Source organism: Crinia signifera, chromosome 4 (genome assembly GCF_055691185.1).
Source record: "Crinia signifera chromosome 4, ASM5569118v1, whole genome shotgun sequence".
NCBI lineage: Eukaryota > Metazoa > Chordata > Amphibia > Anura > Myobatrachidae > Crinia > Crinia signifera.
The window spans coordinates 202,355,479-202,427,567 of NC_139220.1; the positions used below are offsets into that span (position 1 = coordinate 202,355,479).

The window sequence follows — 72,089 nt, forward strand, 5'->3', positions numbered from 1 at the left end:
TGGGTACTATGGTGTGCGGCATCATGTGTAATGGGTACTATAGTGCCATCAAGCAAGAACCCCCTAGCAATGAGCACGTAGGTAAGCAGCACTTATGTGGCAAATATGTAATGGGCATTACGGTTTGTTATATAGTATGTAATGGGCATCATGATGTGTGGCACAATGTGTAATGGGCATTATGGTGTGTGGCCTTATGTGTAATTGGCATTACGGCGTGTGGCTTTATGTGTAATGGGTATTACGGAGTTTGCTAAAATGTGTAATGGGCATTACTGTGTATGGTGTAAAGTGTAATACCACACCCCTTTTGTGATGCCACACCTCCTTCCCATGAGGCCACGCCCCCTTTTTAACACTGCGACTGCTCCGCGCAAACGTCCCCCTGCTGTTATGTCTAGATCTAGGACCGCCCATTACCATAATTCTAGATTCGCCTATGCCTCCAGGTTAGCGCTTCGCAGGGACGTCGGTTCCCCCTCAAATTTGATACATCCTTGTGATGTGATTATATTTTACAATGCGCTCCTGGGCAGTTATATTCCGCCCAGTGCGATCATGGTAAATGGGCCCCTTGGTCCGGTGCTCTGGGGTCCACGCAGTTTTGTGGGTTTATTTTTTTTTTCCCGATACCAAAAACCTGGACTGAAAAAACTCTCTGTCTGAGCTCTCAAACCTAGCAGGGTGGCTGGGTGGTAGGGAAGTGGTGGCATGGCGATTAACAATTTTCAGGTAACACATGGCTTGTTGTTATTACAACTAGGCACAGTCGTGCACGTGTGAGTTAGTACAGCGTGTTACACCTGTACATACCTGATACATGCTGTACAGCACAGAGCACACGCACACGTAATACTGTACAATACATGTGTGACTGACAGCGGCACAGGCTGCAGTGTGCGGCAGCTGTCACTAGGTGGCGCGCAGTATCCTACTCTCCCTAGTATATGGGCCGCTCCCGGGTAATGGCTGTCCACGCCTCATTGCTGTTCCTATACAGCCCGCACCTGTAGCACTCGCTGCCCCAGTCTCCTGCAGGACGTCTCCTGAGTCGCCGCTGATCTCGCACTACCAGGTGAGCCCGCGCTATATGCCCTGTACAGCCCCAAGCCGCCATCACCCGCTCGCCCCATCCTCACACGAGTCGGATGGAAGGATTGGCAGCTGCCTGACCCGTAGCTGCTGCTAGTATTACACCAGGGGACTGCTGCCACCTTGGTAACTTGCCCTGTGCCCTCTATAGCCTAACCATCTAGTAGTGCAAAGTCACTCTTTAAGCCAAACATATTTTTAGTAATTTTATATCCCAGGCAATCAAAGCGATATCTTATATAAAACTAATCTTCAGTCATACAACTATACTGACAGTCTGTGACAGGGCTGATGACATGTGGCACAGTGGTTAGCATTGCTGCTTCATAGCTATGACAAGGCTTTGGGTTCCCAACTAGATTGCTGCCTGAGTGGTGTTTGCTTGGATTGCCCCTATCTGTCCAATCTTTTTGCTAAGTTGAAGGAAGTTTATGTGGTAGAGCTTTTAGGATACAGGTCCCAATGTGATAGGGGTTAATTGAACTGTACACTTTTGTTCATGTGCACTGACTGATGTGTTGGGTCCCCATGATAATGTGGATCTGTACACATACATGAAAACGGATTCAGTATTAAATCCCGGCGTTCAAAATCCCGACCGCCAAAATCCCGACGGGGGGACGTGGATCGTCTCCCCCTTGCGGGCTCGCCACGCAGCGGGCACACTAATTTATTCTCCCTCCGAGGTTGTCGTGGACACCCACGGAGGGAGAAAGTGTCGGGATTTCGGCGGTCGGGATTCCGGAGTCGGGATCCTGACCGCCGGGATTTACACTGCATCCCCATGAAAACATCTAATTGTACAGACTTCCAAAAATATGAGGTCCTCCATTTATTTTCTTGACATGAATTTACAAAAATTAAATACTCTTTTGATCTGGCGTAATTATCATTGGATGGGAAATAGATGGAGCAGCACTACATAGTGACCACATCACAGTGTATAGATGTGGGTTATACAAGATGGACTATAAAGTTGTGTTGTTTATTTTGTCTTCTGTTCATATAATTTATTAGGTGTCTTATAGTGCACTTTACGTTTGGAAACCATAGTGATAAAACAAAATGGGATGATAACAGACAGTCATAGATCTGGGAAAGCCCTGCTTACAATTTATAGGGAAACAAGCATTGATTCACCAATATAGGTGTTCTCTATTGTATAATGGTCCACCAGATTGCAAAGGTTCTTTAGTGGGCTATATGATCTGGTGGTCACACCGCAATTTTGCCATGGGACCAATTATGCCAAAAAACAAAGCAGCTATAAAACACTATATCCTACTGAGCAGGTTTCTATGATTTTTGTTCTACAAACCAAATTGTTAGCCATGGACTGGGTACACACCTAAAGACTTATCTGTGCAATCGTTCTGGTAATGTATTGGAACAAAAAAACAATCAACGTTTGCTCCCATACACTGAAAAATGCCAAAAAATACCTACAAATTGGTGATATTAAACAGGTTTAACTAATTTGTCTAGTCATAGTCTGTTTTCTAGCATTTTCCAGCATTTCAATGCTGTTTGCTCCCATACATTACCACCTAACAGATTGGACAGATAAATCTTTAGGTGTGTACCCAGCTCTAGTTGCATAACTTTTGCTTTATGCTATTTAGTGAGTAAGCAATCCTTGCCACGTTAATATTGATTTCTGTTCCGATCTCCATAGTATGTGAAAAGTTGTGTAGAATTTTTTTTTGTATGAGGAAGTACCCATATTGCAGTAATAACCAATACATAGTAATGTATGTAAAAGTTTTCAAATCTTAAAATATGGCCAATTAAGACATGAAACTGTCTAAAAAGCAGAAAAGTAGGTTAAATTATTTGTGACTTGTATGCTGAAGTGTATTGATTAGAAATGTTTTTGCTCTGAATTTTCAGCAAGGAGCAATGGGCCTTACACACGAGCGTTCTGGGGGATGCTACTTCGCTCAGAACGCTCGGTATCTCTCAGCACACAGCGCTGCAGATTGTTGTTTGCTGAGCTCGGTGTCAGGGTCAGTGTTCCCCATTGAGAACACTGGCCCGACCAATGAAAAATAACAGATTCAGACCGGCGGGGCCGCACATTTAAATCACTGTGTGGTCTATACACACAGCAATTTACATGCGTTTTCAGGCATTTTTTGAGTCATTTAGTAAAATAATTAAGAAAATACCTGTATGTCGCCCTGTGTGTGGGGCCCATTACATTTATTCTTTCTAATACTTGTGTGTTGTTGGCGGGTTACCATCGTTCAGCCTGCAGCTTGATATGAAGTAACATTTTGTTTGGCCACAGGTGAGGGCATCCATGTGCTCTTGTTGCCCAAGGATTGTAGTCTTGTTTTGTTTGGTTTTTTTTCTCCAGAACTTAAAGGCCCATTCACACAGGGCGATGTCAGGGCTATTTGTGAGGCTTTGGGATATTTTTTTTTTTCAGTTCAGACAGTCTGGTTTAAATTAATTGTAATAGGCTCATTATTGGATGTGCTACTAGCGCTGGGGCTGTTGAGCCTGACTAGTTGTTGGACTTGAAGGGGTCCAGCACGGGCTTCCATCACCCTGTGTGTATGTACGGAGCATAACTCTCAACACTGATTAACCAAATGGGTTGTTAAAAGTTCCTATAAATCGTATAACCTGGTAGAGTATTATTGGTTCAGATGTAACATTTTGTATAAAATCAAATTGTAGGCTATAAATGTTAATGTTATTCAATCTTTAAATGTGAATATATTTTATCTTGGTGATGTTTAAATATTTCCCCAATACCTTTTTGTTAATATATTATTCACCTGTAGTTTCAATGTAGCAGTTTTGAAATGTTTCTGTTTATACTTTGCCTGTTTTGTATCAAGCATTTGTGACATACAACAGCAGGAGCTGGAATCTGGATCCAACAGTTTACAATGCATTACTTGCATTTTTCTATCGAGTTTTCTAGCCCAGTTAATTATAATGTATTTTATGCATATGTACCAGTGGGGGAAATTCAGTTGTTTATGCGCACCCTATCTCCCATGATGGGAGAGCGGGAAAAGCTATTCAATTATTTTTTTTACTGTGCGTTTTCGGATCCTGCACTGCCGGGTTTACCGGAATACAGGGCCAGATGCACCAAGTTGGAAAAAGTGGAGAATGATAAACTGACAGCCAATCTGCTTTTATCAAACCCAGCCTGTAACATGAGATGGTTGTATCTACTGTATGACTTTTTAAAGCTTGGTGCGTCTGGACCAAAATGTCTAAACCAGACTTAAGTTCTGAGCGCAACTTGAAGTGTCCGTTGGGTTCCCACTTTGAACACGTTTCTGCATGCCAGCATGGGGGCCTAACAGTAAAAATACAGATGCTGGCAGCTATTCATTCCCAAATGGATAAAGAATTGAATTGCTGTCAGGTGCCGGGCACTGACAATCACTTCTGCAGACAATTGAGTGTCATCGTCCTCCCATCCCCCATACAATGTTTAGGCCAGTGTTTCCCTACCTCAGTCATTAAGGCACTCTAACTGTTCAGAATTCAGTAATAACCATGCCGGAGTACAGATGGTTAACTCAAAATGGCTGAGATGCTAATTAAGTAACTTGTACTCAAGCATGGCTATTTTTAAAACCTAGACTGTTAGGGGTAAATTTACTAAGATGGTAGTTATATTGAAGATGGGATGTTGCCATTAGATTCTAGTTTTTAATTTGGCACCTACTATAAGATAGTATCTTATTGGTTGCTGTGGGCAACATCGTGTCTTCAATAGAACTCCTCCTATCCTAGTAAATTTACCCCTTAGTGTTCCTTGAAGTCGCACAGTATTTGTTAAAGCCATACCTCATGAGGCACAAATGTTTACACATAACACTGTACAATCTACATGGTTTTGTTACAGTTAAATATAGTAGTAATTTCCTGCTAACTTCTTAATCTGGGTACACATATAAGGGTCTATGTACCCAGCGATGGTATGGATGGTGCCTGGATCAGCACGTTCGTACACACTTATGAACCGGGGGCCATGCTGCAATAGTTACTGGTGTTCTCCCTCATCTGTACATGCAGGACTATGGAGGTCCTTGTTCACAACCTGTGGGACAACACATAGTTAACGATATAGTGCTTACACACTAGACTGTATGCACAATATTGTTATTGCGCATACACTTAACCACTTCAGTGGTATGGCCGTAAATTTTCCAGGCTCAGGTGCGCTGCCGCAGCGTCCCAGAAAATTTCCGGACATACCACCAATATGAAGGTGTGCGCCAGTGGTGCATCACCTCTCCGAGCGCCCACTACAGTGATTGCTCCCCTCCCCTCCTGTCGCTCTCCCGCTTCAGCGATTGTACTCCGGAGCTCCCCTGCCGATGCCCCCACTGCCATTAGTTGCAGTGACCAGGTGGCAGGCTCGGGAATGTTTGGCGTGGCTCAGGGAGACTCTGGAGTTTGGACGCCCGAGCCTAACAACTGGTCACTGTCTGCTGTGAATGGTGGCTGGGGCAGCGGCAGGGGAGCTGCGGCGTACGATTGTCAGAGCGGAGATGAAGGGAGGTGGCCCTACGTTGGTTTTGCTGGGGCAAGGCAAACCTGCCCTGGTAGGTTTGTCCTGCCCCAGCAAAACCCACCACTCCAGGGGTTAATGATTATCATCCAATGTGTATGCACCTTTACAGACAGTTCAGTTAAACTGAACTAAAATAAAGTTACAAGTACATTTGTAAAGGCGCACACACTAGATGATCTTTAGCAATATTGTTTCATTATTGAGCATATCATCTAATGTGTATGCACTATATTGTTAACACCCCCCTTTCCCAGTCGTCTTAACATGCACCAAAATTTTTACTATATCATCGATGACTGCATGTTCTGAGCAGGGGCTGGGTGATGTTACTAAATGATAATATTAGTGATATCGTTCAGTATGTTTGCACTATATCGTTTGTCCAGAAGTTCTGCTGACATACATGCTGTTACATGAGGTTTTGCTTTAAGGTTATGGTGTGGTATAGCTATTCACCAAAATGTAACAGAATTCAATGGGCAACTCTTTAATAAAAGGCAGCAGAAAATCATCAGTTCTGACAATCAAGGACAAGTGAAATTGCATAGTTATCTTTTGATATTTTGGATTGATCGGTTTCCATATAATGTATACTCTCTAGTCTGGCATGTTGTAAATGGCAAACGTTGTTACTTTTCATTAATCCAGTTGGTGGGGCATTTAGAGGGATGTTATGTGAATCGCATTTTTTCCCTTGTACATTATGGAAGACTAATTTCCCATGGAACGTTGTCTGAAAGTTTCTGTAGCTGCTTATTTCTCGAATGAGGCTTTTTCTACAGGACAAAATAAATGAAAGATATATAGCAGCGCTGATATTACAATGTAGAAAGATTTATTACACAATTAAAAACAGAAATAAATAAAATACATTAATGAACCAATTGGTGCAAAACAATGACAAGAATAAGTGGTGGGACTGGACCCAATTATAGTCACCAAAAGTTGAATGGTAATGAACCTGCTCTGATCCAGAGAGATTGAAGGAGGGGAGTCCTTTATGGCCACTTGAATGGTGTCCTGAAGCGAGAGTGTTAATGGACTACAACCGATGGCAGATGTGGAATTAGCCCAATCGGGAGTCCCGCTGAGGTGGAAAGGTCAGGTGTCCAGACAAGGAATGTAGGCTTGAGACTCTCAAAGAAGTTGGTTTTCGATCAGATATTCTTAGCAGGTGAGGCAGTCCTCGGTGCAAATTGAGGTTTTTGGAGGTGAAGTGGGTCCAGGCAGGGGGTGTCACCAACGCGTTTCGCAGTTCTCAGACTGCTTTGTCAAGGTGTCTGTTTAGGTCCATGGGAGCCATTTTTATACCTGACTGCCCATGTGTTCATTAGCATACCAAATTGGTTCACATTACAATAAAAACATTAAATGGAATTACTCGGAGACAAAGAGTATTTAGTATCATTGTACATTGCCAGTCTAATGACTATTTTAATATAAATGTAAGCCAAAAAACGTATTTATAAAGCAAGCATATATATAAGCACTTCCGGGTTATTTGCCAGGTCATTAGCATAATAACTTCCGGTTTTGTGCTACTCGTTTAAATAAACCCATTATTAAGATCTGCGGTGGTGGTATAGCGCTACTTAAAAATGTGGCTGGTAGATGGGGTAATCGCCCCGTTACTCACATATAAACTGCAGCATCAGGGCATAATCTGTGTAGATCGTAAATCGTGAATCCAGGAAGTGACGTTACGCCCGACTTTAGCCGGTGCGTACGTCACCTCCAGTTCTGTAGTGTACACAACCCGTTGTCTTGGATACCTGGCTGCGTAGGAAGTGACGTCCCGCCGAGATACGGCGTTCACGTCACATACACACAGCCAGTTGTCATGGATGCCGGGCTGAGATGGGATTGACGGTACGCCGAAATACAGCGCCCACGTCACATCCGGTCAGCTGAGTTGTGGCACGTATTTCCGGCCATCTGAAACGCAAATTGCGTGTCATTATCGATACTCATCTTTTCCGGATGTTGTGTCTCACACTTGTGTTGTCATAGCAACACCTGTAATTTGATGGTATGTTATATCTGGAATATGACACTTTAGTGAACGCCATCATGGTGACTCATAAGAAGGGGATATATCACATGTAAGCTTTGATAAACATAAACATAATCGTGACAACTGGCATAAAGGTATAAGGCACGTATAAGGTTCTGTTCATACATCATTACATCAAACATATAGGTGTTTGGGGGTCCGATTTATTTTACATATAATGGTTATTATTAGACAGAAGAGATTTGAAAAGGCTACATTATTATTGAAGAGAGATAAAAGTATATATAAAAAGGAAGAATATAAAACATGATAATATAAGGAATATCCTTTATATACATGTATTGGCAGAGAGTAATATGCATTCATAAAGGGTGTATCTGTGATTCTTCAATAGTTGATGCAAATTAATACTCATATGTCGAAAAAGCTTGAGGTGAATCATAGGGATCTAAGTTATACATTTTATAATGCGATTAATAGAGTATCTTATAGTGCTAGTACCAAGACATTCCACAATATTAGTACCTGGGAGTGTCGTTTTACCCAAGTTACAGTCTGTGGCATCTCTCTCACTAGAATTAAAACGTACCTTCAATATTTTTAGTATTTTTAGTATTTTATAGCTTTTTCTCAGTATTTTATACTGTCTTCCATACGTGGACATTTTAGACAAGACTTGTGAAAATTTTAGAAAAATAATACTAATGATAATTTAAACTGGATTTAAATAAATTAAAAATAATAATTTAAAAATTAATAATAATATGCAAATATAATGAAGGGGGTCAGGGAGAAAGGAGATGGTTAGTACTCAAAAAATAATAATAATAAGTTCTTGCTCAAAGGACAACATTAAGTTCAAGTGAATCATTTAGACCTTTCGGGTGAAGGGAGTTGAATTTAAAGATCCAGTATATTTCTTGGCTGCATAAAGTTCTAAATCTGTTACCACCTCTTTTGCTGATCTCTATTTGTTCTATGCCTAATATACTAAGATCTTTAGGGTCACTTCTATGTTGTTCAAAGAAATGGCGGGACACACTGTGTAACAGATTTTTATTTATAATGTTTCTGCGGTGTTCAAGGAATCTCACTCGCATGGGTCTGGTGGTTCTACCCACATATTTCAGACCGCATGTGCAGGTTAAAAGGTACACTACATAGTCGCTGTTACAGTTTATAAAGTTTTTAATCACATAGGGATTCTTTTCCCCTTCAATACTAATGGATTTAGTCTTATTTTGAATATATCCACAGGTGATGCATGTGTTCCGTCCACATTTGTAGCATCCATGAATTTTGTTAGGTAGCCACATATTGGAGGTTCCTGATGTTATAGTCGGGTCTTCAAGGTTATGTTTTAGCTCTTTTAGTTCACTGGGCGCCAACAAAGTTTTCAGGGTTTTATTTCTTTTAAAGATGAATGATGGTTTAATGGGAAGTATATCTCTTAGGGTGTGGTCTTGTTTTAATATGTCATAATTCTTCTGTACAATTTTTTTAATCTCCTTATATTGGGAATTAAAGGTGGAAATGAAAGAAATGTTTTTATCATCTTTTTGATTTGTCTGTTTTTTCTTCTTATTTTGAACTAATGTATTTCTATCGTATTTTTTAACTTCTACTATCGCGTTATTAACCAGATCTTTAGGATAACCTCTGGACATAAAGGATTTTGCTAGATCTGTCGCCTGAGACTCAAATGAATTTAGATCTGAGCAATTACGTCTCAGACGAAGCATTTGGCCCCTGGGAATATTCTTCTTCCAAGACGGATGATGTGCACTTTGATAGTGCAGATATGAATCCGTGTTGACAGTTTTTTTATAATTGGAGGTATGGATTTTGTTACCTCTAGCCTCTAGGCTGATATCCAAGAAGTCCATTTTACAGGGGTGAAAAGAATATGTGAATTTAAAATTATATAAATTAGAATTAAGGTGTGTGACAAAAGTGAGTGCTGAAGATAGATCCCCATCCCAAATAATAAAAAGATCATCTATGTAACGGCCATAGAGGACCAGGTTCGCCTCCCAGCCGCCCCCCCACACTAGGAGGTCTTCTACCTCCCCCATGTAGAGGTTGGCATAGCTGGGCGCGAACCTGGTCCCCATGGCCGTTCCCATAGTCTGAAGATAGTGAGTATTAAGAAACGAAAAATAATTGTGATTGAGTATAAAAGTGATAGAGTCTATAATAAATTGAATATGTTCCACACTGAGGTCCCCATCTTGGTAGAGTCTTTTTTCTACCGCTCTAATGCCCAGTTGGTGGGGAATGTTGGAATAAAGACTTTGTACATCCAACGTTAGAAATGCATATGAGTCTTTCCACTCTATTTGGTTGATTAGATTTAAAAAATGAGTGGTATCTTTTATGTGAGACCTCAGTGTGGACACCCGTGGTTGTAAGTAAGTGTCAACATAATGGGAAAGATTAGAAGTTAGGGACCCGACACCAGAAATAATGGGACGGCCAGGGGGTGCGGTAAGGGATTTGTGTATCTTGGGGAGGTGGTAATATACAGGAGTAATTGGATGATCAGTCAGGAGGAAGCGGAATTCATCTTTAGTGATGATGTTTGCTTCACGTGCTTGGTCGAGTAATATTCCCAGGGATTTGATGAATCTCGGAGTGGGGTCTGAGGATAATTTCTCATAGGTCCCCTCGTCCTCAAGCTGTCTCAGGGCCTCACAGATGTAGTCCTCCCGGTTTTGAATAATTATTCCCCCCCCCTTGTCCGCCTGTTTTATTGTAATAGAACTGTCTTTGATTAATTTATTGAGAGTTATTTTCTCATATCTCGTCAGGTTATCTTTTATTGTTTTTCTTTTTGTATTCTGTGTGGAGCAGATATTTTTAAAGTCTTCAAGGGTTAACCTATAAAAACTTTCTATAAAGGTGCCTTTTGATTTTATTGGAAAAAAATCCGATTTGTTTTTTATTGAGCTCTTATCTATATTAAACAGTTTTTGAGTGGGATGTTCTGGGGGGTTGTTTTCATCCAGAAGCATCATTAGTGAAGAGAGTGCTTCATCATCTTCACTATCGAGGAGGATGGGCATTGCGGGATCGTCTATTGTTTTTAATTTTTTATTAGCAAAATATTTCTGCCTACAGAGTGTCCTTACGAATCTATTCAATTCTACAAATAAATTAAAAATGTTTGCTGGGGTGGTGGGTGAGAATTTTAAACCTTTATTGAGCAATCTCGTCTCTTCCGAAGATAGGGGTCTGGAGGATAGATTAAAAACTACTTTAGGTTCGTCTTCGAACATTTTGTTTTTTGATCTTTTTAGTTGAATTTTCTTGCCCCCCCTTCTCCCTCTACACTTGAAAACCTTCTCCTTTTGGGGGTCCCTTCCCTCTGATCTTTTTCCAGGTGATGGTTCCTTCTCTGGGGTATGTCTAAAAAATCCTGATCTCTTCTGGAGTCATTATAATTCTTTCTAGAGTTTGGGTCCTTGGGTCTAGCTCCCTGTGATCTATAGGAATTTTTTCTATAGGGGCGTTCCCTATTTTGATGGTCTCTGCTGTGTTCAAAGTTGGGACTGTCATAGACCCTAAGGTTCTTAATTTTTTCAGATTGTTTCTGATATGGGGGATCTCTATTATATGTTCTTTGTTTATGTTTCTCCCTAAAAGCTCTGATGTTACCTGAGTTGTAGTCGTCTAAATCTCTCTGAAATTTTTTACATTTATTATCAATAATATTTTGTTCAAATTTGGTAATCTTATCTATTGTTAATAAGTCTCTTTCTCTATACTCTGCTGTGTGATTGAAAGTTTCAAGTTTGTTTTTTAGAGTCTCTATCTGTGCTTCAAAGGACTTTGTTTTCTGTATTCTAAATTCAATCACCAGTTCAAGAAGCATGAAGGAACATTTATCCAGTATAGTATCCCACTTTTCTTGGAAAATACTATCACCATTAAAAATTGATGGCTTAAAAAGCCTTAAACCTCTTGGGATCATTTTTTTATCTGAATACTTCTGGAGGTTTGTCGCGTCCAGCCAATTCTTTGTCTCGGATTTTAACAAATCCTCCAGAAGGTTAAAGTCATCTTTAAGATTATCCACATTTTTAACAATACATTCCGTGGGTTTTTCCCACTTAGAAAAATAATTTTGTCTCCGAGTAAGTCTGTCATTGTAATTGAGAAAGCAACTCATGGTAGCTGCTCCGTAGGACTAAAAATTGAAGAAAAACGAAACCAACCAAGGTTGGTGTGGAGCGCTTATCAGGGGTTGCTTTGGTCAAGTAGCTGCTGCTAAAGGGAGTAGTCAGCTCCCAAATAGAAAGGAATAAATAAATGAAAGATATATAGCAGCGCTGATATATGTGGGTAGAACCACCAGACCCATGCGAGTGAGATTCCTTGAACACCGCAGAAACATTATAAATAAAAATCTGTTACACAGTGTGTCCCGCCATTTCTTTGAACAACATAGAAGTGACCCTAAAGATCTTAGTATATTAGGCATAGAACAAATAGAGATCAGCAAAAGAGGTGGTAACAGATTTAGAACTTTATGCAGCCAAGAAATATACTGGATCTTTAAATTCAACTCCCTTCACCCGAAAGGTCTAAATGATTCACTTGAACTTAATGTTGTCCTTTGAGCAAGAACTTATTATTATTATTTTTTGAGTACTAACCATCTCCTTTCTCCCTGACCCCCTTCATTATATTTGCATATTATTATTAATTTTTAAATTATTATTTTTAATTTATTTAAATCCAGTTTAAATTATCATTAGTATTATTTTTCTAAGATTTTCACAAGTCTTGTCTAAAATGTCCACGTATGGAAGACAGTATAAAATACTGAGAAAAAGCTATAAAATACTACAAATATTGAAGGTACGTTTTAATTCTAGTGAGAGAGATGCCACATAGACTGTAACTTGGGTAAAACGACACTCCCAGGTACTAATATTGTGGAATGTCTTGGTACTAGCACTATAAGATACTCTATTAATCACATTATAAAATGTATAACTTAGATCCCTATGATTCACCTCAAGCTTTTTCGACATATGAGTATTAATTTGCATCAACTATTGAAGAATCACAGATACACCCTATATGAATGCATATTACTCTCTGCCAATACATGTATATAAAGGATATTCCTTATATTATCATGTTTTATATTCTTCCTTTTTATATATACTTTTATCTCTCTTCTCTCTTTAATAATAATGTAGCCTTTTCAAATCTCTTCTGTCTAATAATAACCATTATATGTAAAATAAATCGGACCCCCAAACACCTATATGTTTGATGTAATGATGTATGAACAGAACCTTATACGTGCCTTATACCTTTATGCCAGTTGTCACGATTATGTTTATGTTTATCAAAGCTTACATGTGATATATCCCCTTCTTATGAGTCACCATGATGGCGTTCACTAAAGTGTCATATTCCAGATATAACATACCATCAAATTACAGGTGTTGCTATGACAACACAAGTGTGAGACACAACATCCGGAAAAGATGAGTATCGATAATGACACGCAATTTGCGTTTCAGATGGCCGGAAATACGTGCCACAACTCAGCTGACCGGATGTGACGTGGGCGCTGTATTTCGGCGTACCGTCAATCCCATCTCAGCCCGGCATCCATGACAACTGGCTGTGTGTATGTGACGTGAACGCCGTATCTCGGCGGGACGTCACTTCCTACGCAGCCAGGTATCCAAGACAACGGGTTGTGTACACTACAGAACTGGAGGTGACGTACGCACCGGCTAAAGTCGGGCGTAACGTCACTTCCTGGATTCACGATTTACGATCTACACAGATTATGCCCTGATGCTGCAGTTTAAATGTGAGTAACGGGGCGATTACCCCATCTACCAGCCACATTTTTAAGTAGTGCTATACCACCACCGCAGATCTTAATAATGGGTTTATTTAAACGAGTAGCACAAAACCGGAAGTTATTATGCTAATGACCTGGCAAATAACCCGGAAGTGCTTATATATATGCTTGCTTTATAAATACGTTTTTTGGCTTACATTTATATTAAAATAGTCATTAGACTGGCAATGTACAATGATACTAAATACTCTTTGTCTCCGAGTAATTCCATTTAATGTTTTTATTGTTTTTATTGTAATGTGAACCAATTTGGTATGCTAATGAACACATGGGCAGTCAGGTATAAAAATGGCTCCCATGGACCTAAACAGACACCTTGACAAAGCAGTCTGAGAACTGCGAAACGCGTTGGTGACACCCCCTGCCTGGACCCACTTCACCTCCAAAAACCTCAATTTGCACCGAGGACTGCCTCACCTGCTAAGAATATCTGATCGAAAACCAACTTCTTTGAGAGTCTCAAGCCTACATTCCTTGTCTGGACACCTGACCTTTCCACCTCAGCGGGACTCCCGATTGGGCTAATTCCACATCTGCCATCGGTTGTAGTCCATTAACACTCTCGCTTCAGGACACCATTCAAGTGGCCATAAAGGACTCCCCTCCTTCAATCTCTCTGGATCAGAGCAGGTTCATTACCATTCAACTTTTGGTGACTATAATTGGGTCCAGTCCCACCACTTATTCTTGTCATTGTTTTGCACCAATTGGTTCATTAATGTATTTTATTTATTTCTGTTTTTAATTGTGTAATAAATCTTTCTACATTGTAATATCAGCGCTGCTATATATCTTTCATTTATTTATTCCTTTCTATTTGGGAGCTGACTACTCCCTTTAGCAGCAGCTACTTGACCAAAGCAACCCCTGATAAGCGCTCCACACCAACCTTGGTTGGTTTCGTTTTTCTACAGGACAATCTGCCCTGTGTTGATGTGGCCAAGGTGAGCTGAAACCGGTCATACTGACAGATAGTTAATTATTGGTGTCAAAATTCAGTAGGTGTGCAGGTCTGCCATGTTACACAGTTCATAGTAACATTGAGATGAGATGCATTGTTCTGGAGAACAGCAAGCAGAGCTCTGTGGACATTGCCAATATAGCTTCAGAGGGAGGAATAAGATTTTTATTTAAATTGGAAAACTGATTACATCAGTTATTCATAATATCCTCTACGAACAGAAGTTACAGCTACTATATCTTGATAGAAAAACCTCGCAATGTATTTTTACAATCCGTTGTGGATTTGTCATCTCTTATGACATCGCTTATGGAAGCCATTAGTCTGCATCACCATTCGTAGAGTTCAATGTGAAACACTTTATTTTTTTTATTTTTTTAGGAAGTTGAACTCTTGTCCACTGAATGGTCCTTTTGGTAGAAAACTTGTTAGAGCTTTTAATTTGTACTGCATAAAGAATATTGGGAAAGGCCCTATAAGGCAAGATCAGAGAAGACTGGCATCATTTCTTTGAGCTCCAGAATGTATCAAAACTCGAATGTGTTTTAACTGAAACCTTCCATAGTCCAAACTAGTGCCACTTTTTTCAAAGAGTCTTTACACCATTATGTGATCTGGGTAGACCCAGCAAAACTCAGTGGAAAAGGGATATTCTAGTTCCTTGAGAACAGCATTTGGGAACCTCTGCCATAGATTTTCAGAGTTCATTCCAGATTTTGTTGCTGTAATAAAAGGTGAATATGTTGAATGACGCACTTCTAATCGGATAGAATAACATTTATAGCAAATTAAACTTTTTGCATTTCATAAGACTAAATATAATTCTAGACATATTGGGGGAAATTTACTAAAGGAAATTTGTAAAAAATAGGTGTATTTGTATCCAGAAATACACTTATTTTTGACATTTACTATCCCGAAAATACGGCAATTCGTATTGATAGCGCATCAATACGAATACGAATTGCCATATTTTTTGGGATAGTAAATGTCAAAAATAAGTGTATTTCTGGACACAAATACACCTATTTTTTTTTACAAATTTTCTTTAGTAAATTTCCCCCATATTCCTCACCAGGTTTTTTGGGGGTTTGGTAGGCTTTATAAAGACCTAATCAAAGATCAAAGAAAAATATGAAGTTTTTTTTTTTGCAAAATCACTTCTAAAGTTGGATGACACGCTAATCTTTGTTTTAAGTTTAAACCTCTTGTACCACCTCCACTAGGGGATTCTTTATATGATCATAATACCTGGTTATGTGGGAGCCAGACAGCCTGTTAAAAGTTACAATACCAGAAGAAGCTGCGTTTGTCCTTACCCCCTTTTAAAGTGATGGTCTTATTTGCTCTGCATGGTAGGCAGTGATGGGAGCAACTCTAAAACATTCATAAATAATATAGTACAGAGGTGGGTATAATGCTAAAGCATTGTGGTTTTTGTGAGTGATGTATTATGATCAGGGAGGTACAATTGTCTGAATTTCAGAGTGATTTTTCTTTTCTTACCCCTCATCCATTTTTCATTTTCTTTTTGGACCATGTTCAATATGTCTGCCATGCTGACCTAGATGCACTTAATGCCAATTGGGTATTGGTCCAAAATCTAGTGTAACTAAGCCCACAATTCAGTTTTTTTGCAATACCATTTAAAGTGTATAGTGCTTTAATTAAATTGTTCTACATACCTCCCAACTGTCACGATTACAGCGGGACAGTCCCGATTTTTGGGTCTTGTCCCGCTGCGGGGGGGGTGGCAGTTGGGAGACCCCCCAATCTAATAGAATAGACGCTGTGCGCATGCGCACAGCGTCTATTCTCGTATGAAAATGAGGTTGCGGCTAATTAGCATACACCCACCCTCATTTGCATATGCCCCGCCCCCTTTTCAGGCGCTCGATTGTCCCTATTTCATTTCATCAGAAGTTGGGAGGTATGCTTCTAGTTGGAGTGGAAGAGTATAAAGATCCCTCTGGAAACGTTTGATTCAACAGAATGGTCCTGATTTAGCCATTCAGATAGCCACACATCAGCAGTCTTATCACTGCGCGTGCGTCTTCAGATGCCAGAGGCATTCATTTACATCTTTGTCTAGTGTGCAATATTCAGAGTCTGCCATATCCCCTCTTGCTGCTAAATGAGTGTAATTGGGCAGAAGTGGGACGTTGTTATTGGTATAAGTTTGTCTTGTACAAATGCATGCTTATGGATATGGCTGACTCTGCAGTCACATAGATATGGCAGACTACAGTTGAAATTCAGCTACTTAAATAGTTAGTTTCTTATATAGCGCAGCATATTCCGTTGCGCTTTACAATTGGAACTTGAATTGCTTTGCATGAAACACACAAGCTGTCGCTATACTGTATACCTAGCCTTACCCAGCTACATCTTCTAATATTGGAACAACTAGTCTTCAGGACCTTAGCTTGTTAATGACTAGCATGTTTGTTTAGCTTATATATGCTTTAGGAATCTGAAGTTGTGCTTGAAAATCCAGTATGACCAGTTGCAAAACAGAGCACAGATCTGTAATATATATATATATATATATATAGCCTACTAGAGTTTGCTAAGGACTAAGCCTTGGATATTTAGGATCTAAGATCTGAAATTAGTTTTCTTTCAATACATGTTTTATGATGTTCTAGTTTTCAGAAAATTCAGTTTAGGGATTTATGCAGTGCATGAAAATAAAACGAAACCATGCAACATATAATTTTTAAAGCACTATGCCTCTATTGCCGATGTGCAGTGGCATCACTTACCGCTTCTGAAAGTTAGCGTTGCTTTGCGAGATCGGGTCATGGCTAAGTGCACCAACCCCTTTTGCCTTGGTAAATAAAAAGGATATTTTAACATTTTGAATGGTATTGGAAAGCATTAGAACACAAGAAGAATCCTAGGCTTTTCTCATGACTTAAACCAAATGTTGCATTTGGGAACAAACTTTATTTGACACCTAAAACCATATGCAGTGTTAAGCTGGGTAAAGACTAGATGGTATTTTGTACGATGGCCGATGGAAGACCATGCTATGGGCCATGCTTGCTTCGTTGCTGCTGCCTTCGGCAGTGTGTATGTACCCGGATTCCCTGTTCTGACTATCTAATCCAGAACAGATTTAACAGATATCAATGATTGGCTATCCATCAGGTAACTGGGGATGTTCAACTTTAAAAATACCTGATTTATCTATTTTGACCATTTTTGGGTTAGAATTGATTTTGTTGAACATGTTGTATTTCTCTGATCCTCTGTCCTAGGTTTCAGCAGAATGGTGTTTTATCCCGGTATTCCCACCCATGAGTCACAATTGCTCCAAAGGTATTTATGATTAGAGACCCGCCCCGGCTTCGCATAAGAAGCAATAATTATCTATAGCCAGATGACTTCTGATTTTTGTAGTTGGTTTGGGAATACCTTGTCGACAACGGCTTGAATGTTCAGTTCTGAAAACAACCCAGAACGACTTTGTTCAGGAGGTGAATCTTTCAACATCGTCTAGTGTTTATGCTGTGAATGATGGACGACTACCAAATATGCACGTACCCGCGGGTCGTTAAAGACCATAGTCATCATCCATGCATGCAGGTCAATTTTGCTATGGTCGTTAACATTGATTGTTTTTTCAATAGAAAAAGGACCTGCATCGTTTGTGGTCGTTTGTCATCCGTCGTGCACCAGCGATCACTGCAATGCTGAGGTCATTCTTTTTCACTTCAAGGGTGAAAATGAACGATGGTAGTTAACGATGTGACACATCGTTGTGTGTGTATGGACCTTGACATGCACAAAGGTTCCAGGAATTCTTTCTAGTAACTAAACTTCTCTATAAAATGTCACCCTACCACTGACTTCCAAAACATCTGATTTGTATAATGCAATGTAGTTTATAGACAGTTTATAGACACCCTGGTTAAAATGATCACCATATTAGATAATATGTAGAATATAAAAAAAATAGTAAAGTCGTAATTCTCTAGGCCCTTTACTGTAGAGACACTTGCAAGATAAAGATGCAGTTTTACCTTACCTTATATTATATTGGAGTTCGCTGTACTTATTTGATCCTTTTTATTTTTTTAGCTTGATTTAATAACACACATTAACTTTTTTAAGTCATATAATTTTGCTTTCAATATCCTTGCATTTTAACATGGGATTGCATTGTAACCTGTGCAGAGAAAGCTACATTTGGGTGGGATGTGTTGAAACTGAAATCTAAATTGAAGTGTAAAAATAAAGCAGCCAGTATTTACTCTGCATAGGTACAAAATGGCACCCAAATGTGACTTTCTGCACATGTTACATCTGACCCACCTGCATGGAACAAGGTTTTGTCCATTAAAGGAGTTTGCTTTTGCAAACCAAACTGAATCACCCCCTCCCCCATATACAGCTTAGAGAGGGACCTAAACAGCCTAGTTCGATATGGTTGGGAAATATACAGTATGGTTGTGTTATTTTATTAGAGGAGTTTATTGGCAATTGAAGAGCGAATACTGCTTTGGTGTTTTATGGAGTATAATTTTAGAATTGTAATGAATTCATAGGTGCATCGGTCACATGTGGGTAATTTGTTTAAAGGTTGCGTTGTTCATGAGAACTGGCGCACTGCAGATATGTATCAGTGGCTCATAATCCATTTTATGTGTAGTGCAAATTGCTATGTCCAGTTCATAGACCTAATACATACATACAACCAGTGGTGTAGCTAGGTGACACGGTGCCCGGAGCAATGTTTCGCGCCCCCCTTTCTCCCTGATTTGTAGTAGGCGGGGCTATTGCGCAGTGAAAAGGGGGCACAACCTAACATTATACCCCACACCGTAATGCCCATTGCACATTTTAGTGAACTTTGTAATACCAATTACACATAAAGCCACATGCCGTAATGCCAATTACACATAAGGCCACACATAATGCCCATTGTATGCTATATAACAAACCGTAATGCCCATTACACATTTGACACATAAATACTCTATGCCGGGGACTGAAATTGCTAGTTGCCAAGGGGGACTGAAATTGCTCATGGCCAAGGGGGACTGAATTCTGCAGCAGCCTGCTCCTGGCTCCCCGCCGCTATTTTCAATTCAAGTCTCCTGCTGGACTGCTAGCCAATAGGCGCTCACTGTCCAGCAGCCACCAATGCTGCTTCTGATTGGCTGCTGGACCGCAAACGCCTATTGGCTAGCAGTCCAGCGGGAGACGTGAATTGAAAATAGCAGCGAACAACATGTCACCCAGACACAGCAGGGAGTGGACGAGCTGGCGGTGCAGGCATGGCTCCGGCGCCCTGTGATCTTCCGGAGCTAGTACTCTGTCAGCTCTACCCTCGCAACGCGCCTGCATACAACCTGATCCTATTATCTTTTGTTTTCTAGATTTATTGCATGAACTGCAGTAAATGCATATTAAAAACATGGGCATTGCTACGAACATGCAAAATAAGACCTTAAAATAACAAAACTACATATTTCTAAACTATGCCAAGGTCTGTAGTGCCATTAATTGCAATTGATAAGGGAACCAGGTGTATGGCCACTTGTGGTTCACAACATAGTGTTTGCAATAAAAAATGTGTAGATGTATGCATCATGGTCTCCTTCATAGTATGTGTTTGTTTTATTGGACTTACGAGACAAGTATAGTGTATAATCAAATGTTTAGAATATGTAAATTATTACACAAGGCATCCGCATTGGTGATCAGCAGAACGTTTACAGCGGATGTTACACATTTTAATAGCAAGGGCACCTGCTGTCATTACTCAGCATTTTACAGTATGTCATTATGAGCAAACTTGGTTCCTTTTTAGATTAATATCCAAAGTGGCAATTTAATTATCGTAACAGTTACAATAATTAATGGGCACCCAACAGAGCAATTAAATTGTAAGCTCTTGGCTAAGGCACTCAAACCACATAGTATTCGCACATTTCTGCTCTATATCGGAGGCTCCAAGCAGAAGTGTGTCCCATGCTGTACTCATGCCCAAATTGAGCTACAATTGAGCTGCTTCATTGGGTGCCATCTAGTGGCAGCTCCCAGAAGAAATTCCTAAATCCCCCCCCCTAGTGTTGATGTTCTTTCTATACATCTCATCCATGCTGTTTCAAATGTGCCCACTGCATCTTCCACATTGTATATCTACCTGCCACTTGCAGAACTTTTGAGTGGTGAGCCGACATGCAAAAGTATACTTAGGGCATCTCGCCTGCCCAACCACCCCACCCCCAAGTTCATAATAGTTCCTATAGATTGTAAGCTTGCGAGTAGGGCCCGCCTACATTTTGACTGTCTGTAAATACCCTGTTTTGTTGTATCACTGTCCCCTTTGTAAAGCGCAACGGAATATGCTGTGCTATATAAGAAACTGTAAATAAATAATAGGCTGCACAACAGTGAGTGATGGGAAGGTCAAAATAGTCGGGCAGTGGGCCATGGGAAAAACTACTGCTCGTCTGGACACCAGTGGGCTGCTTAGTCCTCAAGGACCCTGGTGCATTGCACATGATGCTCCACTGGTAGTTTTTGCCTTTGCTGCCAACTTCACCTTAATGTATGTGGAATATATAATTATTATAAATTAGTATCCAAATCGACTTCTTGATTCATCTCTATTACCACTAAAATGTAATCGCCTGCTGCATGTGCAACTAAAGTGAGTGTATAAGGAAAATATTTCCTGTCTTAGTGTATCTCTACTGGTCAGAGCTGTTAATGTGAATCCCTAATACCCCTTTCACATCGCACAAATAACACGGGTCAGACTTGGGTTGTAGTGCGGTGTGAAAGTGCCTTTATAAATTACCCAAGTCCAGCAACCCGGAATTCCAACCCGGGTTAAAAGAAGGGGTTTTCACTGGTTGCTGTGCAGTGTGAACGGGTAACCCGGGTCTTGTTCACACTACAGGGAGGAGGCAGAGTCCGCTCCAAATGCTGCCTCTTCCCCCACCCCCACTCTGAAGTCCCAGTTCTGAAGTATGATATTGATCATAGCAACCAGATTCTGTCTTTTTTTTATTTATTTTTTTTAAGTTTGAACAAATTTACCCATTAGGGCAGGGCTGGGCAACACCAGCCCTCCAGATGTTGATGAACTACACATCCCAGCTTGCCTTGCATCAGTTTCAGCATGGCCACATAGCGAAACTAATGCAAAGCATCCTGGGATGTGTAGTTCATTAACATATGGAGGTTTAGTGTTGCTCAGCCCTGCATTAGGGTGTCTTGAGGACCAAAGTTGGGAATACCTGCTCTAATATAGTATGGAAAAGCAGGGGCACTGCAGTTAGTATGGGCATGGGCATGAATGATGAGAGCACTTGTCAGGCACATACATTATCATGGAAATCATTGTCCTATTTGTATCATCCAACTTCTGAGGCCTTTGTCTTCTGTTAACAATATGAGTGATTTGCTATTCATTGCTCATGTTAAATGAATCTGGTTATACCAATAAACACACCTGCCTATTAATCTGTTTTCATATATTTTTATTATGAAGCCTGAATCACTTCTGAATGTTCAATATAAACAATGGTTTGCTTTTATAGGTAACTCCATATGCACTTTAATGTATCAGACAATTAGGCTATAATGCTTTCTGTGTTAAGTCTTCAAAGCCATCAGGTTACAAGCTGTATCCTCTAAAAATGGTATTGTAATGTGAAACTGGTTGCAGGCTTTCTTCATGTAAGTGCTACATTTAATTAAAAGGAAAACTACAAATGTTTTAAAATATGCTGAGTAAAATATAATATATACTGTCAAACTGAATCGGAGGCATGTACTGTATAGCTCTTATTTCATGTTGTGTTATGATGATGATATATTTGCATGGTAGGGGGTGTACGTTTTTACAGCCTAAAGCATGTCTCCATTTTGTTTGTGACTATGAGTTTTGCACTGTACAATCTAGATCATCTTCATTAACTGGAAGGGCAATGCAACAAAGTGATGAGAGATTCTAGTTTTCAATTGGTTATACTGCTCCCATGGGAATGGGATCATTCGTCAGACTGCATTTAGGTCTACAGTCATTAGGTCTACGCCACTAGGTCGACTGGCAGGAAGGTCGACCTGACTTAAGGTCGACATGGGCCAAGGTCGACATGACTTAAGGTCGAATTTGCATGAAGGTCGACATGAGGAAGGTCGACTGGTCATAAGGTCGACATGGGTTTTTCACTGTTTTTGGATCCGAATGTCGACACAGTCGACATGGACACAGTTGGCAATGAGAATCGGACCCTCGCATCGCTCGCTTCGCTCGCAATGCTTCGGGCACGGTGCCTCGCTGCGCTCGGCACACTATTTTATTCTCCCACCACGCCCTAGTGGATGGTAGGGCATGAAATACCGCCTGTCGGCACATGTCGGCTCAAAAAACAGTGAAAAACCCATGTCGACCTTATGACCAGTCGACCTTCCTCATGTCGACCTTTATGCAAATTCGACCTTAAGTCATGTCGACCTTGGCCCATGTTGACCTTAAGTCAGGTCGACCTTCCTGCCAGTCGACCTAGTGGGGTAGACCTAATGACTGTAGACCTAAGTTCATTCTAATAGATGACCGCATCCCCTCCCTTGCAATACCAGAACAGTTACTTTCCCATTTTACTTGCAAATGAAGACCCCAACCAAATGTGCTTATCAGATTATGTATGCCATATGAGAAGCTAATACATCTGTGGATGGTCCACAAACCCATGACTGAGCCCGACCTGTGGTCGTTATTGTGGCGTATCCAGTTATAAAAACATACCAAAGTACTGTGGGCTAGAGCACCCCAACACTTGTGAGGATAGTAACCACATCTGTGTGGTATATTCATTATATGGGGGTGGGAGGTACATGGCCACCCCATGAATGTAGATAAAATATACATTTCTTAGAACTTTCACCTACAGTATAGTGTCAAAATATAGTATATAATTCACTTGACTGGCACACAATTGATCCCCATGGCACAGTTATGTATATTGTTGTTTTATTTATTTATTTTTGTTAGTCCTAACCAATTTCTTTCTCCTCTTCCTTTTTTTATTTTTTTATTTAGAGTGGTAGGGCATGGTCCAAGGTGAAGAAGCAATTTCTGTAAACAGAGAAGTATAATTTTGAGGAAATGCCCAGCAACCTACTGAAGCTCAGCTCCTCAAGCATGGAATCGGATTTCCATAACCGCAGTGACTTTGAGAGAAGTAGCAGTTTTGATAGTCAAGGCAGCCACTGTTTCAGGTCTCGAAGTTCTACTTTGGTAAGTGCATTTGTTCTTTTTTGTTGTTGTTTTTTTTTTTTTTTCAGAGTTTGTTTATATAATGCCATACAAAGAATATTTAATAATTCACATCAGTCCGTCATCCTATTGTAGCTTGGTCTACTTTCCATAGACCCCCCCCCCCCCCATCTACCTCCCTACACACGCTTTCACCTCACTAGGGTCCATTTTTGGCAGCAATTGATCTACAATATGTATTTGGACCATTGGAAAGAGCCAGAACACGTGTGCAAAACCCAAGCAACTGCTGGGAGGATTATTGAAACTTCATGCAGAAATTACCCTAATTGGAATTCAACCCATGATCGCAGGGTTATGAGGCAGCAATGCTGGACACTTTAGTATTGGTGTAGTAAATTCATAAATATGTGATTCACTGTACAGATAGGAAAGTTGTGTTGCAAACAACTTGGAGTAAATGTACCAGACTCAGAAATAAGTGGATATTTTTTGTAAATGGTGTTTGGGCTGCCAGACATTTTTTATTTATATCCTCCCACATAAACTGGTTCTGTAAAACAGTATTTGAACCATTATAGATATTGTAAATATCCAGCTCTCTGGTAATAATCAACAATAACTTGCTTGGTGTCTTCCAAGGGTGAACCCCAAATCTACAACTGCAGAATGGCAGCACTCAGGCATACAAAGGAGCCATTAATTTCTCAATTTTGGGGTTTCCGTTTATGAATAGGGATAAATAACATCACGTACAATTGACAATTATGTCAACTGGGTGAGCCATCCTGTAGAGCCAAACTGGTACTGTTACTGGTTGCCAAGTACAAGATGGGCATTGGGATGAATGTCCAGTATATAATTCTATTTCTATATTGTGCACCATTTACCCTGTTACTGGTTGCCAAGTTTGAGTGCCAACAATTCTCCGTGTGTGTGTGTGTGTGTATAAATATCCTATGGAAAAAAGACTGGTAGTCACTCCCTTGATGTAATACAATGCCTAGGTGCCCTCTGAAGTAAAACTGAGAAAGGAGCAGCAGCGGAGGCACTCCCAGGACTTTTACAATAGTGAAAAAGGCGTTGGGATGAAAGTTTAAATTAAACTGAAACCGTGACTTAGGGCCTTATTCTAGTTCACTCTTTCTGACAAAATCCTTCTTAGATGGACAAAACCATGTGGACTGCAGGTGGGACAGATGTTACTTGTGCAGAGAGAATTAGATTTGGGTGGGGTTTTACTTCAAAGTGAGATCTATATTGCAGTGTAAAATAAAGCAGCCAGTATTTACCCTGCACAGAACAAAATAACTCACCCAAATCTAATTCTCTCCACATTTTTACATCTGCCCCCTGCAGTACACATGGTTTTGTCCATCTAAGAAGGATTTTGTCAGAGTGAACTTGAATAAGGCCCTTAATGACAGTCTCAAGGATATACGTGTATGAGCTGTCTCAAAAAAATATTTGCAGTTACCATCACTTACACCATGATTTAATGAGTCTCCAATACAATATTTACTGATGGGTGGGTCACCAATTGTGATCAGTTTTTTTGTTGGCGTAGGGACTGATGAACTGCTTACATTTTCCTTTTTGGTTTTTGTTCTTTTTGGGGTGTTTTTTTAATACGCATTCCACTGGAAAATGCTGAATTTCTTTCTATATATAATGAGGCCAGTATGGGTCATTGGGTTGACTAACCCAAGGTCGACATGTATTGGGTTGTTAATGGCTAGGTCAACATTCAAAAAGGTCAACATGGGGTTTTCACTTTTTTTTTTAATCCCGAATGTCGACACGGACACCGTGTCTGTGTTCTGTGTCCCCTCACATGGCTCGCTGTGCTAACCATGTTTCGGGCACGGTGCCTCACTGCCCTTGGCACACTATTCTATTCTCCCTTCACACTCTAGTGGATGGTAGGGCATGTAATACCGCCTGTCGGCGCAAAAAAAGTGAATATACCATGTCGCTCTTTTAACTGTTGACCTAATGCCTGTGTCGACCTTTCACCCATGTTGACCTTAAGCATGTCTACCTATTTCAGGTGTTGACCTAACCCATGTCAACATTCAGTGGTCAACCCAATGCAAGTCTCATGCCGCTATGTAAATCTATGTTGTGATTTACCTAGAAGGCTGTAATATGTTCAGTAATATCAGCGGTCTGCGGAATTGCATTTAATGTCTTACATAATACAGGTTGTATATCCCTTATCCAAAATGCTCGGGACCAGGATAATTTTGGATAATGGATTATTCCGTATTTCAGAATATTTTAATATTTCAATGATGTATTTTGAAGTATCTTGCATTTATGCTGTATAAACACATCAACCACATGAAATGCACACAAATATATTTTATTTGTGCATAAAACAAGGTTTCAAAACATGAAACAAAGTTTGTACTATCTCAGGCACTGAATTTGAATGCCAAGCAATCATTTTCTTGCACACGTATAGTGCCAGTTACATATCATGACCTCAGTAGTGCTGTTACAAATGTCCCCAGTGAGTTTGTAGCAACAAAAAAAAAAAATTTTTTTGTTCACTTTCTGGAATGTATGGTTTTTGGAATAACTGATATTCGCATATGGGATACTCAACCTGTAGTAGTTCTGTTTTTTTCTTATACTACACTTGCTAACTGACAGGTATACACTCACAGAAATTAATGCAAATATCTATTTCATGAGCTCACACTATCCTCTTTATCTGTTTCGGTCAGTGTCTTTAATGCAGAACCCTTCCACAAAGGGTTATAATATCAGTACATCATGTGTTTTTTTTTTTATTGAGCCTATTTACAACATCACATGGCTTCTAAAAGAATGTCTGACCAACCGTGACTTAATTGCATTACCTTGTATATCAGGGTGGAGAAATGTAACACAGTGGTAATGTTGTATTCATGGCATAAGTATCAGTTATGGATCCAGCCTTGGCTGCCTTTATACACTATGCCGGCTAGTTGCTCCCCTCTTACTCTGAGTATGCCATCATGTCATTAGTTTCACTGGTACAATAGAAGTGCAAGTTTTCAAACACAAAGCAAGACTGCTAGTCATTAGTGTAAGGTGACTTATTGGAACTGACGTTCTTGATTAAATCGCTTTAAATCTCTGTGGACTTGAGCATATGCTAGATAATACCCAGCAAGCTCTCATGTATGTGTCACTCTACTGTTCTGTACTTGAACACTTATATTTCTGTTTTTATAACAAAAAAGGTGTAATTGTCAGAGAGGGGGGGGGGGATTCTTTATGTATATGTGTATCGTAATAAGAACCTTTCATACCACAGCATATGTATGTGTACAATAAATTGTGATGTCTTTACATGTCCAATGTAATGGGCCATACAAAATATACATTTTAAATGAAGTGTGCTCTGTTTTTTCACTTATTTTTTTTCTATGTTTTAAATGACTGACATTAAGGGGGAAATTTAGCCCGTAGGTAGGTCCCTGGGTCTTGAATAATGGTGATTTTGAGTCTGTATTAAGGGCGCTGAATTATAGGTGTCTGCAGCACTGGTCACTGTGGTTACTTCCCTAGTAACTGAAATGACTATATAGAATTTATGGTGTTCAGTGACTTTGTGCGCTGATACCCTTCCGCTGATACACCCTGGTGAAAGGCTAGATGAAACTCCCTCAAAGTTTTACACCAAACCTTAGTGAAATTTTAATATAGAGAAAATATACTCTCCTTATTTTACTTTTCTTCACCTCATCAGAGGTTCTCCATGTGAGTTAAATGGGAACATGGAAGACAATAATAGTTCGAAGAAAAAATAGTGTAATATTGCAATTATAACAAATTTATTCAAGACAATATACACAAAATACGTTATAAAAACTTTTCTTAAAAAAAAAAAAGACCATATGAATGGGTCTCGGGTTTGGATGGAGGTTTACCAGATTTTGGAGTTTGAAAAGCCTGTAGAGGGATCTTTTCCTCAGAATAAGGACCACTGGTCTTCCGGATAAACCAGGCCTTCAGGCGTCTCTCCCGTCCGTTGGTCTGGATTCCTCACAACCAAAGAGCCAGCTTGCTGCTACGCGTGTCGGAACTTCCTTGTTCCTTCCTCAGGCAGTATCTGACTGTTACTGCCTGAGGAAGGAACAAGGAAGTTCCGACACGCGTAGCAGCAAGCTGGCTCTTTGGTTGTGAGGAATCCAGACCAACGGACGGGAGAGACGCCTGAAGGCCTGGTTTATCCGGAAGACCAGTGGTCCTTATTCTGAGGAAAAGATCCCTCTACAGGCTTTTCAAACTCCAAAATCTGGTAAACCTCCATCCAAACCCGAGACCCATTCATATGGTCTTTTTTTTTTAAGAAAAGTTTTTATAACGTATTTTGTGTATATTGTCTTGAATAAATTTGTTATAATTGCAATATTACACTATTTTTTCTTCGAACTATTATTGTCTTCCATGTTCCCATTTAACTCACATGGAGAACCTCTGATGAGGTGAAGAAAAGTAAAATAAGGAGAGTATATTTTCTCTATATTAAAATTTCACTAAGGTTTGGTGTAAAACTTTGAGGGAGTTTCATCTAGCCTTTCACCAGGGTGTATCAGCGGAAGGGTATCAGGTCCCTGGGTCTTGGTCTGGTGCCTTGTCCTGCTCCATGTCGCCGGTTGGCGGCATCTGTCTTGGCGGCGTCCATCCGGGTCCGAAGAAATCCATGGGGGACCTGTGGAAGGAAATCCTACTCACCCAAGTCCTCCATGGACAATCTGAAGTCTTGATCCGACTTAGTCCTGGTGTTCTTCCAGTTTCTTCAAGCTGCCGGCGACTCCAGCAGCTCCCCGCATCGGACTGTCAGAGAGGCGCCAAGATCCTTCATCTTCCGCGCCTCTCTATAGAATGAATCTATTGGCCGCTAGGCGGCCAATCAGGAGCCGACTTTCTCATCTCCTAATTGGCCGGCTAGCGGCCAATAGAATCATTCTATAGAGAGGCGCGGAAGATGAAGGATCTTGGCGCCTCTCTGACAGTCCGATGCGGGGAGCTGATGGTGTCGCGGGCAGCTTGAAGAAGCTGGAAGAACACCAGGACTACGTCGGATCGTCAGATCAAGACTTCAGATCTTCCATGGAGGACCTGGGTGAGTAGGATTTCCTTCCACAGGTCCCCCATGGATTTCTTCGGACCCGGATGGACGCCGCCGACATGGAGCAGGACAAGACCCAGGGACCTACCTATGGGCTCAAGATAGGTAAGTATCAGTATGTATGTATTTATTTATTTATTAACCGTTTCTTATATAGCGCAGCATATTCCGTTGCGCTTTACAAAGGGGACAGTGATACAACAAAACAGGGTATTTACAGACAGTCAAAATGTAGGAGGGCCCTGCTCGCAAGCTTACATGGGCTTTGGATGTATTAAAGTTTTATTGTGTGTCAGTGTGTATTTATTTCACTTTTTTTTTTTTACTGTGGAACTACAAGTTCCAGCGGGCCCTTTAATGCCCCGCAGGCTGGGACTTGTGGTTCTCCAAGTCCCAGCTTGCGGGGGAGGCTTGGTGGGACTCATAGTTCCACAGTTTTTAAATCTATTTTTTTTACACTCAATCAGCCCGGTGGCCACCGCACAGGGCCACCGGGGACAGCACCAGGCTTCAGCCTGGTCAGGTAAGTCCTGGAGGGGGGGACCCCTTTATTGGGGGGACCCCACTCCCCCAGGGCCCCTGGCCAGGCTGACCGGTCAGGGGGTTAATGCTTTGGCCGGGGAGACTTGTATAAAAAGTCTCCCCCCGGCTGTGTCATTACCCTGCTGGCTGGTTTGGCCTGGGGCTGGTTCTTAAAATACGGGGGACCCCTACTCATTTTGTCCCCCGTTTTTTTGGGAACCGGCCCGGACCTGGAGCCTGGGGCTGGTTGTTAAAAATCGGGGAACCCCTATCTGTCGGGTTCCCTGATTTTTTTTTTTTTTTTTTTTATTATTATTATTTTTTTTTATTATTATCATTTTTTTTTTTTTTTTTTTTTTACCGGCCCCGGCTCTTTCAGCCTGGTGCTGGTTACAGCTGTGGGGGGGGGGACCCCACGCTGTTTTTTTTATTTATTTAATTTACAATTTTTTAATCACTAAAGCCTGCATGGATCTGACTGATCCGTGCAGGCTTCTGACAAATACGACAGGAAAATAAAGTGTATTTTCCTGCCGTATATTCATGGCAGTTTTACACTAATTAGCAGCCGTATTTTCAATACGGCTGCTCAGTAAATCAGGAACCACCATTCTTGAAACAACAGACAGACACTAGAGGTGCGCTTGACCTCTAGTGTCTGTGATAAACACAGTGCGCGCCCAGCGATACCCGCTGGGGCTGGAGTCTGGACAAGCCCTGCCTGTCTCTTCATGGGGGAAACTACATCTCCCTCCTCCTGCAGCAGGCACCCCCTTCGCCCTGTCCCTGGATCCACTGGCTACCTGGACACCCTGCAGCTCCCCCCACAAATTGGTGAGTGCCCAGGGATTGACCCCCCCTGACCCCCCTGTACTCCCTTCCCCCATGTGTGACCCCTGTTACCCCCTTCCTCTGTGTCTGTGACCCTATCTGCCCCAATTTCCCTGGTGTCTGATCCCCTCTTCCCCATATGTGTGTGTGTGACACCTTTTACCCAAATTAAAATGTGTAATGGGCATTACGGTGTGTGCTATAAATTGTAATGGGCATTACGGCATGTGATATTATGTGTAGTGGGCATTACGGTCAGTGGCATTATGTGTAATGGGCATTACAGCATGTAATATTATGTGTAAGGGGCATTGCAGTGTGTAATATGCGTAACGGGCATTAGCGTGTGTGGCATATGTAATGAGCATTACGGTGTGTGTCATTTTGTATAATGGGCATCACAGTGTTTGGTATAATGTGTACTGGGCATTACGGTTTGTGGTGTAATGTGCTCTGGGCATTACGGTTTGTGGTGTAATGTGCTCTGGGCATTAGGGTGTGTGCTGGAATATGTACTGGGCATTAAGGTGTGTTCTATAATGTGAATTGATACTACTATGTGACCACCCCCCCCCCCCCCCCAAAAAAAAATGCCCTAAATTTTTAGCGCACACATAAATGGCTTCTGATTAATGTGTACTGGGCATTAAGGTGTGTTCTATAATGTGAATTGATACTACTATGTGACTACACCACTCCCCCCCCCCCCCCCCCCCTCCCCCCAAAAAAATTGCCTAAATTTTGGCGCGCACTGTCCCAGTTTAATGTCCCCCTTTTTTTTGGGGGGGGGGGGGGGGCACTAAATGTATGTCTTGCCCCGGGCACCAGAAACCCTAGTTTCGGCCCTGCTTTTGGCAAAGAACCTATTGTATTTTCATAAATACAGAAGCAGGACATTGCCTCTGTTAGTGTGGGTGGTGCCGTACTGAAGCATAACTTTAAATTTAGCAATGTGTATTCCATTTAAAGCAGAGTTACCATATTCTATATGTACTGTAACACCAGATGTAAAGCTGTTGCATAGGTTAATTGCCGTTAAATCGCATGGATGCTGTATTTCTGTACATTAATTGTAATTAAAGCCATGTAGCATATGCATTTTATTCCTTGGTGTACATATTTCACCTGGTAACCTTACTCAGAAGCATGTTAACACGTGGGGGAAGGGGTGGCACTGCTTGATTTTTTTTTTTACGTAGGTCCTCAGAGAGCTTTTCTGTTAACGTCATTTCATTTTGATTAAATCAATCTCATAACTTTTTTTGTTGGTGTTCCTAAAACCGGTTTTCAAACTATTTTGTAAGCAGCAGCTTACTCCATGATCTGAATCATGGTTCATTTTATTATGTCATTACAGTTTACCTGTGCATGGAATTCATGTGTAAATAACTGGTGACAGCCTGATGAAGTGTGTACGTGAATAAAATGCTGTATCCTAGAAGAAAGTCTTAAAAGGAATTTGCAACCCTAGCCACTAATTAACAAAATGCTACACATAACCAGTATTGTTTTAAACACTGTTTTTTTCCACTTGTCACGAGATGATCGGTCTCAATGACCAATTTTACTACATCCTTCACCATGCCCTTGGATTGAATTGATTACTATGAACTTGTGGATTAATAAGTAATATTCAGATGTTGATTTGGTTTTTTTGTTTAATATAACCGTTAACTTTAGATTAAATACAGAATATGGGTTATGAGTTTGTTACTACATTGGTCATAAAGCGTAAAATATTCAGCTAATATTAGTAAATGGTAAGTACTTTATAAAAGGCTGCTTATTTTTTTTTTCAACACTTTCTGATTTTATAGTATGCTTTGCTGGTTGGTTGATCCAGAAATTCTTTTTTGTATGTTGCACTTTTATTTATTTATTTTTGGTTTTATTTATATATTTTACCTCATTTCCTTTTATTCATATCAAAATAAGGAATACCCCTTTTATTCTGAAGACCAGGTATATAGCTGGCTAATTCTGCTTTCAGACATACTGTACGACCATGCAATTACCTAGCATTTTCAGTGCCGAGTCATTTTGCCAGGTGCAGTCTGACTCCCTATTCAATGCCTCAGATTTGCCGTAGTTTACAGCGAATGTGGCATTTCTCCAGGGTAACAGCGAATTTGCTCTCCGCAAAAGCTAGTCGCCCTATTCGAAGGAGACAATTTGCTGCGAGCGAACAGTGATTGTCTGACGATTCGCATGTGCAATTCACCGTTGTTTTTCAATGGGGTTTTTAATCCAATTCGGCGAGAGTGTATTCAATGCTCAAATGGAGAACTGCTTTCTCCAGTGATTTTCGCCATGATTTGCATTTGACATCTTTTTTTGGTGAGCTGTTGTGTACTTTTTAAATGTTTTATTTTCCTTTTTTTTATGTAAAAAAAAATAGTTTTAATTTGAAGGGTCTTGGTTATTTTTCAGCATTTCAAGTACCTCTAATATATTTAGAATTATTTTTTTTTTCCTCAGCAAGCTGACAGTCACAGCCAGCTTAACAGCCCCAGCACAGGCTGAGGATGAAGCCGGGTCCAGCAGCAGCATGGGACCTCCGGCAGCCACAGCATGGTGATAGTAGTCCCAGCAGGGTGAGCGCTCTGATGTCGCAGGGAGCCCCCGCACACAGGCTGGGGACGGGGCCAGCAGCAGCAGACTTCTGGCTCCGGCAGCCCCAGCACGGTGATAGCAGATGTCAGAGCTGGGATTGCTGGAGCTGGAGGTCTGCTACTGCTGCTGGACCCGCCACCATCCTCAGGCTGTGCGGGGCTTCCAGCGGCATCGGCGCGCTCCCCCGCCGTGACTCCACTCCAACCCCTGCAGTGTCGCTGCAGAAGCAGGGGAGAGAGCCGGGAGCGCAATTCGCCATAGGGTCATTTTCACCATCAGGGGCAGCGAGCCTCTGACGCATTGAATAGTGATTGGCTGGCAGCGGGGACAGTGAATCACGGCGAGCGCATGGCGAATCCAAAACATGATTAGCTGCCATTCGCTCGCTGGAGCATTGAATACCCCCCCCTCCTCCCAAGCAGTAAATTACTGGGTTAAAAAATTTAAAGTATTTCATCAGTTGAGTCCCGGGATTTACTGTGCTGGCAAATTATTGGCAGGCAAATTCTGGAGTTTCTACTCAACCCTGGTAAAGAGCAGTGTAAGGGACCTGGGTAGTTTCATTTAAAACATACCAAAATCCTGAGTTGGTCCTCGTTAATGTGCAAAATCCCTGGATTTTGACAGAAGCTTGAAAGGGGTTTAAGTGAAAAATGTGGGGGTATTGCATCTGTGGCTAAATTTTAAAAAAAAGCAGTAACTCTGCAGTTTTGTTCTTGGTCTAAGTACATAATAATCTAGATAAATCATGAGGTAGATTTTAACTAAATCTTTAAAAAATGAAGGGTGGTAGTGTTGCCCATAGCAACAATTTTTTTTTTTTTTTTTTTATTATTCTCTCAGTATTCCTAAAAAGGATCATTGTAGAAAATTGCATGTTTTATGTAATGTTATTTTCATTTTTATTTATGATTAATTAAATTTGCATTTTTATATGATTAAAAATTTGTAGTGTTTCTTGCGCTCTCTAGAGAAAAATCACTCTATCTGTTTCTTGTATTTAACTTTTTTAAGGACTGCAGAGATCCTTAATTGAGAGCAGCAAGACACACTTCTTTCAAATTATTTTAAATTAATTAAACCGATAAAATCAACTGCTGTGCGCCCGATTAACTGGTCCTTCTCACCAGCTTCCGGTGTGTTCCCTGGGACCGTGTGTCTAAATTTATCACACGGGTACCTTGGATCACTGGAAGAGGGGTTTTGGAGGCCCATACCTGTGTTTTATTGTCCATCATATGCATTCTAGAAAATATTTTTTTCAATAGGCAATACCGGCACTTTGTATTTAGAGGCTTTAGCAAATCTATACTTTTTATTTTTTATTTTTAGGATCTGTGTCATCCCACTGACCAACCTTGTAAAAGAACAATCTGTTAGGCCTAATTTTTATGCCTTGGGAGTATTTTTAAACTGCAGTAGGAAGGTAATTTAGGCAACTGTTGATTTCAAAGGCATTACCCCTCAAATGTACTTGGTAGTTTCACGATATACGACTATCCTTGTTACCCACCTTTTTCTCCTACAGCAGTAAGGTATTTTTGTTTTTTGGAAAAATTTGAAAAGAATTTTATTAAAAAAGACAAAAAATAAAGGTGCCAATACATATGTAGAACCGTAAAATAAACATAGAAAGACATAAAAAAAATAGATCAAACGATTTCACATTGTTGTCTATTCACAAATATCCTCTTCAAAAGGCAGAAATATAGAATTCATAAAGAGAAAGAAGGGTTGAAGGGGGGGGGGGGGGTCGATTTCCCCAAAAAATTGTGTCATGAGCTTTCTAGTCAGGGCAACAGAAAACCAGTGCAGAAAGCAAGTCATCCATGGACATGTAGAAGTCCATCCTTCAAGACCATTCTGCCATGGTTGGAGGAAAATGTAATTGCCCATGGACAGGTATAACTGCTCTTACCGCATTATTTATATGATTAAGCAGACATTTCTTCTAGACTGCTACTGGAATAGTGGAGTAGGACTTAAGCCTGGGCCATTAGGAATAAAGGGAACAACCAGTTTTTTAGCAAGAGAAATCCTCTTTTGCCGAAAGGGTATAGTAATTAATTGGCATTCCCACCAGATATGAATCAAAGATACCCCTTTCCTTATTGCATCTCCATCACAGAGGGGACACTGAAGCTATGTATTTATGCAGAACATCAGAGCACCTATACCATGGTGTTAGGGCTTTTATATTGCCTCCTGCACCTCGAAGCTGGAAGAGCAGATACTAGTAAATGGAAACACCTTTTTCAACACCACTCTATTACCATTTGTCCGTAGGTCCACATCCCATGATGAGACAAAGTAGGGGTCAAACTTAAAAAGCCCCAATAAGATAATTTTGTAAAATAAAAATTATTTACAATTTCTTATATAGTGCAGCATAATTAGTTGCACTTCACAATTGGAAATGACAGTGCTAAAACAAACTGGATAGTAACTAGATCTAGAGGTAGAAGGAACCTGCTTACAATCTATAGGAAATGCACAAGATCTGGTGGTGTTCCTTGAGTTTGCAGTTTCAAAAGCTTTGAGATTTCTTCCCACCACTATCTGACTCCCTACAGAAAAAGGTAAATGACAAGCCTGCAAGAAGCGCCAATTGTCTTTTTTTAAGAGCTGCAAAGGACTTAACCGTACTGTCTCCTCCCTTCAGTTTTACCTATGAATTAAATCCTTCTTGTTAGGAATTATGTCAAAGTAGAAGGTTTCATTGAAGAACTGGAAAAGATCATCTTCAGAAGACCGTGTATTTAATAATGGTGTATGTTTTATACAATATTTCTGCTTGTAGCTACTTTTTAACATCTGTTTATAGTTTTGTTTTATCTTTATCATTAGGATGATGAGAACCTGAAATATTTAACAAATGAGGAAAAGAATGCACTCATGTTTTTGGAGGAAACTTTGGATGCTTTTGAAGATGACCTAGAGGAACCATCACTTTCTCGTAATTCAAGCCTTGGCTATTATTCTCCTAGATCAATAGAAGATAGTCACTCTGACTCTGATGACATCATTGATCTTGTGCAGTCTGTGCACAATCATGTAGGATACTCTCCACCAGGTATGCAATTCACCTCTAGTTCATAACTTTATGATCATGCACATTGCGAATATAGTTGTCATCACAAAGAATGCATTGAAAAAAATTGCTTCCAAAATAAAATGGAATATAACTATCTCTCACACACTCGCACATATACACCTTGGATATTTATGGGGAGACGTATCAAGGATTCTTAAACAGAGATGTTGCCAATATCAACCGATCCTCAGCTATCTATCATTTTTATAGACTGTACTTTCTAAATATTTAAAAAGCTGATTGGATGCTATGGACATGTTCTCTACTTGTTTGAATGCTTGATCCATCTATTCCCACCACCCACCTTTTCCCGGTCTATTTAGTTTGCTTTTGTGTAACTGTGTACCTTGTTATTTGTTAAAAGGTTTAAATCAGATTCTGTTTATCATGTTCTAGGATGCAATAGAGAAATAATAGGCATAATCTGGTTGCTGTGGACTAAGCTATAGTGAATTTACCCCTAAAGGTGCAAGTGCCCATACACTTATACAATATGGCCCTTTTTTTGCTCAATATCGACCAATTGGGCCAATAAATGATGTGAAAAGTGACCAGAGATCAGATTGGCTGTCGCAAGGATTTGTTAAATCCTGTGGCAGTCATTGGCAATGCATACGATACATTTCATGCAAAAGGAGCACAAGCGGTATATTGTATGCAATCCTGTCGCCTGGTGGGTAGTTGGGTGGATACAGTGCAGTAGTGTATGGGGGCCTTAAGAATTAAGCTACATTCTTTAGCAAGTCTTTCATTGTCAGATATGGTTTTAGGTAACAATATGGATAAAAAAGGGGAAAACTAGATGGGCCGAGTGTTGCTTTAACCACTGTGGTACTCACACTTTAAATGTTGTAAATTTATTTTTTTACCATTCTAAAAAAAAAAAAAAGATATATTTTAAAGTAATGATTTCACACAACTGGAGGAATAGACATGTTGTACAATACTTTAGATTTAACATAATTTTTATGTTGTGCTAACAACTGACTAATTCATTTCAACGCAGATGCTGGTATTGGACTGAGCCCCAGTGGTTGGAATCATGAACAAAAAGACACCACACCATCAGAGTTGGCACCTACTAGTTTATCTGTGTCTATTCCAGTTCTAACAACACAGAAGGGCAGTGGGAATATCTCTTCTGAGCTCCCAGCAGAACATCCAAAACCACCTGGTGGCATTCCAACCCCTGTAATTATTGCTCAACAGATTTTAGAGAAGAAATCAGATGATGCAAATAGGTCTCCATTGTCATCTAATGAGAGAAAATCACAAGAACTGAAAAAGAGTGTTTCAACCTCGCCCATCAGTGAAGGTCATTTTGTATTCCCTGGATCACCAAATTCCAAAAGTGCCCGTTTTCCAAACAACATAAATGTTAATCTTGTTGGGAAACATTATAATAAAACTATTGCCAAGGCAGCAGTTAATGTACAGGAACGGAGAGCTCAAGTATTGGCCAACTTACATAGATCTGCATTATTTGAAGAAATTGATGGAAAAAATAATCATGAACCACTGGGCAGGAGGACTTCCTTTCGGGATGTGGCTACTGAGCAGACCAGGTATGAAGCTCTGACCAAACTCGGTTTAGTGAAAGAAATTCCAGTTCAAGCTGATTTACCTTCAGCTGGTGTATGTGTATCGCCTATCTCAAATGGTCAACACCCGCCAAAGTTCTTACCCCCAGAAACAAATAGGGGGCTTTCAAATGAGCATGAAAATATTAACAACATTTTGATGAGTGAACCTAGTAGCTTTGTTCCCTTGGGGAAAACTGTTGTTATAAAAGGCGAAGTGACCTCTTCACATAAAGAAAAACTTCACACACAAGTTCCACATGAGGAAAAGCTGGCAAATGCCCATCAGGATGTCCGAAGGGCTTATTCTGTGCCAAGACCTGCTGGTTTCTGGCATCAGGGGATTACTGTACAGTTCTCTGGACGTGACTCTTCTGAGGCGTCTAGAAGAGATGCTTTGCGGAGACTTGGCCTACTGAAAGAGTTGCCTGGACACTGAGATGATTCTTAATTTCTAAGTAGCAGGCATTGATGAAGATCCCATATGACTGTTGTATTGTGTATAATATACAAACTAATTTTTTTACTAAGCATTTACGTTGCACAAAGCATAGTCTTGCAACCACTGAGGCAAAAAATGTTTTAGCTGTGTACACAGTTATGTACGTTTTATATAAGTTTTCTGTGTGAATGTAATTATAGAATATATGAAGGTTTGTTGTGTTTAATTTTTTTTGTGTGTGTAAGTAGACTTCATGATAAACATACACATGTTCTCTTATTAATTTGTTATTTTAGTAGTTCTTTTTCAAATGGTGAATTTAAAAATGGATTTTTTTTTCCATGGAAACCATTAATATAAATGTTGGTATTTATTCTATTTGTTGTTGCAGTTTAGAACCTGAGAAAAATGTTAAGAGCATAAATTGTATCTATTTTTTCATCTCAAATTATTGTTTAATGAAACCTCTTTTGAAGCCAAAAATAAAATCCTTGGGATATTTTCTGAAGGATCTATATTTAAAGTTTTTATTTAGATATACATTTAGGAAAAATAGGCACTGTGATGTCTTGCACACGCAAACTACATATACATATATAAACTAAAGATGCATAAAATGGGTTTAAAAACAAAACAAAAAACAAAGGAGCCTAAATCATGGATATACTTAGTCTTTTAGTATGCCAACAAATTCTAACCAATAAAAGTACTTGTTTACTTAACAGGTTTTATAAGTAAATCACACTAAATAACACTTAAGATGCCGCTAATCTCACATAATAAAGTATCAACCATGAAAAATGTATGGTTAATTCATCCTTGAGACAAAAGGCCCTAACAGTGTTTGCTGTACACTTTACTTTTTTTTTTAAACAAACAAACCATAGATTAAAAACCCATATAGAGAATAGGTTACTTACAGACGTGACCTACAAGTGTGAAAAGTACGAAGGTGTGAATTCACTCTTAGCGGCTGGGATTGAATACTTCCCCCCCCCCCCCCCCTTTTCTAACAGGGGAAATAGTGACGGGTGCCTATTCAATGCTGTTGTTCCTGACTGCATTGAAGAGGCAGCTCGACAGAATGGACCTACAGATGGAGCAGGGCTTATTATTGCTGGCGGAGCGCCAGGACCGTGTCCCTGGCGATCCGCCAGCAATCTGGCGCTCTGGCTGAATGAGACGCTCGTGCGTCTCCCACGCACGAGCGTCTCAATAGCCGGGCGGCGAGGCGGCGCGGCGGGTGCAGTCCTGCCCGTCTCCAGCTTCAGGGAGACGGGCAGGGCTGCGGGGGGGGCGGTGTGGACCGGCGGGGACCCGGGGAAGCCGGCGGGGACCCGGGCAAAAGCTCCGTCGGAACGGGACGCGCGTGCACCTCGTGCACGCGCGTCCCCTTCCGACATACAGATGGCGCGGGGCGGGGGATGGCGGGTGGCGAGTCCTCCGCCATCCCCAGCAAAGACAAGCCCTGCGCTATCTGTAACTTTAAAAACAGTCTGGTCCATTTTTCCGAAAAGCTGTGGATAATCCACAGACGTTTTCACAGATGCCCACTTTTCGCCAATCAGCAGGTGGAACATTGAATTGCATCTGCCGATTTTAAATTGGCGAGCTGGACGAAAATGGGCCAGAGTTCTAACAGTCTGGAAGTACCGACAATCGGGACCCAGGATTGAATACCCACTTAAAATGCATACACACTATAAGATTATCTTTCCAATCTGAGTGGCTGGAATGTAAAACTGCTATTGGGCAGGATGCACAAAGCGAAAAATGCGGTAAAACCCCTGTTATCTGGGTTTTTACTGCATTTTGATATGCAGGAAGACCTGCATGCTGGGTTTTCGCTGTGGTGGGTATCACCAGCAAAAGCTGGCAATACCCTATAGAAGCCATGGGCTTCTGAACGCGACCCTGTGCTGCCACACATGGACCCCTGCTGATCCCTTCTCACCTGAGTCCAGGCAGCACAGCGCTGTTCTGACCGGACCAGTGACCTCCTCCTCCCTGGACTGTACATCCTTTTCCGGGTGCAGGGAGGAGTCTGAGTCCATCCTGCAGCAGCAGCCGGGTAATGGAGGGAGGGGGAGCCGCTGGGGACCCGCTCACTCTCCGCCGGCAGCTTCGCAATGGGCAGTTTGTTTCACAAGAGCTGCCCGTTGCTAAACTAATCGCATATGTTAGAGCATATGCGATTAGTGTAGTTGCAGAGGGGGGCGGTAACTGGCATCGGAGGATAGTGCATCCTGCCCTTTGAAGGTAAATGGACGATAGTACCAGATTCTTGTTCCAGCCAGCTTACAAAACTAATCTTTATAGTGTGTATACAGTTTTAGTAATCCTGGTAGGTCATGTGAAAAAATAAGTGAGGAAAATGATTTTGATCACTATTGGTAGATCTGTCCTATGGTTTTCATGTATAGAACGTCACGACAGTCATCATACTACAGCTTTTTACTTAGAACACCATAGGAAGTGTTATGAGTAAAATACCATCCATGATTGTAGAAATATTTGTCTATTTAGAAGCTCAAATTACTATTAGACATTTCGGTACTCTTTACCTAGCACGGCGCCCACGATCTTGATCATGGGCATCGTGAGGTAAAAAATCGTGTCGGTCGCGTCGTATGCGGGCTAAAGATGCCCGCACGCGACGCGATGTCCACGATTTCCCATTGAAAACCATGTTAAACATGGACATCGTGTCGGTCGCGTCACGGCCGGCCATAAATGTGCACACGATGGCCGCGACGCGATGCCCACGATTTGCCATAGGAATCAATGTTAAAAGGCCCGATGGACACGATTTTCATGTTAAATGGCTGAATGGACCCGATTTTACCATAGGAAACAATGTTAAATGGGCCTTAGAGCCCAAATACTTACCCTGAACTCTGAAATAGCCCCCCCAATTGTTTACGCCACCCCACGATCAACGTCAACCCGAAGCGTGGCGAGCGGCGGCGGTACGCGTCCTCCGACCTTTTCATACCCCCACTATCCACGTCGGCGTGGAGTTGAGAATAGAATAGTGTAGCGAGCCACCGAGCCCGAAGCGTGGCGAGCGGACGCGGATACCTTCACAGCTATACGCGTCCCCTCACGGGCTTCACAGGTGTCCGTGGCGACGCGGACACCTGTGAAGCCCGCGAGGGGACGCGTTTACCTGTGAAGGTATCCGCGTCCCCTCGCGGGGCTCGCTGCGCTCGCCACACTATTCTATTCTCAACTCCACGCCGACGTGGATAGTGGGGGTATGAAAAGGTCGGAGGACGCGTACCGCCGCCCCTCGCGGGCTCGCTGCGCTCGCCACGCTTCGGGTTGACGTTGATCGTGGGGTGGCGTAAACAATTGGGGGGGCCATTTCAGAGTTCAGGGTAAGTATTTGGGCTCTAAGGCCCATTTAACATTGTTTGCTATGGTAAAATCGGGTCCATTGAGGCATTTAACATGAAAATCGTGTCCATCGGGCCTTTTAACATATATTCCTATGGCAAATCGTGGGCATCGCGTCGCGGCCATCGTGTGCACATTTATGGCTGGCCGCGACGCGACCGACGCGATTTCCATGTTTAACATGGGTTTCAATGGGAAATCGCGGGCATCGCGTCCACACATAAATGTACCCGCGATGCCCGCGATGGGCGCCGTGATAGGTAAAGAGTACCGACATTTCTTCTTTGGAAAATGGGAGTAAAATCTTTGCTATACGTAAACAACATAAAATATGTATTTAAAGTTTTTATGTGAAATTGAAAAAACAAAAAACGTTTTTCAATATGTATAACCAGTCATGCTGGTTAGTGTCTCTATGCAAAGCATACAAACTAGTCCTTCTGTTTGCTAGCACTCATGCCTTGTTACTGATTTTTACATGACATGATAGATAAAACATTTCAATACATTATGTATATTGTGTTCTAGTATACTATAGTCTAACATTTTCATAGGAGAATAATGGATACAATGTTACTTTCCAGACAATCCTGCATGTATACACATGTCCATTCTTGCTTTCTTATAATCCATTGTAAACCTCCTGTGGTGTTTCACACGCTTTACTCTTTGATCGGAACACTTACAAGGTAGATCACTTTAAAGATTTTTTTTTTTAAATGAAAGCGTTCTTTTCTTTTGAAACAATAAATGCCAAAGACTAATTCTCAAAGATTATTTAATGAAACTTTACTGAGATCAGTGTCTGGCCTCATTGGTGAAATGTGGTGTACAAGAAATCCAAACAGCCAACATTAATGCCTAGTGATTACACTAGCAGAAAAAAACGAAAAACATTTCAAGTATGGAGGGGAATGTAATAGCCTGCCAAAAGCTGGAAGTGGAGTTCTCTGGGGTGATTTTTATTTATTTTAAGGTGGCAATCATTTAGGTTTGTTTTCCCATGTAAATGTGAGTTATACTTATTGTGTGTGTGGTTGTTGTGGGGTTTTTTTTTTTAGGGGTAATCAGTCTACAACTTCCTGCTTCTTTCAGACTATTAAATTCTCTGATGGTTTTAAGATTACTGCTTGTACTAATTATACCCTTTTTACACCCACGAGCCGGTCACCCTCAGGAATTGGTATTCGGCTCAAACTCTGTTGCAACCTGGCTTATGGCACCTTTTACATTGCCTCTGGAGGCAGGCTATGAGCCAGCGCTGGGCGATGAGGGCAGCTGCCAGCTATTGCATTGCAGTGGACGTGTCCCGGTTCACAACATTTACACTGTACAGTGAGCCGGGTTGAACCAGTGTTCAACACTGATTGCTTGCTGGGTTGAAATGGCAGGTCACGCATCCGGAGTCATTTTTAAAGGGGAGAATTTACACCGCCTGCAAACCTACACCACCTGCAAAAAAATCCAAGGTTATTTAGGCTGGTGTAAAAGGGGTATAAATCTTAGTTTGTAATCTTAAAATCACAATGCAAAATCCGCTGTATCATTGCAACAGGTTTAAAATAGTTATGTACATTAGTTTTATGAAATACGAATTAGTGTTTTATGAGGCTATTTAATCTGACAATTACCATTTTGAGTTAAATTTTCTGTTCTAGATTTATTTGTTAACCAATTTTTTATTATTATTTTGGTTTTAAATTGGTGCACTAAATCATGTTATAGTTTTCATTCTAAAACCTGGTTACCCACAATGTTTAGGGACTAATTAAGGGAATTTTAATAATACACTTTTTTTTTTTATATATTCTTTATTTTGGGTTTTTCAAATGAATAACAGTACATACAATTGTGATATTATTACAAAGATAGCATAATTGTAACAGCGTTGGAGCAAAAGTCATTATAGCACTGTGTATGTCTATACTATGTAATTTACACAAGAGAACAAAATGTGCAATAAACAATTCCATTGTTAACAATCAGACTTTTTCTTTTTTCCTTTACCTTCTGCTATCTTAATTTAACCTCAGTGCATGTTGAGGGGGGGGGAGGCAGGGGGGGGGAGTAGACAAAACAAGGGAGAGTATGGGGGAGGAAAGTAGTGGGGGAGGGGGGTGGTAGGAGTATGTGTCCGTCATCAATTTGGTCAGTGGAAACAATGCTAGTTGGTCCATTTATCCAAGCTGTGTTGGTCGCACTAACTATTTACTTCTAGGGCTGTAGCAAGGCCTATTGTGGGGTAGATGGGGCTTGGTCTTTGTATGTTCTTGTTAGTTTAAACTCTAGCCAAGGTAGCCATGTGGCGGCGTAATCTGATTGTCTTTCCAGGGCAGAATGATAGATGTCTTCCATAGTACAGTAAAAGTCAATTCTTTGGAACCATTCCCAAATAGTAGGAGGGTCCTCAGATCTCCAGTGGACTGGAATCACCGCCCTGGCTGCATTGTTTAAGTGTTTAATTAGTGACCGCTTGTACTTTACCATGGGAATACTGGTGTGGGAGAGGAGCCAAAAATCGGGTTTGTCTGGGATTTGGAATCCCAGGATGGCTGAGGATAACTGGATTATATTGTCCCAGAAGGGGATGATTTTGGGGCAGTCCCACCATATGTGAATCAGGGTTCCCCTGTGAGAGCTGCAACGCCAGCACAGGGGGGAGACCGACGGATAAAATTTGTGAATTAGGGGAGGACATCTGTACCATCTAGTCAGTAGTTTGTATTGCGTCTCCACCACCTCTAGACTCGTGGAGCACCGTGCCATGACGTCACAGTGTTTTTCCCAGTTTATTGTGATACCTTTGGGCAAGAGATCCTGATCCCATGCTTTGCAGAAAGAAGGGAGGTCAGGGAAGTGGCCGTGCAGAAGAATTTTGTAAATCGTGGAGATCACATGGGTGGGGTCCGAGGTGTGGGAGCACAGTACCTCAAATGGGGTGGGATCTTTTTTGAGGGTAAGGGCGGCTCTTTTTGAGTGGATGTAGTGTCGCACTTGAAAATAGAACCAGGAGTCTGTTTGAGGCAGTTCCCTCTCTGACCTCAGGTCCGAGAAAGACTTGACGTTTCCCCCGGACAGTAGATTTATTACCCTGGTCAGGCCTTTTTGCTGCCAGTTAGTTGCCACTTTCCCAGATGCTCCCGGAGGAAATTCCGGGTTATTGATAAGGGGGAGGAGTAGGGAGTCGGGTGAGGAGAGGCCAAGTCTGTACCGGATAGTTTTCCATATAGCCAGAGTAGGTTCAACTGTGGGGTGTTTTGTGCGGGGTATGGTGTGTAGCCACGGGACTACCCTAAGGCATAGGGCCGAGGAATGTGCCTCAAGGTCAACCCATTGTTTTGGGCATGTATCAGCCCTTGACCAGTCTACTACTCTGTATAATACCGAGGCCTGGTAGTATGCCAGTAGCATAGGGAGCTGTTGGCCTCCTTTGGCCTTTCTATGGTATAGGTAGCAATGTTTGAATCTTGGTCTTTTACCTCCCCACACAAATCGGCTAATTGCTTTTTGGGCTTCTCCTATGTATTGGGCGGGTAATCTTAGTGGGATTGTCTGGAAGAGGTAAAGAAACCTGGGGAGGACATTCATTTTTATGATGTTCATCCTCCCCAGCCAAGAGAATCTCTGAGTCGCCCATTGCGACATTTCAGTGCGGATGGACCTTAGTAGGGGGGTATAGTTGAGGGATATCGTTGACTTAAGAGATGCTGGGATGGAGATGCCCAAGTATTTGATATGGGTGGGGTTCCAAGGAAAGGGAAATTGGGAGCTCAATGCTTCCTTGGTGTCATTTGGTAGCGAAATATTCAGGGCGGAGGATTTCGTATAATTTATTTTAAAGTTGGATAGTTTCCCATAGCGGGAGAACTCCGCCATAAGGTTCGGGAGAGTGACTACTGGGTTTGTTATAATTGCCAGGAGGTCATCAGCGAACAGAGCTAGTCTGTGGTTGGTTTTCCCCACCGTCAGACCACTTATATTTGGGTTTCGTCTAATCGCTCTGGCTAATGCCTCCATGCAAATAACGTATATCAGTGGGGACAACGGGCATCCCTGTCTCGTCCCATTGGAGATGGTGACTTGTTTGGACAGGAGTCCATTAATTCTTATTTGGGCCGTTGGGGATTTGTAAAGGGCCAAGATTTTTTGTAAGAACCGTCCTTCAAGCCCCATGTGGCGAAGGGCCATCTCCATGAATTTCCAGTCCACTCTGTCGAAAGCCTTTTCGGCATCTGTGGAAAGGAGCATGGCGGGGGTGTTTGAGGATTGCGCGTGAGCAATCAAGTCGAAGACTCGAATGGAGTTGTCTCTGGCCTCCCTCCCGCGCACAAATCCCACTTGGTCTTGGTGGACCACCAGTGGGACTAAAGAGGCCAAGCGGTTCGCTAGCAATTTCGCAAACAGCTTGACGTCCACATTGAGAAGGGAGATAGGGCGGTAGCTGGAAGGGAGTGCCGGATCTTTACTATCTTTTGGTATGACTGTAATGTGCGCGTTAAGAGATTGTCCAGAGAGGGGTGTTTCCTGAGAGACTGCGTTACAGGCTCGCAGGAGAAGGGGTAGTAGTTTTTCTTGGTATGCTTTATAATATGTAATTGTGAACCCATCGGGTCCCGGGCTCTTGCCTGACGGGGTGGATTTTAAGGCCAGTGTTAACTCTTTTTCTGTAAACGGGTCATTCAGGGCTGAGGTTAAATCTGGAGGGAGGGTGGGGAACTGGATTTCTCTCAAATACTCTCTAATGTCTCGTTCGTGTGTCCTTGGATCTCTAGTGTTCGTTTCCGAGGTGAGGTTATATAAAGTGGAGTAATATTCGTGGAAGACGTCAGCTATCTGAGTGTTCGTAACTCGCAATCTACCCGAGGAGTCTTTCATTTCTTTAATGTATATATGTGACCTCTGGGCCCTCAATGCCCTTGCCAGTTGTTTCCCAGGTTTGTTACCCCATCTATGGAATTTGTGTCTGCATCTACGGAAGGCCTTGCGTGTATTCTCATTTAAGAGACTATTTAGAGACATCCTTGCTTCTTGAAGCTCCAGGAGAACATCAGAGGATAATGAGGATTTATGTCTTGTCTCAAGATCTTTTATTTTAGTAAGGAGTGCCTCTCTACTCTCTGCTTTTTTCTTTTTTAGGTAAGAGCCTATTTGGATGCATTTGCCTCGAAGCACGCATTTGTGTGCCTCCCATATAGTGACAGGTGATATATCTTCTGTTGCGTTAGTGGCTATATAATCGTCAATGGCTGCTGATATCTGGTTTCTGGAGTCATCGTCTCTGAGAAATTGCTCGTTAAAGCGCCAACTCCAGTGGCGTGTCGGAGGGTTTGAAAGAGTCAGGGTGAGTGTAATGGGCGCATGGTCTGAGCCCACAATTTGGCCAATTGAAGCGTCTACTATTAGGTCTAATGATCTGTGGCTTAGGCAGAGGTAGTCTATTCGTGTATAGGAGTTATGGGGGTATGAGTAAAATGTATAGTCTCTGTCTTTTGGATGAAGTAATCTCCACGCGTCGATTAATTGGAAGTCGTGTAGTATGGATCTGAATCGTCTTAGGTCTCTGCTTGGGGAATTGGCATGGGGGTTTGTCGTGTCAATTGCGGGTTCAATAGCCCAATTAAAGTCCCCTCCCGTCACCAGTATTCCTTCTATTGTGCTCTCAACCAGTTCCAATGCCTCTCTGAGGAAGCGTATCTGGCCTTTGTTCGGGAGGTATAGGTTGATAAAGGTAAAGATTTGGTTGGCAATGGTGGCCTTGACTAGGATCCCCCTTCCATCTCCTATGTGAGTTTCCGATATGTCAGATAAATGGAGGTTTTTAGAGAATAATATTGCCACCCCTTTTGACTTGGTCTCAGAGTAATCATTGAAGTAGCCTGTCGGGTAGTGACGGGAAGCTAGTTTTGGTGCTGATCCTTTTTTAAAATGGGTCTCTTGAAAGAACACTACATCAGCTTTTTCCGTGTGCATTGAGTGGAGAAGCTTGGATCTCTTCTCGGGGACATTCAGCCCCTTAGCATTTAGGGAAATTATTTTTAGGCTAGCCATTGTTTCTATAGTCGTGCTTCTCTGGGCTCAGCGGACCATGTCTCTTAGGACATTGGGGGAGGGGGGGAGGGACAATGGAGAGGGCAGGGAAAACACATATAGGAGTAACGGGGTATGGTGAGCGGATTTTAGTGTATAAACATGAATCATAAACTAGCTTAATTAAGGAACTCTGCATTTCTAGACATGGGAGACCTATGGCGTCCCACATTCTACCGATGTACAGCAGAGCGAGGGGGTTCTGGGGGAACCAAAGCGAACCACACAACTTTAGTTATAATCAAGTAAATATCTAAGCAATTGGGCATAGAATGCCAGAACATAAACCAATTTAACTTATGTGCCTTGAGTCAGGACCATCAGCCCCCGGTATCGGAGGGCCTCCTATTGGTCTCTTTGCACTTAGTATTAGGCACGTAGTAATTAACACCATAACTAATCTATTTTTCTCAGTAAGTGGATGGTGGGGCACCCACCCGCCCCACCCGTAAAGCCTTTTGGGAGAGGTAAATATCTCCAGTGTTTTCTTTGGCCTCAGGTGAGAGCGGCTGTCCCCAGCATCATTACCGATATTGAAACATTCAACATTAACTGTCAAAACTGTATTAGGCACTTATGTGCAAAGGTATAAAAGTCACTTAAGAGAGAAAGGCATATTCACGTGTCCTCAGCAGAAGCAGCTGGGGCCCCGGATTGCGGGCTCGGGAGCTCTTCTCCTCCAGCAGCTCGATCCGCTACTAGTTTCTTCATTGAAGGTTTTCTCTTGTCTCTCTGGACCGTCTGCCAGTTGTTCCTCCTTGGCCCAGGCGGGGCAGATAGCTCAGCTGGATCAAGCCAATTGGGAAGCAGAGGGGTGGTGAGTCCAAGGGTCTTGCAGAAGTCTTCCACTCCTTCTGGGTCTTGAAGGTTAACGGACACTCCTTTGTGGGTGACTTGTATGTTTAGAGGGAATCCCCAACGAAATCTGATGTTATGTTTCCTGAGTTCGTCTGTGATGGGACGAAGCAACCGCCTCTGTTGAAGGGTCGACCAGGAAAGATCCTGGTATATTTGAATGCTGTGGCCATTAAAGTTGATGTCTGGGGAACGCCTTGCAGCCCTGAGGATTTCCTCTTTTTCTTGGTAGTAGTGGAGCCTGCAGATGATATCTCGGGGCTTCTCCGAGGTAGCACCTCTAGGTCGCAGTGCTCGGTGTGCTCTATCAAAAACCATCTGGTATTCTGGGTCAGATTTTAAGAGTTCGCTGAATATTTTTGTCAGGGCGGCTTCAATGTTTGAAGGCACAATATCTTCTGGGACCCCCCGGACCCTCAGATTGTTTCTTCGGCCTCTGTTGTCCACGTCATCCAATCTGCGGCCCATCTCTAGCAGCGCCTTTGACTGGCGTGAGACCAGATCGTGGAGGTCGGAGAGCCGGGAGTCCGCGTCCTCGCACTGTTCTTCCAAGAGGACCACTCTATTGTTCATGTGTTTTATATCTGCTTTAAGAGGTGTGATGTGGGCCAACATGGACTCTTGGAGCCTTTGTTCAGTGGAGAGTAAATCTTGTTGCATTTCTTGGCGTGTTGGAATCGCCTGCAACTTAGCGAGGATTATGTTGATGTCGGGCTTCTCCATTGTGGGGTCTGGCTCGGGGGTCAGAAGGGAGGGTAGCGAAGAGTCGCTGGTCTGTTCTTTAGGGGCGTGCAAGGGGGTCGCCGACGTCTGTGGGTCGGGATCCGGGACTGGTGTGCCGAACAGGGAGCAGAAAGCTTGGGTTTGTGTCGGTCTCGTTGAGGTCTTCACCGTTGGTGTATTACGGCGTCTTTTTGTCATGTGGAAAAGCTCTAAGCGTTCATGTGTGGCCCTCTGCTTAGCTAATATTACATCATTTAGTGGCTCCGCGCATGGTCCCCCCTACGTGACCTGGGCCTGCATTACATCTTCAAGCGTCTGTCACGCTCATGTTGGGCTCCCCCTTTGGTTAGGGTGCTCTATAGTGGGGGCTCAGGGCACCTTCATGCGTCAGGTGTGTTGCAGTAAAAGGTGATTTGTGGCTGAAGCTGGCCAAGTCTGCCAAGTTTTGTGTGATGTAGGAGTGAGGTGCTCTGGAAAATGAGCAGTGTCTTGAGGGTTTTACTCGCTGCTGTTGTGTTGCAGGGTAGACTGGCTTTTTGTCAGTGATGTTCTATCACAGGTATTGTCACTGCAAGGATATGGTGCAGGGAGAGGGAGGTTCAGCTGCGAGCAGGGAGTCTGGGGAGATCCTTGGTAGTGGATCTAAGATGGCGGCCACTCGTGGTTGCGGGGCACAGAGAGGTCCTGGCGTGTTAGGTATTTGTGTGGGTGCCCTGGCAGTCCCCTGGGGTTACTCACTGATGTCAGCAGGGTGGGGTAGTCTCCGATGATCTCCCCAGCCTCGTCTGCAGTGACAGGCGCGTCTGTTCAGGCGCCTCACCTCCGGGTTATATGTCGGCCGAATCTGGAGCCCCAGTGCGGCGTATGTGTAGGGAAGGGTGTCCCCTACCTCTGTCCCTTCTTCCTTCGTCGGAGCGGGCTGCTGTTCTGCCGGTCTCCGGCGTAGTTCCGTCTGCCGCGATGACGCGACGGGCGCGAAATCGAGGCCCCGGCTTCTCGTCGCGGCCTAGGCCGCAACCTGCAAGAGCCCTTAGAAGGGCTCTCCGGCTCCGCGGCAGCGGCGATCTGTCTCCGGGGGCTTAGTGTGATGTACAGCCAGCTATTTGATAGCTCAATCAGGGTTTAGGAGGGAGGATTGCGGTGTATTTAGACGTGGCTAGCAGGAGCTCTGCGGAGATGCGTCCATTCGCTTTGCCAGCCAGGCCACGCCCCCAATAATACACTTTTTAACAAGATTTTATTATAGAAAGTGGTTATTTTTACTATGTACGCTAAGTTTAAACTTTATTGTATATTTGTTAACTGTTACAATAAAAGTAGTTTTCATGAATAAATATGCTTTTATCTTGGGATTGTGTCAAAAGCTCTTGAATTGTGTGATTTGTTGTCACAGGGTGTGCCAGTCACACTTTATTATTAATTTATTAGCAGTTTCTTATAGTTCCGTTGTGCTTTACAAGTTGATAAGGTACAGAAGTAACACTTATTAAATTGAATACTGTATTGTTACTTTTATCACTTGGTCCAAGCCACAATCAGAGTTAAGAAAATTTATTGATTATGACTGTAGGGCACAAATGATGACCTTACTTCAGCTTCATGGTGAACAAACTATGTGAAGGTACTAAATAATAAAAAAAAAATTAAAAAAACTGTTTATGAAGAATCAATTAACCCTTGTGCATATATATTTATTAAAATGTCTATATTTAAAATATATACATACAGATCCATCAATGTGGAGGATACTGCAATGACTGCTGATGTGAATAAAGCAGACCATGTAAAAGAAATGCCACATATCTTCCTACCTACAAGCCATCGGAAGCCATAGTTCTTATTCCTGTTCTCTCAATAAATTCTTCAAATGCTAGCAAAAAGTATGAGTACAATTTTGAAGCCAGAGGATAAGAGATCTTGGCTACAGATTAGCGGACTGGTTTTATACTGCCCCATGGAGCGACAGTTATGGACATAACGTTGCATTTCCTAGCAAGATATAATAAATATACTGTAATTATTTTATTCCCATTTCACAATCATATCCAAGGCTTATGGAGAGAAGCAGGAATCTTTTTTATTTTTAAAAGTTAGTGTAAAACACTTATGTGACCACCAGTGCCCACAGGCCCTGTTCCTGTTTTCAGTTTACTGGGGAAATTCAGTTGGCCCCAACTTACACAGGGGCAAAAAACAGGAGTAGCTTCAAGATTTTTCACATCTTTAAGCTTTAGACTTTTAAAAAGGGGTACAAAAAAAGCTGCAATTGAAAAGACTCATATTTTTTTCAGTACTTGTGTACTAGCACGGCGCCCACGATATTTGGTTGCACGACATATAATCGCATCGTATGCCAAACACCCGATGCACTGCGATGCGATTTAAAATTGTATAAGCCCCCTATACGATGTTTAATTGTATAAGCACCCTAATGGGGGCTTACAATGTTAAATGCACCCCCACGCCACCCCCACTATGAACATGAACCCGAAGCGTGGCGAGTGCAGCGGTACGTGTCCTGTGACCTTTTCATACCCCCACTATCCACGTCGGCGTGGAGTTGATTTTCTATAGTGTGGCGAGCGCACGCGTATTACTTTACATGTATTCCGCGTCCCCTTGCTGCGCTCGCCACGCTTCGGGCTTGGTGGCTCGCTGCGCTCGCCACACTATATAAAATAAACGTACTTATGTAGTATCTGGGCTGCCGATTTTTTGATTGTATGCCTTAACTTAAGGCATACAATCAGATGCGATGCGGCATCGCATCGCATACAACCATATCGCATGCAATGCGATGACCCGATTTTTCCATAGGATTCAATGTTAAAATGGACTGAGTCCATTTTAACATGGAATTCAATGGGAAAAAGGGGTCCTTTTCATACCCCTACTATCCAAGTGGGCATGGAGTTGGATATAAACCTGTGGAGAGCGTAGCGAGCCCGAAGCGTGGCGAGCGAACGGTATTCTGTGTCCGCTCGCCACGCTTCGGACTCTCTGCGCTCGCCACGTTTCGGGTTCACGTTCATAGTGGGGGTGCATTTAACATTGTAAGCCCCCATTAGGGTGCTTATACAATTTTAAATTGCATACCATTGTATATGCGATAGAATGGCATACAATGCTATACAATTTAAAATTGTATAACATCGGCTGCCATCGCATCGCATGCCTTATGGTCTGCGATGCGATGGGTGCCGTGCTAGTACACAAGTACCATTTTTTTCTTATCTCTAACGAGTTCTATGGGCAGTATTCAATGAGGCTGATACGCCATGTTTTATGGTGATTTTGTGCTATTTTCGTGCTGTACGGCGATTTTTTGACTAAAACGGTGAATCACCCTATTCAATGACCAGATGGCGAATACATTTCAAGGTTTTTATCGCCATGATTCACCGAGTTGCAATCGCTATCTTTTTATGGTGAAGTGGAATGTGAACTTTTAAAATAAAGTGTTTTGTTTTTTACATTTGGTGTAAAAAAATCAGGAATTTTATTCTGAGGAGGGGCATGCTATTTTTATTCATGTGCTGTAAGCACATGAATATATATTTAAATTTAATTATTATTATTATTTTTTTTATACACAGCAGCCAGCAGGGGGCCGGGAGCCGAGCCGCTCATTAGATATTCATATATTCACTGCACCCGATCATTACTTATGCACGATCGGGTGTAGTGAATACCCAGTCCCCTGTTGGCTATCCCGGGTCGCAGCCTGTGCTGCCTGGCACCCGGGGAGCCCACCTCCCCCCCACAAATGTTCTGGGGCAGGCAGGGAGACTTCTATCTCCCTGCCTGCCGCCGTCCTCAGGCTCCCTGCGGCATCGCCGCAGGAGTTAAAATTCGCCGGTCAGGGGCAGTGAGCCCCTGACTCGTTGAATACTGGAGCCGGCGAGGCTCCGGAACGCGGCGGGCAGTGGCGAATGTGCAGCGAATCCTAAACAGGATTCGCTGCACATCGTCAAAATTCTCATTGAATACTGACCTATGTGTTAAGTCTACTTATTCTCGAGAACGGGATACTTAATGGGTGGGGGGGGGGATGAGGTGTTTGGTGGTTGTGGTATGTTTCCGTACCTGCTGTGGGTCTAATTGGATAGTCCTAGGGAATCAGCTAATTAACTTCCCCTTAAATATTTCCATCTTAATGCGTATTAACCAACTGCTGGATGCTTTTATGTTTGTTGCTTCCTCCATAATATGATTGTGTAACTTTTTTTATATGCTTCATGTGTCTGAACTTCCCACGTATTCCCGAAAACTTGATTATAAATAAATGTTAGGGTAAAACTAGTGAGTGTAAGGTGCATTTGCTGGAAACCTGTTAGAAAAACGTAACAAATCTTGCTTGAGATAAACACACCCGTACAAATTAAGCATATTATTAGAGAACCTATAGTATCTGGAAATTTAGATGGCTTGAAATTAGATGGTTACAGTATATGCTGCCAACATCCATTGACTTGATAAAATAACTTCATGTGGTAGCTAGTGTTTGTGTTGTATGTGGCCTATATATAGCTGTAGTAATGAAAGAAATGTCATTCAGTACATCAGTAAGATCTGGCACACAAGTAAAGCAGATAATGCAACTTGTTCTCCAAGCTCAGGATCAGAGGAATTTCAGGGATTTTGGTTGTCATGACAAAGTATCGAGGAATGTGTTGTGCAAAGTGTAATAATCTTGTTTTATGATGAGTTGCTTCTATGAAATATGTGCTCAGATTGCTCCCTTACACCAGTGCAGCTTGAATTGAAAACACTAAAGTAAATGATTAAAGGAGACCAAATTGTATACTTATGATTTATGACCGTTTTAGCAGTACTCCTGTCATCCTTTTCTATTCAGTCAAAACAAACTTGTCACCGTTCTCAAAGTGGGTACACCTATTGCCAATCACTCACCTTATTGATAACCCAATATATTATTTATTTACAGTTTCTTATATAGCGTAGCATATTCCGTTGCGCTTTACAATGGTAAACAACAGTGATTAAGCAAACTGGGTAGAAACAAACCAACATGGAGGTAGGAGGGCCCTGCTTACAATCTATAGTATACTGTTGGTGTTATAGAATATGATAAAATCACTGTACTGTATATATCATATTTGGCAGTTATATCCTTCTAACTTTCCCTTTACTATTGCCTTGGCAATCATTACATTGGGAAATACTTCCTCAGATTAAACCATATGTTTTCTAGGGAAGGCTTACCTGCTGGTGTATAGCCTGATTCCTCCCCTTTCTTATTTTTTCCAGTCTCCTAGTTTAGCTAGAGTAGGGTATATTTATTTAAAAAAAAATGTCCATCTATTGCCCTGATTACATGCAGCCGCCAGTATTATTCGGTTGCTGGAAGTAAGGAGATACACACCCCAGTACGTCCAATAGATATGACATTCCCATACTGCACATCTGATCACTTATTACCAAGGAGGCCATGCACAGGTGTTGCGCATGCGCAATTGGCCATTCTGGGCTAAGCATCTATTTAAAGTTGGTGCTGCGGACCCTGATTCAGGCAGTAGCCGATCAAATGTTTCTCTGCAAAACTGTGGTAAAGTATAGTGGATATGGGAAAAGAGTCTTTCCATAAGCCTGAAAATGCACTGACGAGGGAAGTCCCTTTTTTTAGAGGTTGTTAGGTTTTTATTTTCTAGGAATGTAAGTGATAGGTCAATATTATTTAGTGTGGAAAAAAATGGGATATAGATACAGTGGCGCAAAATATAAGAATACTTCAAGGAATACTTTCGGACTCCTCTTTTCGTGGGATGAAGTGGATCTCAGATGGATGTAGATTACCAAGCCATATGGGTACGTGAAAAAAACAGAAAAATAAACAATAATTAAAATCCGTGTTTGTGTTATTATAAGCACTCTAATGAGTGATATCATGAAAGTTGAGGTGAGCTGAGTTCCACAAGGCGTACCAAGACTCACGTGGATTTAAAATGTGGTCCCTCTTACAAAGGTTTCTTTAGGCCCAGTCCTGGGGAGCTCAGCTTCTCATTTTCAATAGATTAGTTTTCTTTTATGATGAAATTACACAGGTGCTCGAAAAAGAGAGAAATATAGTGTCTCAGCAACAAGGTGATTCTTTTAAATCAGTGAGGAGCTGTACAAAAATGATAGATTCTGACAGCGTACCTCACCTACATTTAAGTTAAGTGAAGTACACATCAAAAGGTATCTTTAACTCTGAATTACGTGGGAGCGTACCCCTACTCACGGTGTGTTTGGTGGTTTTCAAACCTATAAAGGTTTCTTTTATATTAGTGTGGCGAGTGAAGAACTTGTGAGAAGACCAGGTGAGTGTCTATTGGCTCGGAAATTCCAATTTTGTAACGAGATGACACAGGTGCTCGAAAGAGAGAGAGATATAATGTCTCAGCAATGAAATGATTCTTTTTTTAATTAAGTGGGGGGCTGTGCAAAAATAATATATTTTGACAGCGTACCTCACTCACATTTTAATCAAGTGAAGTACACATCACAAGGTTTCTTTAACTCTAGAATACGTAAGAGCGTACCCCTACTCACGGTGTGTTTGGTAATTTTCAAACCTATAAAGGTTTCTTTTGTACTGATGTGACAAGTGAAGTGAGAAGACCAAGTGGGTGTCTGCTGACTCAGGCTCCAAGATTTCAGGATATACAAAACATAGAGAAAGGGGGGATTGTACCAATATAATTGGATATCCTGTGGAATATGTTTTTGTATCGTAGGTCTATTAGCTGACCAATGATAGCATACCTTACTCACCCCTTAAAGAGGTGGGCAAAAGCCCATAAAGGTTTCTTTTTCCTATTTGTGATTAACGATTCGATTTTCAACAGGAATAGAGCCAAAATTGTAGTTCAATAAAAAATTCCACCAAGTTTAATCCATATATAAAATAGTTCCACATATGTCCCATGTACAAATCATGCGGACTTCAAGAAAAACAAAAAAACAAAAATAGTCCAATAGAATCCAAAAATTTAAAACATATTTAAAAGCATACGTACATCCGGGAGTGTGGCTGCTCACTTTCCTCTGACAGGATCTACGCGTTTCGGTCTTGCGGATCTTTATCAAGATGTCACATCTTGATAAAGGTCCGCAAGACCGAAACGCGTAGATCCTGTCAGAGGAAAGTGAGCAGCCACACTCCCGGATGTACGTATGCTTTTAAATGCTTTAAAATATGTTTTAAATTTTTGGATTCTATTGGACTATTTTTGTTTTTTTGTTTTTCTTAAAGTCCGCATGATTTGTACATGGGACATATGTGGAACTATTTTATATATGGATTAAACTTGGTGGAATTTTTTATTGAACTACAATTTTGGCTCTATTCCTGTTGAAAATCGAATCGTTAATCACAAATAGGAAAAAGAAACCTTTATGGGCTTTTGCCCACCTCTTTAAGGGGTGAGTAAGGTATGCTATCATTGGTCAGCTAATAGACCTACGATACAAAAACATATTCCACAGGATATCCAATTATATTGGTACAATCCCCCCTTTCTCTATGTTTTGTATATCCTGAAATCTTGGAGCCTGAGTCAGCAGACACCCACTTGGTCTTCTCACTTCACTTGTCACATCAGTACAAAAGAAACCTTTATAGGTTTGAAAATTACCAAACACACCGTGAGTAGGGGTACGCTCTTACGTATTCTAGAGTTAAAGAAACCTTGTGATGTGTACTTCACTTGATTAAAATGTGAGTGAGGTACGCTGTCAAAATATATTATTTTTGCACAGCCCCCCACTTAATTAAAAAAAGAATCATTTCATTGCTGAGACATTATATCTCTCTCTCTTTCGAGCACCTGTGTCATCTCGTTACAAAATTGGAATTTCCGAGCCTGGTCTTCTCACAAGTTCTTCACTCGCCACACTAATATAAAAGAAACCTTTATAGGTTTGAAAACCACCAAACACACCGTGAGTAGGGGTACGCTCCCACGTAATTCAGAGTTAAAGATACCTTTTGATGTGTACTTCACTTAACTTAAATGTAGGTGAGGTACGCTGTCAGAATCTATCATTTTTGTACAGCTCCTCACTGATTTAAAAGAATCACCTTGTTGCTGAGACACTATATTTCTCTCTTTTTCGAGCACCTGTGTAATTTCATCATAAAAGAAAACTAATCTATTGAAAATGAGAAGCTGAGCTCCCCAGGACTGGGCCTAAAGAAACCTTTGTAAGAGGGACCACATTTTAAATCCACGTGAGTCTTGGTACGCCTTGTGGAACTCAGCTCACCTCAACTTTCATGATATCACTCATTAGAGTGCTTATAATAACACAAACACGGATTTTAATTATTGTTTATTTTTCTGTTTTTTTCACGTACCCATATGGCTTGGTAATCTACATCCATCTGAGATCCACTTCATCCCACGAAAAGAGGAGTCCGAAAGTATTCCTTGAAGTATTCTTATATTTTGCGCCACTGTATCTATATCCCATTTTTTTCCATATTTTGTATCTTTGAAGTTAAGGTGTAGCTTCAGGGGTTGTGATCTAAGGCAGCACTGCGCCACGTATTTACTGTCACTTGTTTTGTATATAATATTATTTAGTGTGCCTTTTGACTGCATCACCCAAGTCTAACATGGCAAAGAAGAAACAAACCTCTTTTAAATTAGTATTGTGAGGAACAGCCAGCTGCTGTAATTGGCCTTTTTCATGAATTAATGGAATGGATGAAGAGATCTTTTATAACTAAAGAGGTGTCTATGGATCTGCAGGGTTGTATAAGGTCTAGAATCCAGGCTGGATTAAATCTATAATGGTGCAGTGTCATTAGATTAATCTTCGGATCTTCATGAAGTTTCTTGTGAAGAATCCGGTTAAATAAGGGAAGAAGCAAGGATGTTTAACTTCGATCTTGTGAAGAATATATTAAAACAAAAAACTTGGGTTCCAGTTCTGCTGTGGATGCAGGAGGACGCGCCTTAGTGAGCTCCGTGGCAGCCTGGCCAGTGGCATCTCACCCAACAGCTATTCGTCCACCCGCACTGCCTGCCTGGCACCCACTTGCCTGGTGCTTCCCTGGGAGGTACTGACGCTCGCCTGCTGACGCTGCGGTCGTGTAACTGCATGCTGCGGCAACCCTCGGGAGGACCACAGCTCCTGTGCGACACCACCACCCCCCACCCCACCCCCCGTGGCAGTATACTCTCCCCTACAGCTGTGCGTCCACCCGCACCGCCTGACCGACGCTTCCCTCAGAGGACACTTACCAGCTGATGCTGTAGTTGCAAACTGCACGCCGCGGTGACCCTCTGGAAGACCCCGGCTCCCAGGTGACTCCCCCAGCGGCAGGATACCCTCCCGTACAGCCACGCTAGACCCCGCCTACCCGGTTCTACTCCCAGGACCGCAGGAGACCTTCCTCCAGTGCGGAGGTGCTGGTAACTGGTAACTCACCTGCTTGTGCCCCAGTACACCCACGGCTGTGGTACAACTGTGCCCGGCAGCCTCATATAGCTTTGTCCTGTTGACCTGACCCCATATATTTATACAGCTAGATCTTAATACTTGGGGCATAAAAGATGGCTAAATTCCTAGCAGAAGGAAACTCTGCTAAGCCACAGCACAGTAAAGCAGGAAAGGCTAAGGAAGGTCACAAGATGACCAATGCAGCCTCCTCAAAACAGTCTAACCCCGGAGCCCCACAGACACACCAGGGTGATCAGATGTTATCCGGTGAGGATGATGGCCCCACACACTTTATACCTGAGATATCTGATGAAATGCTTTAACAGGAGTTGCCCATTACTTACTCCAGCATGGTTAAGGCTATACAGGACACTAGGTCCTATAATGGATGCACACACCAATAAAGTTACGCAGACTTTAAATTATGTCAAATCACAGCTTAAGCAAATGTCTAAACGTGTTCAGACTAACGAATCCCGCATTGGTGAATTGTTCCAGGATGTCTCTAATTTTAAACTACAGACAGCGCAGTTGCAGAAAGATCATTACACTGTGCTTAACAAACGCAATGATCTTGAAAACCGCTCTTGTCGCAATAACCTGAGAGTGATAGGATTGCCTGAAACCTTAAAGGGCCCTGCCCTTACTGCCTTCTTACAGGACACATTCCCAGATATTTTAGGTGTGAAGGAGCAATGTGCTGGCTTTGTAGTGGAACGCGCTCATAGGATAGGTCCCTTGCGCGAACCATCATCTACCAGGCCCTGGGCTGATATCTTCCGCTGTCTGAACTATGTCCATAAAGACGTAATTTGGTCAGCGTCTAGACGCCGCCGTGACATATTCTGGAATAAAGCCAAATTATTGATTTTTCAAGACTACTCCGCGGAAGTAGTCAGAGCAAGGAAGGAGTTTACCCTGCTGTGTTCCACCCTGGCAAAACAGAATAGGAAATTTGCTCTGTTATTCCCAGCGAGGCTGCGGTTATTCAAGATACTTTGTTTAAAGATTTTAGCGTTGTGACTGATGTGGAACAGTATCTAAGGGAGGAAGCGGCGGAGATCTCTTCTCCGCCCCTGTTCTCACAGGATCCTGACCCAAAATGAAGTATCTATGGACCTTGTACCTATATTGTTTTGCTCTTTCTGCCTGTGCAATACTGTCTCTCTAATTAGGCTGACTGTTATATAAATATACTACATATAGCCAGGACAGTTGTGAGGTGTTCTGTTATTGTATTTACTCACGCATTCCTGCACACAGGAACAAAATAGTACCGAAGATGGAGATATAAGGAAAAAAAATTGGGTACCAAAGTTAGTTTGCAAGATAACAATGTCGTTAGTATTTGTATATTTGGGTTATAATCGTAATTGATTACTAATGGACTGGGCAGGCCTGGATCTCTTACACAGGTCTCTATTTTGGAGATTCTTTTCTCACCAGCTATAGACTGGAAGTTTTGCCTAGTTTTATTGCATGTACTGGAGCACTACTGGTTAGTGCCCTGGTTTTTGTGCCCCTCCTTCCCTCATGTTTTTCCCCATGTATTTTTTGTCCCGTTACTCCTTTTATGTTATGTTATGCTTGACTTTCAACCCTCTACTACTGCTATCACAGGTGAAGTCATTGTGAATCACGTCTCTGCACTGACCTAACCCCGGTAAAACAAACATGAGTAGACTAAGGATTGGTACGCTGAATGTCGGAGGATTCCACACCCCCGCAAAGCATAAGAAAATTCTTATTTACTTATCTAGGCTGGACATGGATATTGTTTTTATACAGGAGTCACATCTGGTGCATTCAGAAACCTTAAAACTAAATACATTAGGTTGGTCTGTCATGGCCTCATCCCCCTTTAACTCCAGAGCCCGTGGAGTTGTAATACTGGTGAGGCAAAACGTTGAAGTACAGGTACATCATGTACAGTCAGATCCTGAAGGTAGATTTATAATAGGGGAAGCGACTTCTGGAAATTCCCCTTTGGTTCTTTGTAATATATATGCCCCCAATACAGACCTCCAACCCTTTTTTTGTGACATTATCACCAAATTATATCTTCATATGCACAAACGCCTCGTACTAGCAGGTAATTTTATTGCCAAGGTGTCGAATGTATTGGACCGTAGTTCTAGCCCGGGAAACCAGCATAGACCACTCCGTTATGGTATCCCTTACATAATAGATCAACTACAGCTAGTTGATGGGTGAAGGTCTTGCCATCCTATAGAACGCGATTTTACTTGCCTGTCAGTGGCACATAACACGCAGTCACAGATTGATTATATCTTGATCTCGGCCTCTATCTCTAACACTGTTGCTGATTCTAAAATAGAACCAATGTTCCTCTCTGACCATGCAGTGTGCTGAATCCAAGCGCTTCCTTTTACTTTGTTCTTTTGTTCTCTTTGTTAGGATTGGTGATCCTAAAAAGTAAGCAGCTGGATTTAAGGGGTCTGTGAAAATATATTTTGTCATTAGCGCTACTATCCCTCTTTTTCCTTGTGCTGGATAGAGATAGCAACGCAATCTGACAGAGGTCCAGTTAGACAGTGGAGAGTCCCATCCTATATGCTCACCTCAGTCTCGTTTAGGAATATGCTGTCGGCGGCTTGGGCAGATTATGCCCATAACAATTCTACGATGTGGGAGGAATCCCCACTACTGCTCTGGCAGGCTTCCAAATCTCTATTGAGAGGAACAATAATTTCCTATATGTCACGACATTGTAATGATTCCTAAAGAGAATATTTACAGGCCCAAGTACAGCTAACGGAATCTTACCAAGCTTTTAAACAATCCCCAACCCCGACTAATCACCTTCGATATAAACAACAAAAGAAAATATTTGATAATCACCTCACCAAACTTGAGGCTAGATTAACCTTTGCTCAAAAAGCTAAGTTTCATCTCTTCGGAAATTGTTCCAGGAAATTTCTTTCAAACCTATTACGCGGACAATATTCACCCCAACATTGATTAAAAGATTGAAAAAACCTGATGGTACATATACATCATCAGGTGCCCAGATCTCTGAGATTTTGCACTCTATCTATCGAGGCAGAACCATAGAGTTCTGTGTAGAAAAACAGAATATGTCCTCCTTTTGGAGTCAAGTATCCCTTCAGACCCTTCCACCTGAATTGGCCAAAACTCTTTATTCTCCCATTACGGATGAGGAAATCTTAAATACTATTGGTCATTTAAATACAGTGAAGTCGCCGGGGCCGGATGGCCTTTCCAACGATTACTATAAATTCCTGGCACCAAAATTGGTCCCATATTTGACCCCAATTTTTTATAAATTTCTCTTAGGGACTCCCCTACTGCAGTACTTCAATTCTGCAATCCTAAAAGTCATCGCCAAGCCTGATAGAGACCCCACAATATCAGAGTCCTATCGCCCTATATCTCTGTTAAACAAAGACTATCAATTATTTTCAAAGATCCTGGCAGATTGCCTAAAGCAGCCCATACACGCTGCTATGAGGGCGTGCTTTCCGTGCTGTACTAGCACAGATCACATTGCATTGCATTGCATGTTCATCCGTTGTGCATGCAATTTGATGCAATTTGATGAAACCTAAGTACAAAAAGTATGTGCAATACTTTTTGTACTTAGTTTTCATCAAATTGCATGCACAACGGATGAACATGCAATGCAATGCAATGTGATCTGTGCTAGTACAGCACGCCCACAAAGCAGCGTGTATGGGCAGCTTAAAGCTATTACTGCCCTCACTGATTAATAGAGACCAGACAGGATTTATTATGGGGAGACACTCAACTACTAATGTGAGAAGTTTTAGCAGTGATGCAGTGGATGGAGTCCTCGGGCTCCTTAGACCCTCATGTTATCTTGTTGCTTGATGTCGAAAAGGCTTTTGACTTGGTGACGTGGGACCATATATTTCATGCTTTGGAGAGATTTGGGATCCCGGGGGCGTTCCTCCAGGCATTGCGACAGCTCCTTCCTCTCAAATATTATCTAAGAATTACATGTCAAAACCAGTTAACATTAAGAGGGGTACTAGGTAGGGATGCCCATTGTCCCCCTTATTATTCGCGCTTGCTCTAGAACCTCTGGTGATAGCCCTTCGCACCTCTACTTTGTATACAGGCATACGTCTCTGCTCCATAGAACTGAAACAGAGTTTGTTTGCGGATGACATGTTACTCTTTATTTCTAATCCCAACAAATCTATCCCGGAAATTATTAATCTTATTAACTTTTGGATCTTTCTCAGGTTTTAAAGTGAATTTTGACAAATCCAGATTGTTCCCCCTATACACCAGTACCCAGCTGACCACTGACAGCCCCACCCTGTCCAGTTTCACTATGTCACAACCCCATGAAATATCTTGGAATAATGATTTCCCCCCGATTGTCAAAGCTATGCGATACTAAGGTTGGACCAATTAAAGCATCAATAACACGATCACTGGAACATTGGCAGGCACTCTTGTTATCCCTTTCTGGTTGGATAACACTTATCAAAACTATATTGTTCCCGAAAATAGGATACCTACTCCAAATGCTTCCTTTGCAGCTCACTAGGCATGATATAGAAGATTACACAACATTATTCCTGAAATGTATCTGGAATAATAAGAAACCCCGAATACCTATAACTAGATTGCGACTTCCTAAATCCCAGGGGGGGGTTTGGATTTCCAGATGTAATAGCCTTCTCCCAAGCGGCACACTTCAGATATGTGACAGATTGGTTCCTGTGGAAATCCGTATACTCTAATCTGGCTCTAGAAATAGACCTGTTCCATCCTTATTCTCCAGCAGCTCTCCTCCATACCCCCAAGCGCTTACTACCCCCACACATACATTCCAATATTTTATTTTGTGACACCTACAAAACATGGCAAACCATTAATAAGACATTACAAAAATCATATACGGCGAGTCCCTATACCACCTTCTGGGGTAATCCCCAATTTACACCTGGCTTGGATAACGCTATTTTTCTTGAACGGAGAGTCAAGGGTATTGCGTACATATGAGACGTATTTGATCCTGATGGAACGATATATACATTTTCCTCATTAGCACAGAAATTTCAACTTCCTAACTCGCAATTTTTTATGTTTTTGCAAGCATGCCACTTTGCCTAGACTACTTATTGTCCGGTGTCAAGCCTAGATAAGCCAGATCCAGTCCAGTCACTATTATCACCCTCATGCATATTGGGTTGTCTCCGCTATCTGTGCAGCTTATTAGTATTGTCCAAATTAGAAACCTACCATACGGTACTACATTTGAAATGGATTTCTGATGTTCCTGAACTCCCACCATTGTCACAGGTGTATAAGAAGTGGGACAGCTCTCTGAAATATTTGCATTCCGCATCCCTACAAGAGACTCACCTTAAGTTCCTAAATAGAGCCTTTATCACACCTGTACAGAGGGCACACTTTGTGCCAGATGATCTGGGTGTATGCTATAAATGCTCGATGATGAATGCAAATTATGTACATAACTTCTGGGAGTGTGGTAAGATTAGGATCTATTGGAATAAGGTTATATGCTTTTATTAATAATCTTTTTCGATTGACTTTGATAAGAAACCCAGTGGCATGCTTGTTCCTTTATTTTAAGGACTGCAACCTCGGCACCCAATAAAAAGTCTATCATTCCTATACTTATGGTGATATTGGTCCTAGCTAAAAAAATGTACAGTATATTGCAGCACTGGATACATAGACAGTCCCCGTCGATCCAGGAACTTAGAGCAGCTTTATTGGATGTCCTCTTTTATGAAAGGCAGGCATTGTTACCTACTGCTGAGAAGGATGCAGCTAGATTCTATAAGAAATGGGATCCATTTATAACCAGTTTAGATCCAGACCTGCAATCTAGGATTTATAAGGTGTTTGAGTCTACTACGTGGTTCCTCAGACGTCAAATAGCCCAGGAGAACACGGGATGATGGGCTCTATACATTAATCAGATGATGTGTGGGTTCAAATGGTACTATTGATTACTTTGTGGTGGTGAGTTGATGTCTTTGTCTACAAACCCCCCTCACCCCCTGTTCCCTTCCCCCGTTATTTTACTTACGTATAAGTTGTACTGTTGTCTCACGGAACGCAATTATTTATGTCAGCAAGATTGACCACTCCTCTATATAATGTCTGCTCGTTGTAATTGCTTTACATCAGGGAATGTGTTTCACTTTTATTTTTCTGTGATTAGATATGTCAGCTGACTTGAACAAACCTAGACACCTTCATGATATAATTTAACTTTTTTTCATATATACATTTTGCTAGGTCGAAAGGTAAAGAAAATATACACTCGAATTCCGTGTTTTCAAAGATTATTAGTTTTAATGTTTGATTTGACGATATCTGATGTACAACACTGTATGTACAAATTTTCTACATATTTTGGAAATAACAATAAAAATTGTTTTACAAAAAAAAAAACCTTCATATAATTTATAAGGAAACTATGAATCTAAGTAAAAAAATACATTATTTCCCCAGCTCAATGAATGGTATTCGTAACCAATCTTGAACACTACATGATAATAGAGTTCAGAGATATTATTTACATATATTTGCGCAAATGTATGATATGCCCCCAAGCCAACATCAAGGCTTCTCTGTATATTGGGGGGCCCTAACACTATAGGTGCAGGAGGTGCGTCACCCCAAAAAAAACAGCATAAGCTAGAAAGCCCAGAGCAGCACACCAGTGAAATACTATAGTGTTAATAAATATTAGTGATAGGAAGCTGAAGCTATATATAGAAAGTGAGAGAGGCAGAAAAAAATTAAATTGAATTGACATATTAAAGAAATAGTGCTAAGTGTTAATAGATTTAATAGAAATTAAAGGTGTTCTGTACTAGAGCCACCCAGCTCAACAAGTCCAGGGGCACTGCACCCCATACCACCTTTAACCTAAATTAGGTCTATGACTGACCAGCAAAGAGCCATATGATAATGGCTCCTTACTTAAATATATCTAAACTAAGAGTTACCTACCGTGGAGCAACCCCATGTGGCATATTCGGACCCACATCTCCTCCTAATGCAGGCTCCATTCAAGTCTTGGGGTCTGCAATTATTTTCAACTCCACCTAAGCCTATAATGATTCTACAGCGCTCTCCAACTAACAGTTGTTATGGAGCCACCTATACCAGTGTGAAACAACTCAGCTACTCCAGAGATCATTGGTCATTCACCTGCTGCTAGCATGTGGTTTCATCATAGAGGCGGCGGACCTAGATCCATCTGCATGCAAAATAGAGCCAGTGAGGCTCCCTCTGGTCTAGAGGTTTGAAAAGCACATAGCTTCACTGCTTGCTGGGTTGGGACCTGGTGAGAAATCTGGGGAATTGTTTGCTTACTATTTATGTATAGTAATGCAGAAGAAATATCGGATACTCTAAAAAATGTGCTAGAATCATTAACTGTTAAATACATTCCTAAAATAAATAAGGGTAAATTCAATAAAAAAAGCCACCAGGTTGGACAAAAAAGTAAGGTCAGCAATCAACAATAAAACAAGATTAAATTCTATAAAAATAACTTAAATGAGGAGGCTTTCAACAAGTACAAAGAATCAAACAAAACTTGTAAAGGGGTAATCAAATTAGCTAAAAGGGAGTATGAAGAGCGCATAGCTACTGAAAGCAAAACCAACCCCAAGAAGTTTTTCAAATACATAAATAGTAAGCGAATAATTAAAGAGAACATAGGCCCATTAACCGATATCAATCGTAAAAGTTTTACGGAGGATAAGCGAAAAACAGAACTGTTAAATTAGTTCTTCTCATCGGTGTTTACTAAGGGAGAGCAGACCGTGGAACACACACGTACCACATATGGGATGAACAAGCCGGATATTATTGATTTCACGGCCAAAGAGATAATATTGAGGCTCAGCAAAATTAAATCAAACAAATTGCTAGGGCCAGATGGGATTCATCCTAGGGTACTAATGGAATTAAGGGAGGAACTAGCGACCCCTCTACACTATATTTTTGATAATTCACTATCATTGGGTAAGGTACCAAAAGACTGGAGAATAGCAGAGGTAGTGCCAATATTCAAAAAAAGGGATAAGGGATGATCCAGCTAATTACAGACCTGCGAGCTTAACATCAATAGTGGGTAAAATATTTGAAGGATTTTTAAGGGATGGTATCCAGGAATATGTAGACCTTCATAGTTTACTCAGTGTTAACCAGCATGGGTTTGTGAAAAATCGTTCATGCCAAACTAATTTACTAGGTTTCTATGAGGAAGTTCGCAAAAACCTTGATAATGGAAACGCTCTAGATGTGATTTTCCTAGATTTTGATAAAGCTTTTGATACAGTACCACACATGATGTTGATAAAAAAAATGGAGGACCTGGGATTAGGGGCTAGCATCTGTAGATGGGTAGGGAACTGGCTGTGTAATAGAGAACAAAGAGTGGTTGTGAGCAGTGCTGTATCAAATATGATACCAGTACTAAGTGGAGTGCAACAGGGTTCAGTTCTAGGGCCCATTTTATTTAAAATTTTTATTAGCGATATTGGAATGGGGTTACTCAGCAATGTATCCATGTTTGCAGACGACACAAAATTGAGCAGAGTTATTAAATCATCGGAAGATGTCACCACGCTTCAAAATGATCTTGACAATCTAGATGAGTGGGAAAAAAAAGATGAGGTTCAATGTGGATAAATGCAAGGTTATGCATCTTGGGAGACATAACCAGTATGCAAGTTATAACCTAAGCGGGGAGGCATTGGGTAAATCAGTACTTGAAAAGAAGATCTATGAGTCAAAATAGACAACAAACTGGGGTGTAGTGCTCAATGTAATATAGCAATAAAAAAAGGTCAACAAAATTCTAGCATGTATTAAAAGAGGCGTGGAAACTAGGGACTCAAAAGTAATTATGCCTCTGTACAAATCATTGGTTAGACCTCACCTCGAATATGGAGTACAATTCTAGACCCCAAACTATAAAAAGGACATCATACAATTAGAAAAAATCCAAAGAAGAGCAACAAATCTTATTAGGGGAATGGATCATTTAAACTGCGAGGAGAGATTAAGCAATTTGGGACTATTTACACTAGAGAAGAGACATTTAAGGGGGGACATGCTCAACAGGTACAAATATATCAGGGGCCAATATAAGGAACTGTCAAACACCCTTTTTTCTGCTAGAAAGGAGTCTAGGACACGAGGGCACGAGTTTAGATTAGAAGAAAAAAGATTTTGTTCATCTGGAAGAAAAAATGTCTTTATGGTCAGAGCATTCAAACTTTGGAACTCTCTTCCTGGAGAAGTGGTGTCAGCGGACACAATAAATACATTTAAAATAAGGTTGGATAAACATTTATTGTTTAAAAACATCAAAATAAAATATCAGAACTTACTAAGCAGCAAGGGATAAGCTGTTATAACCATAGGTTGAACTAGATGGACACAAGTCTTTATTAAGCCTTACCTACTATGTAACATTGAAAGTATTTCAAGAACAGCACTGAAAATACTCAGATTTGTTACATTTCCACCAAAATAACAATGTTACTCAGTCCTGTTTCTAGAAGTTGTCTGGTTTCATGGAACCATTTATTTACTGGCAAAGGTACAATCCATGGATTGTCACTCAGAAGAAAACTCCTTTCACTGCTATGATCTCTTACTACTCCCGATTGGCCACCGCTCTATCTCCATCTTCTTTATTTCCCCTTTACTGCTCTGTCAGACCCTCTAAAGCGGTGTTCACATGGTGCCATTTGGGCTATCAATATTAACTGTATATTTAAAATTAATGGCAAAATCGTGCTAATCGGACCATGTTTGCCTGCATCTGATACCAATGCGCGGCCGTGCGGTGTTGGAATTGAAAATAGAAACAGACTGTGCATCACATCCTATTTCTACTCTCTCTGAATGAGATCTATGCTGCTTAATGTAGCATGGCCCCTGCTCCCCGCCTCCCCCACGTCGTTCCTCCCTCCCTGCCAGCCGATGTTGTCACCCCGCCAGGTCCTAGCGGCCGCCACTGTCTAATCAATTTAGGATGCCATCAAATTGGCCCACGTGTACACACCATAGTTCTGCTACTCACATAAATTCTTGACTCTTCCCTGCTCTTTATATTTACTGTTTATTTTTATCATTACTTTTTAAAATTCCCTCTCTGTCTCTCCTGCTTGACACCACCTCTTTTTTTTCCGTTCATAGCGAATTCTGGAAATTTAGTCACTGATTCTGGTTCACTTGCAAAAGCAAATTCTCTCTCTACTGGACAAAACCATGTGCACTGCTGGGGGGGGGGGGTAGATGTAACATATCTTGTTTCTGTGCAGGGTAAATACTGGCTGTTTTATATTTATATAGATCTCAGTTTGAAGTATAAACCCCACTGAAATCTAACTCTCTCTGCACATGATACATCTGCCTCCCCTGCAGTGCACATGGTTTTGTCCATTAGAGAGAGAATGCGCTTTTGCAAATAAACCAGAATCAGGCCCTTAATGTTAAGGAAAACACAAGTGTTTCAACTTTCTTTTTTTGGTTAGAGCAGCTGCTGGAAATTGTGGTCCATGTAGCAACACGTCCGGTGTCAGATGTACTCCTTTGCTTAGCTATGTAGTAGTACCCCCTACTAATATCTATATGACTGTTAACAACACCGTCATCTCCCCCATTCCTGAACTCTGCTTCCTGGGTGTCACTCTTGACTCCTCCCTCTCCTTTGTACCCCTAGCTTGTAGCGCTATTTGCCGGGCAGTGGGGTGGGAAGCGCAGCTGAATTTGAAAACATTTTAAAAAGACTGGCCGGACACTCTCAGCCAATCAGCGTCCGGACAGTCTTTTCAATATGTTATAAAATCCAGCACTCCCGCCCTGCTGCCTGGCAAATAGCGCTACAGGTGCCCAGCTGCTGCTACCCGGATCCACGCAGCCTGGACCCCACTGTCCGTCACCCGCTGCCTGGACACCGCTGCCCCCTCACACCAGAGGGTGGTTTGAAAGGGCCAACCCAGGAATGTCCCTGCTTGATCCGGGGACCATTTTTCCGGGTAAGTCTTTGCATTTTCTGAAAGGGGTATAAATGGCTTTACAAACTTAAATAAAATTAAAAGTTCTTGAATCCTAAACAAAGTGCATTAGAGCACATTGTTAACTGATTTTATAATACTTATGGACTTAGTGGGTGAAATTTAATAGGATGAGAGATACAAAAAGTGAGAGGTTTGGTAAGAAATCTCCAGTTTTCTTAAAGCAGCAATCATTTACACTGCAAAACTAGTTTGATGTTGAAGTGTAAATGATTGCCTCTTTTAAAAAAAAACCTGGAGATATCTTACCAAATCTCTTACTTTCTGAATCGCTCATCCTATTAAATTTCAACCAATATGTGCCTTATGGCGATGACAATTCCTATATAATGTAATTATTGATGTGGTCTGTACAGATATCATTTCAGTTACCTCCTTAAGCAGCAGAATTGTTGTGTATAGCCAAGCTTTTCCCAAGGCCCGCTTTTGTAAACCAGGGTACTTGTGTATTTTGGCGGCGCCCATCGCATCGCATACCATAACACATACGATGGTATGCGATGCGACGCGATATCGTACGATTTTGCACGATGGCATACAATTTTGAAATTGTATGCCATTGTACATGGCATACGATGCCATACGATGCGATGCGATGCGATTAAACATTGTATAAGCACCCTAATGGGTGCTTATACTATGTTAAGCACCCAAATGGGTGCTTACAATGTTAAATGCACCCCCACGCCACCCCCCACTATAAACGTGAACCCGAAGCGTGGCGAGCGCAGCGAGCCCGCGAGGGGCGGCGGTACGCGTCCTACGACCTTTTCATACCCCCACTATCCACGTCGGCGTGGAGTTGAGAATAGAATAGTGTGGCGAGCGCAGCGAGCCCCGCGAGGGGACGCGGATACCTTCACAGGTAAACGCGTCCCCTCGCGGGCTTCACAGGTGTCCGCGTCGCCACGGACACCTGTGAAGCCCGCGAGGGGACGCGTATAACTGTGAAGGTATCCGCGTCCGCTCGCCACGCTTCGGGCTCGGTGGCTCGCTGCGCTCGCCACACTATTCTATTCTCAACTCCACGCCGACGTGGATAGTGGGAGTATGAAAAGGTCGTAGGACGCGTACCGCCGCCCCTCGCGGGCTCGCTGCGCTCGCCACGCTTCGGGTTCACGTTTATAGTGGGGGGTGGCGTGGGGGTGCATTTAACATTGTAAGCATCCATTTGGGTGCTCAAAAGCACCCTTTAGGGTGCTTATACGATTTTTGGTCGTATAGGGGGTCAAAATCGCGTCGCATCGCATCGCATGCCATCGGGTGCATGGCATGCGATGCGATGCGATATGTTCGTCGTACGACGGACATCGGGGGCGCCGCCAAAATACACAAGTACCTAAACCAGTCCTTCATAACTCTTGTGTGCCTATACACGGTCTATCTGTCTTTAAATAAAAAGGAAACTAATTGAAACATGCGTTAAGTGGTCCATATACTATATACAATGCACACGTAAACAATGCCATATTTGTTTAGGTTAATATTTGCTTTTCTAAGAATGTCACTTGCTTTCTTTAGTATCTAGATGAAGTTGTGTAGACAACGCACAGTCACACAGAAAATTCCATGACTGTAGAATAGGATGTTGTTGTTACAAGTTACAAGTAACTTCCTTTGATTGACACTAAAGTACATTCTTGCTGAGGGACAGCTCATGAATGTTACGAAACCTTTACCACACCTTTTAAATGTCCCGTAGTTCCTCGGCGCAGTTTCTTGCTTATGTGAATATACCATATTATGTGAAGTAAGGGTTTAATATCTTAAGAAAATAAGTATATATATATCTTTATACAAAATAATTTCCTCAATTAAGCATAAAGAAAATACAAAGATTATTTGCTACAATATGGTGCTAATGCAGAGTATGAATAACCAACCTGAGAGAGAAGTAATGGAACTACACAAAAGGTATTTTACTACTGGATCTAAAAATTACAACTGGATTGATACCCTAATAACTCATATTGGGACCTGAACCCCAAACTCGGTCATTCCATCAATGCTGTTTACTAATTATAGATAACAGTTTGTTTTAGTATACTAACCCTTATTTATTAAATGTGCCATAAATATATGGCCTCAATATAGAATTCCTTATAGAAAAACCTGTTTATATGATCCTGATGCTTCTGCTGGTCTGAACTCAGACAGATCTCTACTCACAGATGCAAATTGGATTTTTTTATTTATTACGCAGCATATGTTCAGGAGCAGCATATGTTTGCTTACTTAAAGGGGTTGATTCTGGTTGGCAAAAGCAAGCCCCTTTAATGGACAAAACAATGTGCACTGTAGGTGGGGCTAATGTAACATGTGCAGAGAGGGTTAGATTTGGATGGGGTGTGTTCAAACTGAAATCTAATAAAGCAGGCAGTATTTGCTATGCACATAAACAAAATACAGATGGAGCGCCTCTCAGCCAGCGCTGGGGCTTGCCAGAATGCCCCGCTGGTGAGATGGCGCTCCATCTGACTGGGACACGCGAGCATGCCACACACACATCC

General features: G+C 41.7%; 1 protein-coding gene across 1 annotated transcript; it reads left to right on the forward strand.

Annotated features, from left to right (window-relative positions):
• Nucleotides 1-923: 923 nt before the first annotated feature.
• On the forward strand, nt 924-39,071 carry PROSER2 (proline and serine rich 2). The gene is made up of 4 exons (XM_083183461.1): nt 924-1,075; nt 23,577-23,774; nt 35,695-35,920; nt 36,948-39,071. The coding sequence occupies exons 2-4, from the start codon at nt 23,643-23,645 to the stop codon at nt 37,958-37,960; spliced, it is 1,371 nt and encodes a 456-aa protein (XP_083039587.1). The 5' UTR covers nt 924-1,075; nt 23,577-23,642; the 3' UTR covers nt 37,961-39,071.
• The last annotated feature ends 33,018 nt before the right edge of the window (nt 39,072-72,089 follow it).

What these genes read in the sequence shown, in the direction of transcription:
- PROSER2 (XM_083183461.1), top strand. Translation starts at nt 23,643, where the DNA reads ATGCCCAGCAACCTACTGAAGCTCAGCTCCTCAAGCATGGAATCGGAT. An exon ending in GGTCTCGAAGTTCTACTTTG is followed by an intron (nt 23,775 to 35,694) that starts GTAAGTGCATTT and finishes CTTTATCATTAG; the next exon opens with GATGATGAGAACCTGAAATA. An exon ending in TGTAGGATACTCTCCACCAG is followed by an intron (nt 35,921 to 36,947) that starts GTATGCAATTCA and finishes ATTTCAACGCAG; the next exon opens with ATGCTGGTATTGGACTGAGC.